This window comes from Pempheris klunzingeri, chromosome 19, assembly GCF_042242105.1.
Source record: "Pempheris klunzingeri isolate RE-2024b chromosome 19, fPemKlu1.hap1, whole genome shotgun sequence".
Taxonomy (NCBI): Eukaryota; Metazoa; Chordata; class Actinopteri; order Acropomatiformes; family Pempheridae; genus Pempheris; species Pempheris klunzingeri.
In genome coordinates, this window is record NC_092030.1 from 7,467,121 (window position 1) to 7,539,209 (window position 72,089).

Below are 72,089 nucleotides of genomic sequence, written 5' to 3' on the forward strand. Positions count from 1 at the left end.
TTTCATTCTCTAACATTATTTTTTGCCCAGAAAGCAATTGCAAGTAGAGAAAAAAGGTCCAAGACTCTTCGAATCATAAAAACAACATAAACACAATATAAATAATCTCTTAATTCTTTCTGTGTGTGAATCAAAAACATTTACAATCACATCCAAAAATCCCTTCTCCACAGTTCTAGCATGTTGTGTGTCATTACCCTGTAATGTGTCAGCAACCGCTGTGAAATACGGTCAAATACTGCAAATGAATGTGTTACACGTGTTAAACTAAACAGCCTCTAAACATGAAAATCCCTCCTCAGGAAAGAACTCCCAGCAAAGCTCCATCGAATAATAATACAAACACGGCAAAATGAGAGAAGTTTCACAAGGAACCAGCAATTCTTTGTTTTCTAAAAACTTAAAAAGAGATTCATTCAAATAAGCCCCATTCCAAATGTCGTTAAAAGTTTCCTTTCAGACTTTAAGGCCATAAAGCTTTTTTGCAACTGGATGATGCACAAAACTCAAACTCCAAAATGTACTTGTGGCTGTTTGAAGCTTGTTTGAACAGACTCCAGAAAAGGATCCGGGAGGAGGCATTTGTCTTCTTCGTTGAATGGTGCCTCGAGTCCACCAGAGTTTCTCTGCAGTTCTCATCACAGTTTTTATGTAAATATGTTACAGGTCTGATTCCTGATAAATATGCAATGTCTGGAATTTCCTACTGATTTCTTAGGACTTAGAACTTTGTCTAATTATGGAGAAAATATTGTAGAAACAGAGTTCACATTGGTACACAACCAAATTAATTTCAACAACAAAGGTCAGCTAAACATGCAACATGTAAACATCTAAAATTTGTCTACAGTTTCCACTTCAAAATTGTTTGAATTGTTCTGAATTGTGAATTAAATGGAAAAAATCTTATTGGGAAAATTAACTACTCGTTTTTTTTCTCTGTAGAAGAATTCACAGCTCTTTCCAGTACGCTTTCTAGGAGATTATTAGGAAATCACAGGATCCATGCAGAAAGTGTGTATCGACATTTGAACATTTATTTTCTTGTTCCAGTGGTGGTGAAGGAAAAGATCCTGGGTGACTTTTGGGTTTGCTCACATGTAGCTGTTTTCTTGTGAAGAGAATAAAAAGCCAACAGCACACTATTTAATAGCTGAGAATCCTGTCGTCCTGGGGAATTCCTCAGCCATCTCTGTACTTTCCTGAGAAGTTGGGTGTTGATCGCACTAGACGGATGAAAGAATTTGAAAGGATTTTGACTTGTGCACCCAGCAGATGCCTCCTTTGTGTTACTGTGATAAAGTCGTGGCAATGGGAGTGTGAAGGTTTAGACTTTGGTGACATTTTTTTCTTGCAGCAGCAGCTGATCATCGTCTTCGTCGTCGACACTCAGGTCCATCCTCAGGTTGTCCAGAGTCTGACGAATCGTCAGATTTTCCTTACGCCTGTTAGAGAGACGGTGACAGAGACGCGTTATGTTGTGCCATGAAAATAACTGCACATGTATTTGTGCCTTTTATTTGGCAGGTGTTTGTTTGTACATTTAAACAGTCACTATAGCAACCATACAGATGCTTTACTCTTTATACCCAAATGTTGCGTCACTAATAGAAACTATGAAAACCCTTAAAAAACAAACTTTCACAGCTACTTTTACATCTGTAGGAAGTGTGTGTGACCTCCTGTGTGTGTGTGTGTGTGTGTGTGTTCATCGGAGTACACACTTGGTCTGTAGGTGCTGGTCGAGCAGCTGCCTCTGCAGCCGGCTGCTCGTCTCCCTCTCCTCGGCCAGCTCTCTCTGGGTGTGGCGGTACTGCACCTCCCTCCTGCTCGCATCCTCCTCCGCCTCATTCAGCTGACGCTTGAGGGAGCGGATCCTCTGGGTCATCTGGAGGACCAATCACAGAGCTGCGGTTAGTTTGGGCGAACACCCGACAGACACTCCACTGTTTCCTCATGGTAACATTTCACTGCACCATATGATGCTTCTGAACTGACTGCAGTTTCACAAGTGGTCATACTCTGTCTCTGTAAAACACAAACCTCTCTCTGGCGTCTGAGTGACTGATTGATTTATGCAGCCATTGTTATCTGTGCATTCCTGTGACCTGCATGTTAATGTATGCCTGAAACAAAATGTCCTCCAGGATAATAATAAAGATGGAAAAGTCCAAAAGAAGTGTGTCCAAAATAATTAAGCAAACAGAACACAAATACAGGGAAATGTTCAAAAAAGGCCTAAAAGGCATCCGGAAATGGGAACGTCCTAAGAATATTGATATTTTAAGTCTCAGAAATTAGTTTGCATGATTTCTGGTCAGAAAGATCAAATGCAGAAGATATCATTTAGTACCTTTATGGTACTAAACACACACTCCAAATGAGGATCCTGATTAAATTTAAAGCTTCAGTGATTAAAAATAATTAATTGTTTTTCAGCTTAAATGAAAGGTCAAATAATTTAAATACAGTTGAATCTAAATGCAGGAACAAACTGCCTTCATGTGGGTGGACAGCGTGTGTGTGAGTGTGTGTGTTACCAGGTCTTTCTGTTCAGTCGCTATCCTGTGCTCCTCTTCCATCTGGTCGCTCAGCTCGTTGACCCTCCTCTCCAGTTTACCGATGGCGTTTGTCAGAACAGATTTGTTCCTGCACAAAACGCAGAAACACATCAGCCGACAGACAGATGGAGCAAAAAAAAAAAAACGTGTTCCAGCAAAACTACTCTACAAACCACACTGCTGTGTTCTTTCTATCTTTCCCCCACTCTGATCATTCTGAAAGTAAAACCATGGTGTTCGGTGATGTAGTTTAGGCGCAGACTGAAGGAAGTCTGATTTTCATGTTGAACAGAAGCAGTTGGAAACTAATGTTGTTGCTGTTTGGAAACAGAAAGAAAACTACAATCCAAAAATGTCAAATCTACTGTAGCCCACTGTTTGCATAATAGTTGATTTATAGTTAGGGAGCTAAAACCTGCCAGAACACAGTGGCCATTTTCATGCTTTGCGTCTTTTATCCTTTTGTTGAAAAGCTGCTAAAATCACCTCAGGTCGTATCAGACTCTTCAAAATACAAAATCCTTGGGAAATAATAGGAAGTCTAGCAGATCAGTTGCTTGTGTTGGTTTGCACTGTGAGCAGTGAATGAAAAAGGTATTTGTTAAATGCCAACAAAGTAATAATTTTCTTGTTCGGGTGTGACTGTATTTTCAGTTTGGTTCACGCTAACTCTAACTGCATTTGTCTGTTCAGTTGGGTTCATTTGTTTGAAAGCTGTCAATCCATATAAGTGATATACAGACAATAATTATGCAATATGCCTCCTCGTAACCATGGCAACATGTATGTAGAAGGTGGTTTCCCCACATGGGTCCCTGTAGTGCTGATAGGCAGGATGACAGACAATAATGAGCTGCATATTAGTCCAAATAATGTCGTGTTGTACTTCCAGCTCTTGGTTCCTTTATAAAAAGTCAGCGTGATGTGGACCAGAGCCGAATTAGTTAAGATAATATGGCTGAATAATCTTTTTCCTGGTCCAGACTGAATGATCAGAACTCCAGGTGTGAAAGTGACCTCAAAATAAAGACAGAAAGCCTCGTTTCTGCTTCCCTCTGAAAACTAACACGTTTGCAGAGGGGGGAGTTTAACCGAGGTCGGTTTACAAAGTCATGTGACCGACCTCTCCTCAGTCCGCAGGGTGTTCTCCAGCTCTTTGACTCTGCTCTCCGTCCTGGAGATGACGTCCTCCTGGACTCTGGAGCTCTGAAGCTCCTCCACCTCCAGACGCAGCTCACGCAGCTACAGACAGAGAAAGACATTCTTATTAGGAATTACTGACACACTAATGCTTTTCTTTTCTCCCTCTGTTGTTAATCAATCATCTACAAACTTAAATGTGCTATTTGTTTCAACCATGTTCTGACCACGTTGTCATTATTGATGGGATACTTTGGCAATACTTCATCTCCATGTGATTAGAACTGATCGCATTAGCTTATCACTGATATATCTGCATCACCATACAGACATGTCAGAGGTATGTAAGGGTATGAAACACTGTCTCAGTTACTGTTTGTCCACCAGAGATCGCTGACAATTTGATTTTTACACTGCAACATGCTTATACATATTGTACATATCTCTGTCACAGCTCCATAAAAAACGAATCTAAGAGATTCTCAGTAAAAACGTTTCATTATTTAATGCTGAGCAGATGAAAACAATCTCTTAAATATCAGTTTAGCCTCCTGAATCCAGAATGGGCCTGCTCTATATGAATTAAAGAGATGAAAAGAGGTGTTGGGAAAGAGGGTTAAGTGTAGACTAAAAGAAGAATTGAAAACACACACACACACACACACACACACACACACACACTACCTGTCTCTCCATGGCGCACTTCTCAGTTTCCAGCAGGTCGTTCAGATCTTTCTCCTGAATCAGCTTCAGCTGCAGCTGCTCGGTCTGACAGCAAACAGAAATGTCTTAATAACCAGCAAAATAAATCTAGAAAATCTGTAAAACCAGAATATTCTCAGTTTACCACTTTCCCGTTTCCAGTGTGTTTACCTGTTCCATAGCCCTCTTGTGCTTGGCGGCCCACCTCTCCTCACTGTCATGCAGCTCCTCCAGATCGCTCTCCAGGTCGATCATCTTCTCCTGAGAGAGGCAGAGTTCAAAAGGAAGAGGTCACCATCCAGACAACTAAACTAAACTTTCCTCAGACGGCCTCTGAACTGAGGTCAGTCTTCAGGATGACAGCTGGCTGTTGTTTCGTCAACACACTAAGACTGTTTGGAAATGGCACAAATTAAGTCTCTTTAAAAATAGCGACATGAGGAATTTTTAGATTGATGGAATTAGCATACTGATTGCTAAACAGGATTTGCATAATTAATGCCTCATTAACCCCAAACTCTGATGGTTTGCATGACTGATTAATTCAAGTGGACATCTCTGAATCTGAATCGCGGTATGTATGTACACGGATTGTAGTTAGTGTCTGATCTACAAGTTTATTAAGGAAATAGAAGATCTGCCATTTTTCAAATTCATCCCAAATCAAATGTTTAAGTCTGGTGTTATTCAACATTTTAGGATCTTTAGAACTTTTCGTTTTTTGAAGTCAACAAACCCAATGAAAAGCTGCTGAAAATAGACCCTCCTGAATACAGTTTGCATTTCCTCGTCTGTGGTTTTTGGTATGTTTTTAGACTAGGTGTCCTGCTGTTTTAGTCTTTTTTAAAAAAAAAAAAAAAATGAATCCATACATTTGTGCAGTTTTTAAAGGTTTATGTCTGCAATAGGATGAGTAATGAGTAATGGGCTGAGAGCCACAGACAAAGGGAAGTATTGAGAGAGGGACGATCACGTTAATAATAAAAAATCTGATACCAATTTGATATAAAGTTTAACCCAAAGAAATGTAGTACAAAAACATGTGAAGCAGCATTATTAAATCCCTCCATTTACTTTTAAATATGTCTAATAATTGGATTTTTTAGTAAAACAGTTATTCTTCAATTATTCTCTGGATGACCAGAACACTTCAGTTCTTCTGTTTTTAATTATTATTCTTGTATGCAAATCACTTGGAAACTGCATATGAATTGTGTTATATTCTTGTACTTGCCTTGCAATCGAAACTTTGACTATTAAATCATTTAAACCTGAGCCTGTTTGATTTGATGGATCAGCACCTGAACCACTTTGATGGGATGGATCAGTACCTGAGCCTGTTTGAATTGTTTGGCCAGGTCCTCTTTGGCCTGGTTGGTGCCGTGCAGCTCCATGTGGAGGTCGTCCACCATCCTCTCCGCTTGCTTACACTGCAGCTGTATCCTCTCTCTCAGCTGGATCTCCTCTTCCAGTGTCTGCTCCTTATCAATCAGCTTACCAGACACCTACACACACACACACACACACGGGTGCTCTCAGCTATTATTAAAAACCAGCAACTTGATATCTTTTTAGTTTGTTTCATTTAGCCAAAAACATAGAATCCAGATGCGAGAATAGTGACATGCATATTAACAGGCTGCCGTTAGTGTGAAATCCATGAATACATTATGTTAGTTAGCTTGGACTCAAAGTGCAGCTGAGGCTGATAGGACTTCATGGCTGCTTTGAACAACAGTATGGGTCAGGGGGTTTACCTCTCCCTGCAGTCTGCTGACGAGGGCCTGCAGTCTCTGCAGCTCCTGCTCCTTCTCCAGTAAAGACTCCTCCAGCTCCTCCACCCGCAGCTGGCTGTCCTCACGCAGCTTCTGCTGCAGGTTCAGCTCTGCTGCAGCCTGTGTGGACATCTGCAGGGCCTCACCCAGCTGGAAACACACACACACTTGCTGTATACTTTTGTAGGTATGAGCAAACACCTGTGCTTACCTGTGCTCAGCTCCAAATGGGGAGGAGCGTTATGATATTTAGGACTTATACTAAATAGGACTATCAACTTCTTTTTGGTAATTGGTGACCAGAGGCAGTTTTAACAAACAATTGTGTGACAAACATTGGACCAATTAAAATAACTGTTCCGGGAAAGATGAGCCTGTTTGTTTATGGAATCTGTTTGTATAAATGAATATATACACAAACCTCCATTATTCTTTTCAATTTGCTTTCAATCTGAAGAATGTACTTGTAAATAATCTTTGTTAACACATGAATCTAACTGATGAGTAAAACTATAGTTCCACATTCCTGAATTGCTTGTGCTGACTTCCTGCATCTTATTATACTCATGGATATGAGAATAATATGTCAGCATTGGAACAAGAATCTCAAGATGTTTTTCCTCTAAGAATTAATTTAGCGTCTTTGTTTTATTTCGTCCAATAATACATAGGAACAGAATATAATAAAGTTCCCTGTGAAGGTCAAAAGAAACTGTACCTCAGCCTCCAGTCTGATGATGGTGCTGCTCAGCTCAGATGTCTTCTTGTCTTTGGTGTCTTTGTCAACCTCCAGCTCCTCCAGCTGTCTCTCTGTCAGCCACAGCTTCTCAGAGAGAGTCTGGGCGTGCTGCGTCTGCTTCTCCAGGTTCTCCTGAACACATCCACACACACACACACACACACACACACCAGTTCAGAGCTTTGCCTCCTCGTGCAACGCTCATGTGTCGTACTGTTGGACAGACAACTCTCATGTTTACCTCTGCATCCTGGATCCTGTTTTTGAGGGACTGCTGGAGAAAATTGAAGGCGTACTCCTGAGTGCTGGCCTCCACCATCATGTCCCGGGCCTCCTTCACCTCAACCTGCACGGCACAAGGAAAGACTTAATCATGCAAACACATGAATAACTACAGTTTTGTGCCATCCATCCATGCATCTATCTATCCATCCATCCATCCATCCATCTGCTCATACCTCCATCTCTCTGCATCTCTCTCCCATGGACTGGTTCTCTCTCTCCATCTCTATCATTTGCTCTCTCATCCTCTTCATCTCGTTGTTCAGCTGAGTATTGGTCCTCACCAGGTCCTCGTTGTTCACCAAGAGACCACGCATCTCAAACCTACACAGGGAGACAGTCATCAGACCGCAAGCAAGTTTTGCACTATGAAATGACAAACAGGACTGAAGTCAAGGAACAAGAGTTGAAGAAAAGCAGCATCAGAATCCTGTTTTTGCAGACCTCCAGCGGTCTATGTTTGAACCTTTGCTGCAGTGAAGTGCACTGCGTACTGAGGGTGTGGTCAGTAAACTGTTACATCACTTGTGGGTGATGTACTCTTTCCTTGTCACACAGCACTAATCTTTCAGCTTTTATTAAGTTTCATGAGATTGAAAAAATGAGACCAAAGGAGAAAGACAGCAGCACAGCAAATAGAAAGATCCAAAGAAAAGGGAAGCAAGAAAATAAACTGAAAGACAAATAAAATCATGTCTGACCTGATCTGGTTTCTCTCCTTCTCCATCTCCACACTCTCTGCCTCCAGGAACTGGTTACGCTGGAGAGAACACACACACCATCAAAATGTGGTGTGACAACAAATCCTCAAACGTTGTAATACTGCAGCCACATCTAACAGACGTTCTGGCTCAAAACCTCTGCTACAGTTGACCTGCCACCTCTTGTTAATATCGCAGTGGTTTGGTCAGGACATCCCCACGGTTCATGCATTAGCTCCAATCCCAGCATTACATGAACATGCTCAAACCTGGATTCTTACTAGAGGTAACCAACCACATTCTTCCAGCAAGAACTGAATTCATGTCGATGTGTTTGAATCCCAAAATGAATCAGATGATGCCTACCTTTTGACAGGTGTCCAGCTGCTTGGTTAACTCCTCTATAAAATCTTTTTTATTAGGCAACCCCAGAGTGGCAGAGCGCATGCTGTAGTGGGTGGGTGGCGCCTGTAGCAAATAAAAAAACATGTGTAAACACGGGAAAGCGTTCTAAAGTGTGGACCTGATGATAGCATATGCATTATCTGTGTATGTATGAGGGAACGTACAGAGCTGATCTCAGTCCTCCTCTTCACCAGGGATTCGTAGGCAGAGAATCGAGAGCGGGAGGCCAGGGTGGGTGTGGGTAGGCCCACTGGACTGGTGCTGCGACTGTTGAGGCCGTACAGATTCATCTCTGAGGTGGCTGGAGACAGTCCACCCTGAATCAGGTGATGGAGAGGGGGGCACAGAGGAGGGTCAGTATTTTCAGCCTCAGTAGACTGATGGTCCCTGGAAGCTCAAATGTGTGAGTGTATATTATAGAGCCTTGTAGGTGCAAATACATGCTATTTTACTTTTAGCTGATGTTATGAAATTTAAGACAAAACATTGGTTTTGTACTTTTTTTATTATCAATTTATGTTTATGAGACATAAAGAGTATTTCTTTTTCCATCAAATGACAAACCTTGTACTCAGATGTGCGGTATGTGGGGACGTAATCCATGGAGATGGTCGTGGTGTACGGACTGTTGAACACCCTGGGAGGGCTGTCAACACCCAACTGCAAACCAACAAACACAACAGGGAGTTTATCTTCCCGGTCAGTAACAAAAGGAGAGAGGAGAGAGAGAGAGGGAGAGAGAGAGAGAGAGAGAGAGAGAGAGATAAGGACAACAGAAAGAAAGGAAAAAATCCAACAATCACAGTGCACACTGATAGTAGATTCAGAGGCATAACTGTAATCATGAATGTTGGTTTGCATGAAAAAGTTTTGCTCTCGTTGCTGAAAACATTTGAATTTATTCAACTTGGACAATCCTGTTAATACGATCACTTTAAAACTGACTAAGCATGTGATCTTCAAATATAACTTCAATCAAATTCAATAACTTAAAATGCATTCATCAAAAAAATCAAAAAGCTCTTCAGCATGATTATTACAACAACGGGAAAAATTTTACTACTTAATCAGGAAGGTAATATAATTGGATGTTAATTACATATGATTGATGTGGTAAATTACTGTCGAGTGAGTCCGTTTATTTGTAGCAGATGGCAGTTAATACTTAACTGTAAGTTAAACACGTCATAGTACATGAAATGTGTCCGTGCTGATTACATTTGATGCAGAATAAAAGAGGTCTGTCAGAGTTTCTCAACCATAGTTCCATTAAAATCTGTTATTGTTGGGGGTGTTCAGAGTTATTAGACTAAAAGGTAAAAGAAGAGGCTGAGAATCTCTGGTATAAATCAATCTTGTGGTAGCGGGCAGCTAACCAGACGGCCAATAAGAAACCTTTTGTCTGTGTTTTGTCCAGGAGATGGCGCTGTTGAATAACTGGAAAGGAAAAAATGTTATACTGATGCTTCACAAGACATGTATCATTTTAACAGGATTATGACATTATAACCTGCAAATTACACAGATTTAGTTGTGCAATATTATCACAGAGCAGGTCAGCTACATGCACCGATACAGTACGTTAATCATGTCACTTTGCAATGCTTTATAGAAATTCCATCTTTTAAAGCGGGTGGATTTAATAAGATTTAACTAGCTTCAAGATGAAGGAATTTTTAAATTAACATGGAACCTTGAATGCTAATTGGTGAGGTTGGAGAATTATCTAGATCTATTATGAGGTCTGGTTCTGCATTCAACTCAACTTGCTTCAGGACTTTTCTAGAAGTGTGTATCAGCAAGTGTGTATCATTTTGAAACAAAATTTCAGCACTAAAATAAAGGACAATGACACTTTTAATGTAAATTGTTTTAAGTTAATGAGACTTTTAGGTTTCAATAATGATAATAATAATACAATGAAGTTTTTTGTGCATGGGCAATACGAGACCTTAAAGACAAACACTTTTGTCCAGGAGATGGCACTGTGTAATAAGTGGTCCTATGTTTCTGGAACAGACATCCAGCAGTAAAACAGCACCTGATTATCATAGAAACGGTCCCTAATCTCCCTGAACAGAGTCCGCCTCACCCACCCTGTCAGACGTAGTGTCCCAGTCCCGCGAGGCCAGGGACTCCAGGGACCCTCTGTAGTGGTTCAGCCCCAGCCGATTGGTCTCCCATCGGGCCATTCTGGGGCCATTCTCCCCCACTGACCCGCTGCCTCTCAGACCATCTGCATCCCTGCCGCTCACCCCGTTGGTCCTCATCTCGTTGTTAAGGAACAGCTGATATTTTGGGTTCTGGCTGGTCGGCGCGACCCGGGGTGTGGTAGGCTCCTCCTCTGACGGGCTGTCTGGCTGCTTGTTTGAATCAAATTCAGACTCCTGCAGAAGAAAGGGCAGAAGGTGGGGAAGCAGGAATGAGATAAGCCTGGGTGAAACATAAAAATACATCCGCTGGAGGGCTAAAGCCACTACCATATGCACTAAAATACAGCAATACATCAAGGTATATAAACATATAGAAGATATGATAAGCATGAATTCACTGAGCACAAGCTGGTGTTGTCAGTGATTGACAGCAGAGACAAGATGGATGAATCAGACAAAAAGAAAAAAACTAAAATAAAGGTAGAAAGTTAGAGAGAGTTAAAAAGCAAAAAATAGGATGAAAAATTGCAAGTTTCCAGAAAAGAAGAATAATAAGAAGAAATAGAGCACTAATTTACACAATGATTTAATTCTGTCAAGTATGTTTGGAAATAAATGAAAATCTACTTGTCCAACTGTTCTAGCTTTATGCAATTTAATCCCAGATATTTTCTGCTATAGAGCCTTCATCAAAGTGCTAACTGAGGTTTGTTTAGCTGCATACAATATCTTTCCTGCCCAATGGATAATGTACCACAATGAGCCACTGGACTGTTTCTAAACGAGCAGATCATTCAAGCAAACAAAATGCAAAAATGCACATCTGTCCCAGTCATAGTAAAAATCAACAGTCTTGGCATGGAGGCTCTTGTTTTTTCATTGTAGACCAAAGTCAAAAATAGCAACGAATCAAAGTGACAGTTAAAATTTTCAGTGAGTTTGGGACCACTTTGATTAGACAGTCGAAGAGTCCTTCACAGTCTTGTTGTGATTCATCATGTGAACTGAGAACGGCGATTTAATCATGCAAGGAGATGTGTTTAAAAGACTCGCAGTGCCATGCAATTGCGTCGTCTTCATGAAAAGAAGATGCAGAGCTTTTTGTTTCATGCAAGGATGCGAGCACATCGGAATGGTCCGTTCTCTGCTTACCGATCCCACGCCGGAGTCGGTCACTGAGTCTCTACCGGAGTCTGTCGTTTGCGTTTGCCGCTTTGCTTCTGAATGGGTCCTCTCAGCACTGCCTCCTACTGGACAGTCGATTCTCGCAGAGATCTGATTATTATTGGTGCCTGTCTGAATTGAGTGAGCCCCGTTCTGACTGGTTCCCCTGAACGGGGGAGTCACAGTGATGCTGGGAACTGGACTCTCGTCTCGTCCGAGGCTGCTCGGCGTGGACGGACTCGACATAGACTTTGGAGACTCAAGAGCAGAAGAGGGGCTCTGAGGGGATCCATAGGAAAAGACCTGATCCGGACCAGAGAATTTACTGATCAGGTCTTTGATGCTGCTGGCTCGGTGCAGGTTTGAACTCCGGGACAGCCCTGCAGATGGTTTTTTGTGACTGTTTCTCCAGGCGGCCTGCTCTGCCTCTTCTTTGCTGGTGGTCTGGTGAGGAATATGTGGAGATTAGGAGGAAGAGAATTTGGACGCATCCTGAAAGAGGTGAACCCCAAAACACTGTTAATCACCAGTCTAAGCGGTTTGGTGGTGGGTGACATGGCAGACAATGTAAATTTGCCACACAGTTTAAACCATGGTAGCTATTTCTTTAATATTTCAGGGTGCATTATGGGCAATGCTGCAAATCAAGAGAGGGGCTTTGTGGCAATGTTGGATTTCAGTATGAATTTTGCATGAATATGATGATAATTCTGGACTTATTGGATAGTTAAAGGATAACTCCGGAATCTTTAAACCTGGGCCCTTTTTTAAAAATACATTTTGGGTTTGAAATGACTTGCAGGTAGACAAAGTCTTGGAATTGGTCCAGTAGATCGGCTCAACCAGCAGCTGTGAAATGGGCTGCAATTGCTGCAATGTGATCCTTTGGGGCAACTGCATCCGATCAAAGTATGTCCACTAAAAGGGCTTGTCTTTGCCACGGACAGGGTCAGATTGTTATTCAAAGTGTTTGACAACATTATGGAAAGGATCCCTACAGAGACAGACCTGGAGGATCCTTCTTATTTAGCCAGAAACAGCCCTTAGCCTCACTGACAAAAACAGCCATTTTAACTTGCACAGCATGGCTGTTTTACTGCTGCTTACTGTGTGTGTTTCACAAATACAGTGTTGGATCCAAATTAACCTTTTAAACACCAAAGTCACAAAATGGCTACAAATCCAAAGCCATTTGTATCTACGTAGTCATTTAAGACCCAAAATATATAGAAACAGGGCCCAGGTTTTAAAATACCAGAGTTGTCCTTCAAGTTCACCAAAGCTGACATAAACAGACATTCCTGTCTGGCTGATGTTTGTATCTCTGACTGAACTGCCATTGGCACCAGATTATGATGAGAATGCATGGAATAGAAAAGACCGTCTATCTGGTTCTGCCGAATCAATAGAAATATTACAGTGGCAAACTTTAGCCACCATTAGCAGACCAGACCAACTTAGGCAGTAGCAATAAAAGAAGAAGCTAATGTTACTTCTTCCTCTAAACCTAGAAATGAGTTGGATTCAAAGACATAATTCCAACATTTAAACTTAAAATGATTCCGTCAAAGCTGCACATTAATAGTGTGTTTTTCTCCGCATCTGTCTCCTGTATTTACAGTGTGTACATGTTGACTGTTGAAATGCATACATAATGACATGAAGCCCAGTGTGTGTATGTGTGTGTCTGTGTCTGTGTGTGTGTGTGTGTGTTCCTATCCTGACATGAATCCCTCTTGAGGAAGTGCAACATCTGCTCGCTCATCTGAAAAATCACCACCCTCCCCCTGAAACACAACATCCTATTTTCTCACACAGAAATAAAATGGACAGATCTATAGTATGTAAGCGGATAGACAGACAGAGAGACTCCAAAATTAAAAAACCCCACTCAACTCAAAACACTACAAAAAGTGAAAAAGAACAGAAAATGGAAGCATTTTTCATTTTTAGCCAAAAAGCCACTTGATTAAATCCAACTTTAATTAACAATCATAACAAGGAGGCTGATGCCACTTAGAGAAATTAAGTGGCGAGCGTCCAGGGGTTTAACTTTTTCGAAGCGCGAGGGTCCAAAGCACCGAGTGGCCTTAATCCAGGGACTCGCCTGGCCGCCTCCCCCAGGGACAGTGAGCCAAGGCTGGGGTGAGACAGGAGCGGGGCCTGGGAGTGCTGAGAGGGAGGGTGGGTGTCTGGGGTTTAGGATCACTGCTAATCACCTCGGTATTAAAATGTTTACAGGCCGCAGTGGGATTAGCTCAGAGCTGATGATTTTTAATGTTATTATTTTTGCCCTGGGAGCTGAGTGCGCTCAGTTTGGACCCGCTGAGCCTCATGGAATGAGGAGAAAGGGACATGCTTGTTGATGATGAAATGAGTGTGCTCTTGTGTTTCTGACCATATGTACAGTACATTTATTGTGATGAGTTTCTCATCATCCAGGCCAAGATCCCACATGGCGTCACGAGGTAAGCAAACAGGGTAACAGGAGATTTCTAAGACTGATAGATTGATATTAGTTAATATCTTTTGATTTAATCATTAAATATGTTCATGTTTCAACTAATCCTCTTTTAAAGTCCAACTGAAACTCAGCACTCAGGCAGCTTGCCAGCTGCTGTCAGTCAAATCCAGACGCTGACAGGCCCCGACTAGCCAGTGGTACGCTGTTTAGTTTAAAGATACTAAGGTTTTGGAGAGATTGTGTTGATGGTTCAAAGAAACTGAAGTGGGGATTAGGTGGGAGATAAATGTAAACCTCAATCTCCTGCAGTGAAGACAGACACTCACACACACACACATCTGCCCTGAACGTGTCCTTCAGACATGCAGACATGGTCAGAAGTCTGAGCTGTTAAGATATTTGAACAATCACTGCATTTTGCTGGAAAGCACAGTCAACAAAACAGTCACACACACACACACACACACACACACACACACACACACACACACACACACACACACACACACACACGTCCTCCATTCCCCGTGGCCTCACTACAGTACAGAAGACATATGGCACGGAGCTGTACATCATCTGACCCAGATATATGACAGCAATGCATCCTGGGAAATATAGTGAATGCCTCAGTGACATTTCTCCCGAGGTTTTCTGTTTTCACAGGACGTGATGACGTCTGTCTTATTAATAAAAAGTGGACATGCGGTGTTGACGGGAATGAACGATCCTGATTCCAGACTGAAGAAACCATTCTGCTCTACTAGCATGAGAGAACACTTTATCTTCTCCACACAAACCGGTGCTCTAATTTTCCAATGTATTAAAGGGGCATTACACCAACTTAGTATTACACCTCAATAAAGTTGAGTGACTTGTGAGTCAACTTTGTGAAGAAAGAATGAAAAAAGAATTGCTGAAATTGAAGCAGCAGGAGAAGCCAGAAATGTATCATACAGTTCTCCTGATGCACTTCAACATAGTTTTTGTTAAACCCTCCATGCCTGGTTAACTTCCACATCTTCTGAATCTCTGCATCTCCACACCCAAGCCCACGCTGATGACATCACTATGACACCATCAGGGTCACTGTCTCAGACTTGGCAAAGCTCCTCAAGAGCTACATTATACAGCTATCTCCACTGACTGGGTTTTGACTATATTAATCTTGATGTGTAAAATCAGTGGAGTGTCCCTTTAACAGAACACTGTCGTGGCTCCAGCTCATATTACACAGAGAAAATCTAATTTGGTATGGAAGGTGTTGGGGATGTTTGTGAGAGTTTACAAGGATTTCTTTGATAGACAGGCTGGTTTACTCAGAGATCACGCAGGGATTCATCTCCTGGCCATCTGCACACCAAACAATAGAAAATTCACCAAGTTGGGAATAATAAACATAATCAACTGTGAGGACCAAACCTGCCTCATCCATTTTTAGCTAAAAGAATTTCAAACCTATCTGTTGGTTCCTCACAGCTGATGATGATGATAATGATGATGAAGACAAACTTTTTTTGGTCCTTTTCAGCACAATAAGCACGTGACAGTCGCGAAAGAATAGAATGATCTTCTTTATCGCCTTGTGCTTTTTAGCTCCTATTAAATGTTTTCTACTTTTCCTGAGTTTTGTTCCAGCTGCTGTTTATTTTCTAGCGTCTCCTGGTTGTTTCTTTAGTTTTTGTGATTGTTTTCTAGCTTCCTGAGGTTCTGTAATTTTTTTCTCTGGCTTTTCCTGGTTGTTTGTGAGTGTGTCCAAGTAGCTGCTTCGGATTGTTTTCTATTTTCCTTGGGATTCGAGCCTCTGCTGTGTGTTTTCTGTGTATTTGTCTTAATTTGTGTTGGGTTTTTTCATACCCTTTTGTTTAATCTTTAGTTTTTCTCACTTTTCCTAGTTTCGTTAGGCTGTGCATTTGTGTCGAGCTTTTCCATGTCATGAAAAAGGACTCTTTATGCAGCTGAGCACACACACACATATTGCAGTGAGATACACACATCACCTCACACACATCATCCCTTTCTTAAAAAAAATAAGCAGACGCACTTAAACTCTACACCAAAGCAGAGCTGTCAGTGCAGCAGAGAGAGAGGAAACAACAGCATAATAAAAAATAAAATAAATAACTAATTAGTGGCAGCAGTCTTGTGTTGGACACGCACGTCTCATCCAGAGAGCAAAACGTCGAGCTGCGTTTGGCCTGAGGCAATCTGCCTGGCAATATGTTCCTGTGTTGCTGTTGTTGCCCCCTACTCCTCCTCTCTCCATGGCTGTAAATAACACAAATTAATCAACCAACCGCGCTCTGTTCTCGCCTTAAGGCCGGCCCGTTCTCACTCTTAGCTTAGCCGACAATTATCCCTTCAGCGGGAATATTTGTTACAAATCAGGGTGAAATCCTGGTCAAACTAATCCTGGATGTCTCTTTATTTAATGCGGGGATGACAAAAAGGGGTTCAGATGTATCATCACTGGTTTCATTCTGATTGCGTAAGCTCATCAAATATGTAAAAAAAATCTTTTCAAAAATTAAAAACAACTTAGTGAAGTGTTTTTTCATGCACCTGAGAAACTTGCCCCTGCATTTGTCCTATACTAAAACTGCTTTGTGGTTTTAAACTCGGAGAAACCAAAATAGAATATTATGAAACAATCATCAGTTCCCCTCATCCCAGACTGATCTTTGCAAAACATATTTTTCCCATGAGCGTGAAGTGCTGTGGAAGCTTTTTTGCACCTCAGGTGTCCTCATCTGATGGCTAATTGCACCTGTGTTCAACCTTTCTAAAACACATTCTTCTTTTTTTGAGGTTTCAGAGGGGTTTAGGTTTTTAATAATCAACAGTGATTTTTCTGTCTCTGAATGCAGTTTGAAGGAAACGGGACAGTTTAGCTCATAAGCTGGTCTATCTCTGTAATGTACACATTTATAGTATAGCCATTACTTCATCTTAATAAAAATAAGACATCATATTATGTCTGGACAGGTCCTGTGGTACATGTGGTCGTAAAAACATCTCAAATGTTATGAGACCATAGATTTTCATTTTCTTTGTATTTTTTGGGATTTTATTTCCAATAGCCTTTTTCTTTTCCTCTTAGATGTATAGTATGTTGTGCAGCTCAGGTCTCACCCATTAATTATGGATCCTTTTTTGTTATTTCAATTTTATGGCACAGTGGAGACCACAGAATGATCCTATACGTACATTTCTACTATCTTGCCCTATTATCAAGGTGCTCATTACAGTCCATATATCACAGTACTTATTACAGATCACATTATTATAAGTACTCAATACAAAAACCATATTGTCAATTATTTTAATTATGGGCACTTTCTGAGACTTGCAGGATGTTTTAGTTTAATAAATGTGTTAATAAATCTCACATTCAGCAGACTGTGTCCAGGATGGATCACTGCATCTACAAAAACCTCTTTATTAAATCTAATCTGAGTCTATTAGATTTATATCCAATCAAAATTATGTGTGATTATACAAATCCTGGCTCATTTTCTGACAGATGAAGCATAAATAATCTGATAAAAAGGTTACTGAACCTCTCTTATAGCAGAGTGGCTCGTCTAGATTAGCAGGACGAAGCGTGAGAACACGGGCTGAAGATGTCAAGGGTTCTAATCACCCTCACCCTCCCTGTCCGCTGAGACTCGCTGCACAACACGGAAACAACATGGAGCCATTCGCCTCGTCCATTATGAACTCGTTTTTTGGGCATCAGGGTTATTAACTGCCACAAGCCAAATTCTCTCAATTCTGTCAGCTGTAAAATCCAGTTTTGCACTGAGTTGACCCATTTCCATTTAAATCCACTTTACAAGTGACTTCAGCTGTCAGGACATTAAATCGATGACTAGGTGACAGGTGCATATTTTTGTCAAACTCTCTATTTAATTTTATGCAGATGTGGTCTAATTAACACAGTAATGTAAACCACCAGGAACAATATTTTTCAATTTTCTCAGAAACAGACTGACCGTTGACAGTCAGGAGCAAAGAAGGAAATAGCCACAATTACAGTTGACCAACAGTTAACATTTTTTATGGAAGTTTAGAGTCGCTTCAGTGAAAATGATCATAGAGACGACAGAAGAGAACTGGATCACACTGTAGGAGAGGATTGAGAGGTTTCTATGGATAGACCGATTCTTACTTATCCACTGTGATCCAGTGAAATTATTAATAGCTAATACTGTATGGATTCTTTACTGTATGTGAAGATGCAAACTAAACTGCCATCTTTCAAAATCTACTCAAACACTCACTGAAATCAGACATTTTGCAGTTTCACTTGAGAAAATCTGCCCAAAGTGAAAACGATGAGCCCGATGCATGTTGTATTTCTGTGTAGGAGATGCAGCGTGTTGGCAGCCGGCCTGTCTGCTGTTTGTGTTTAAGCTTCACGAGTTAAACTGTGATGACACTTTGACAGGTTTCCTGTTATAATAAGACTCCAAACCAGGTTTCTTCCCTCATCGTTTCCTGTCACAACTGTGTCAGTCTATTATGAGGTTGTTTTTTTGGGGGGGAAGATGCTAAAAGAGTGTGAGTGTGTGTGTACGTCTGCATCTGTGTGTGTGACAGACAGAGCCAGATGAGCAGGCAGATGTTTCCTCTGTCTCCACTCTGACTGTCTGAGAAAGACTGACAACAGCTGGACCAATGCCAGGCAGAGACACACACACATGCACACACACACACGCACGCGCACACGCACACACACACGCACACACACACGCACACACACACACACACACACACACAGACAAAGACACAGTGACACTGCTCTACCTACTGCTCTCAAAACTGCACTGAGGGGGTTCTTTTCATATTTCCTTTGCTTTGTTGGTTATTTCTCCTCCACTATATATCTTGAACGTCAGCTTTTTCAACGAAAATATTTAAGATTTAAATCAGAACCAACATTATATTTTCTTGTGGCTGGTTTTGTAGAATTTGGAAAGTACAAACTTGTCATACGATGAACACTTTTATGAAGATCACAGCAGATATTTGCCTCTTTTTGGGTTACAGCCCTACAAAAAGGCTGGACATCACTGGTTTATATTACGAGGACCGAAATCAGAAACTGATTTTCATATTTTCATTAAGAAAGAAGGCCCACAGTCCACTGCTACTGTGAGGAGTTGGTTTGAACACAGAGTTACAGCCTCTGCCTCAGACCACCAAATGGCAGAGATCTCTCCTTGTTGGATGCCATTACCATCATTACTGTAAGAAAATGCTGGGAATTGCCAGAGAAAGTCAATAATTTCCTGTCCATACTTGTCATTTTATGTCCATAGTGTAAATATTTATTTATCATTACAACATATATTTATTTGCTATTGCTTATTTTCTACTGTTGTATTCTTTATTCTTTTTTCTTTCTATTGTTGCTGCTGTAACGTGAATTTCCCCCTATGGGGGATCAATAAAGAAAAGTCTAAGTCTAAGTCTTGTCAAGGATTTCTTTGTATTATTGTGCACTGAACGAGCTGTATTCGCAAATATGAGGTGTCTGTATTCATCTGTCTGGTCCAGGTGAGGATGACAAGCTCATCAGGCAAATACAGCATGAGACCATTTTCTGTAGAGTGGAGTTATCCCCAGATCAATCAGATTGTTCCTTGTGTTTTTGTCCAAGTGTGCATTCGGATTGGGGCAGGATTTTCAATTTAAAACATGCGTGTGATTTCCTAACTATTAAAATGAGAGAAGATCTACACTGTTTGGAGCTTTAGCTGACTCCTAAACCTACAGAATGCAGCTGGGGTGAGGTTTTTGGTTAGTTTGGTTTGTTGGAAGTTTGACAGTGCCAAGAACAAGACAGCAGAAAATAAAGTGAGGTGAGACAACAGATCGGAGAGGAGTTATGGGTGCTGTGAGGTTACAGTTTAACTCACCATGCTGCTCTCTTGTTCCGTCTCGTTCTTTCCCTGCATGCTCTGGTCACTCTGTCTGCTGGAGGACGTCTCCTCTCTGTCTGATCTGAGGAATGCTGCAATTATTAGTATGCATATATAATACATAAGCACTTGATTTCAACTTAACAAGGCTGTTCACATTATGTAATGCTAAACTTTACAATAAATCAACCACACACTTCCAGTCTGCGTTACCAAACTTAATTCTATTTTTCTATTTCACATTTAAGAAATGAAACAACAGGTTGGTTTTTCAATAATGTCAAATAACTAAACAACCAGTTCTAGTTAGTTGCTCTCTGAGCAGGTTGTGGAGTGTGCTACCTGTGGGACTGCTTCAGTATTTTGTGGGTGAAACAGGTCAGTCGGAGCGTCTCTTCCTGGTACCTCTGCAGGTCTTCGCTCAGCAGGTTATGGAGCGCGCTCAGTGCTTCCTCCTGGAACAGCAACCTCTCTGATTGGAGCAAACGCTCGGTGATGGAGGCCTGAAGCTCGCGACAAGTGCAAAGCTGAAACTGGGGAGGAATATAATGGAATATTGGTTTTAATAACAGGCTTAAAGGACCTGCTCTGAGCAGACACAGCGCTGAAGTCACTGTTGTTATCTCTTGTCCTGGAACTATATTCTTGAGCACCCATGTTCACACTTGACCTTAGGATCAGTGTGTGACACAGTAACCCAAACTCACAGTCCGCTTACTACTTGTCTTCCATAGAGAATCATGATCATGAAATAAAGATTATGAGATGTTGTTGAAAGCTCTGAAAAAAAACAAACTTGTAAGTGGACTTTAAGTTCAAATTATATTGTCACACTTTCGGTGCAACGTGCGGTTTCTGATCAACATATTGGTTCCTAAAGCACGTGACAATGAATGGCCACCTAATGATTGTATAACATTGATCATATTGATTATATATCATTATATTGCATCTCTGTAACATTTGCAGTATGTATCACCAAACATCCCATCACAAAGCCTGCAGGTTCTGACTGTCTGATATGGTGACATAGTGTTTGAGACCACAGTGGACAGTGTGCATGTTATCAGTTTCCTGCTGTGTCACTTACAGTGGACGCCTGAAGGCTGGAGTTTCTCTTTAGATCTTGTTCGCTCTGTTTCTTCCTCTCCTGAAGACTAAAGAGCTCAGTGGTCAGCAGCTGCCGACGGCCTGCAATCTGCAAGAGTCTGATAACACACAAATACTCAGATTTAGTTTACAAAATTCACTTACACTCCCGTCTGAGCTCTTCAATTACGATCCACACTCAGGTGTCAGGTTTGACAGCTAAAGTCTACTGTAAGAAAATAAATGCTATCTACTACTTACTTCGGCTTCATACTCGATCTTTGCTCATGTTAACTGTTGGTCCAAATTAATTATGACACATTTCTGGAATTGCAGACTGAGCTATTTTTCTTTTATTATATAAATTATGGCTATATAATGTTAGCCTATGAGGCCATTATTAACGAACATAAATTCAAAGACACATGTAAACATGCTAACATGAAGTATATGCTAAAGAAACTAAATGTCAATGAAATGTCAAAATTTGCAGATGTGCATGATGATGTGCATCTATATTTGAGATAATTACTGCAGAGCAAAACTTGTGTATGCACAAGAGGTTGTACCCCTCAGGTGCTGTTGTTTTAAATGTTTGTTTCTTGAACAGACAACTTGAGGAGCTTTGCTGGGCTCAGTGAAAAGAACAGGAAACTCTCTGCTCTCTGTTTGTGTGTTAGCAGCTGTGACATTTGCCTGAGAAAACACCGACGATAGACACAACATCACATTTTCACTAGAACTTTTAAAAATATGGGTGACACTTATATTTTCACAGCTTGCTCAGGAATAAAAGGTTAGTCGTGGTCTTGAGATTTTAACTATTGATCCTCTGATCTCACTTCCAAATTCCCTTAAAGCACTAAACTTTCCCTCCCGGTGATCACTGCAGGTCTGGAAACCCAAAGCAGCGACTTTGCCACATTAGACATTCCCAGCTAACCCATGGGCTCCTGTCACACTCTGACACTGATCAAACACAGTTGTTTTCACAGACACACACAGAGCTGAACAGCTGATGCAGACCGAGTCATTAATGCTCCCTTTTTAAAATCAATAGCAGCTAAATATTCAAAGAAAACAGCCAGGAGTCACATCACCACATATTGTTGATTATGTTAGAGGTACATTCCACTGCTCATTACTGTTATCTACTCTACAATGTTATCTACTTTCAAACTATAGTAGAAACATAGAGTAGTAGCAGTAATACAGAGGTATTCAGTCAGAGTACAATCAGTAAAGCTACAACACATCACTTTAACAGCAGCAGCAGTAGTAGTAGTAGTAGTAGTAGGTTACCAGTACAAGTACTACAGTAGAAGTACAACTTGTTGCAGTAGTAGCACTAATTATAGTATATTTTTACTACACTTAGTAGTAAAAGATTAATTAGGGGCAGAAAGAAATATCTTCCATCTATTACAGTCTTGTTTTTAATGTCTTGTTCATTTTATGTGCATGTCATTTCTTTGTTGAAAAGCACTTTGAGCTGCATTTCTTGTCAGAAAGGTGCTATAAAAATAAACTTTATTATTCTGAAGCTTAGTGTTAATTGTACTCACAGTAATACTAGTAGCCAGTCTAGTAGCAGAGCCAGAAGCAGCAACACAATAATTATGGTGGTAGTGTTAAGACGGGGAATAGTAACAGTATTTATTATAAAGAAGTGTCTGCATATGGACTTGTATGTATTCATTTCAAAGCAGAAACATCAGTGTGTAAGTGACCATCTGTCCACTGGGAGGCACTAACCGTCTGTGACAGAGTGTGAGGAGAGCAGGCAATAAGAGGCAGAGAAGTGTTTTGTTTGTGAGGAAGAAGAGGAGGCTCATCTGAGGGAAGCCTTTGATGAACTCACTCAACATGTAGAGAAAGACAAATTAGTTGAAACGACACAAACAATGGCACAAAAACACAAAGGCCCTCTGGAAAACATATTAATATAATGTTAATGAGGTTTTCAAGGAGGCCTGCTGACTGTGTGTTTGTTATGAGGACTATTGCTGTGTGAGAAGGACAGACATCACAGACAGGTAAACCTAAAAGATGATGATGATGATGATCTCTGCTTTATGTCCTGTTGGAACACACTGAAAGTCCATCTGAAACCCAGATGAAGCAACTGAATTAAATGTTGGAGGTTTGTGTGTAAAACAAGTTATATTTCAATACAATATCAATATGTTGATCATCATAAACGAGCAAAAATATCTGATCTGACATTCAAGACACACTTTCTTTAACTAAACAAACATTTGGAACTCAAAAACTATTAGTAAAAGTGTTTTCTCCAGAGACTGGAGCAGTCAGATGTATAATTGTACTGTTTTTTCCTTTTGCAATATCATTTTATTTTTGTTTTTTCAGTTATTCTCTCTTTTCCAAACAACACCTCAGGATATCTGAGTGGCCTGTAAATGGGCACCTTCTGATCAGGATATTAAACAGTATAATTTCCTAAACACGTCAAAATATGTAAATTACATGTAAAGAAGACAGTTATGTCTTACATGAGACCAAATACAATGCAAATGTCAAATCCTCTCAAAGCACCAATGGCCAGATTCAAAATACTGTCACATTATACATGGCAAAGTGTTCCATTATATCAATAATACATGAAAAATAATAAAACAATAAATAAAAATAGCCTTGTAATAAAAGTGCTGTGAACGACTTTGCTGTTCATTATTGTTGCTCAAAATGAAATTCCTGTGTCCAGATGCCAAAAGCATTTTCATAAATGCTTTTTATTTCTAGAGTAATAAAAAAATCTAAAGAATAAGACAAGAACAGCTTTGGCCAACATCCTTGGGGAAGATTCTCAGAAAAATAACATTTTTTGCTTTAATGCATTTTACGACAGTTAATTCTTTTTTCCATTACACATATAACACTGGTGACGCACTACTGTACCACTTGTCTGACTACAAATCCGAAGATTTCAGGTTTGACTCCTGGATAGCTTGGGGAAGAGCTTGGAAATCACTTGTTTATTTATTCCAATATCCATTCTGGATAAAAAAAAAAAGGGGTTGAAGCCTGAAGAGATTCACATTTACTCAGAAAAAGGAGACTTCAGTCTTTGTTTTCCACATTTCTATAAATTCTTTTACTGTTTAAAAACACCAACAACAATAGGTTGTTTGCATGAATATGAATAAGAAGCAATGCACCTGAGCAGTGACAGCATCACAGTGTGAACCTGCACACAGCCTACCGTGGGCCTGTTCCAGCTCAAATGTAGGAAAATCTCCCACGATTCTAACTTCAGCTTGGAAACTAGAGATGTTTCTGGTACCATCCTTCAGTTCCACGTTTAGAAGAAGCAGAAGAGGAATCTCGATTAGATTTTGAGACTTTGACTTCATGCAAATGAGCTACTTTGTCGTCTGTCAATCAAAACTAATCTCAGCCAATCAAATGGCTTCATTACAACGTCGCGTGTGTGACGAGCAATGGGAACATCATCTATCAGTGTGAAAAGACAGTAATTACCAATGAATAACACACACACACACACACACACACACACTCTCGCTCTCTCTCTCTCTCTCTCTCTCCAGCTGTCAGTGTGTTCTGATTAGGTGCTTACATACGGAGAAGCGTGAATAGGGCCGTATAATTGCTTGAATGTATGTGACAAACACATTTCACTCCATAATTGCAGGTGAAAAATGTGTGGGTGTTATTTTTTTTTACATTAATGTATCTCACCACTTGCAGCCTGTCACATATGTAATTTTCTTTGTGTGTATTTATAGCACATTCGGATGAATAAAATCTACTCCACAAAGTGCTTCTATCATGGACAAAGGTGATGTTACAGACCTGTGTGGAAATGAACGCCAGTGTAAATGTGTCACTGTGCTTCTGCTTCATATGGTTTGTGTTGCAATGTTCTACGTGTACATTTGCGATTACAAACAGAGGTGTTTGTAAATGGAAATAGCAGCTTCACTACTGAAACCATTCCTTGAATGATTAATGGAAATAACTTAGTTGAAGCCTTAAAAAGAAACAGATATTGGTAGTTGTGCTGTTAAAACATAAGAAGAATGGAAACAAAGAATAATAATGGGGTGATGAAAACATATGAAAGAATGTGTACATCTTGAAACTGACAAGATGAGGAAGAGGAAAGACGGATGGATGAAGAGAGTGTGAAAGAAATAAGAAATCATGTTCAGTTTTGTTGCACTCACACGACTCGGCTGTGTTTTAAAGAGAGAAGACACAAACTGAAATGAACAATTCAAAGAGAAACGCAAAGAGAGGAAAACGGAGCGAAAGACAAAAGAAACAAAAAAGAAAGATTTAAATGCTTGTTACTATTTTGACAGAAGACAAAACTCAAGGTCCTCTTTCTAGCTTTTTCTGGAGCTTTCATGTTTGTCGCACCTCTGTTTCTGATGCAAACTTTCACGCTCACATGACTTCTGCCTCTTTAAATCGAACCTTTATTTGCTGCTGGAGGCCACAGATTCGTTCCAGCAGCAGCTCAGAGGGGGGACCTCTGCAGCAGGTTTGTCAGGAAGAAGACAATCTTACTCATTCCCCTGAACATGCTGCTTGCATGTTCAAAGTGTGACTGCTGTGTGCTTCTTTGAAGAATAATTTCTCTATAAATGATCATCAATGACCTTTTTTCTCAGGTCACTTGGACCTCTGACCTGTGTAGAAGAAAATGAAGCTTTTTATCTGGATAAAAAGAGTTTCTAGATATAAACAGGGAGAGTCAATGAGACGCCTGAGCTTTTCCACCTTGTTGATCAATTTCATGGTCGATTTCAGATTTCAGGATTTAAGAGATATAAAGCAGAACGTGCAGATTATCCTTCAGAGAAGCAGAAGAAAAAGGAGGAAACAAGGAGAGAGTTGACGGAGTTCAGCTGGGTGCTCTCCAAACTGCCAGTCTGCCTGTTGGGCTTGGCAACGTAACCAGACTTGCATAACCGGACTAAAGATTCTGTTTGGGTCTATCTATGGGAAAATACCGCTGAAAACAACACATGTAATCCGTCACAATCTGACTTCATCTATTCTACCACTGTGTGGATTTGTACTGCTGTGTGTGCGTGCGTGTGTGTGTGTGAGAGAGAGAGAGCTGTCAGCCCATCATGCACTGCTGCAGGTAATAAATAATGTCTTGTTGTTTTGAAATGAAGCGACTCAGAAATTCACCACTGAGGGAGAATCAATAATGATCCAAATCCAAATATGAAGCATCCATTTCAGTTTTTGTTTCCTTATTCCTGTACAGGCAGGTAGTTTTGGTTGTATTTGTCCAGGTTTGGAAGTATCTGTCTGGTTTTCTGCCACCCCAATACAGCAGGGAGTGCTTAATTTCATGGAAAATCATTATGACCTTCCAGTTTTTAGAAAAACAACGTGTATTTATAAATGAGTTTCTGAGAAAGCAGGAAGACAAACATGACAGGAATGTCTCCATGATGAAGGAAGCAAGTTTAAATGTTTAGTGTGCCATTTCTGTATATCCACAGTGTGTTTTCAGTTCATGGTGTTCACTTACAAATGAGACAGAGCGTAAAGAAACAAGCCTTAAGACTAACAAGGAACTTGTTGACTGACCAAGAACAACAACTCTCATTCCTGTCTCTGAAACGTTACCTGAGCAAGACGGGTTTACGTTTCTTTACACCCGGATATGAATGTCATTCCTTTTGACACTCATTTTTCTACTGACAGAAAAATACTGATCATGTGTTTATGGTATCACCAAGGATGTTTGCGGTTGTTTGACATCTTTTTCTCAGGTCCAGATTGAATTATTACTGGGTGGATGACTTCAGCATATTTGGTACGTCTTTAGAGCTTTAGGAGTAGCTGCACCAAACGAACGAATGATAAATCATGAGATTAGCAATTTAGTTAATTTATTTGAAACACGGAATGGAAGAAGAAAAACAAATGTTACACAAAAATTTTACAATGCATGCGGTTTTACTACTGACATTTCACAACTAATGTGAAAATAGGTACTACAAGATGTACTTGACCTACTTGTTTTCTTTTTTTATACTTCAGAGGTTCAGGGGTGGTAGCCTGCCGATGGACGCGAGTATTTTGTTCGATTTCTTGGGAATTTCTTTGTATTAGAGCTATCAAATAAAGAGTTATAATAAAGAAAAATAACTATACTGACGATTCACACTCTACTGCAGTCTGTAGTGGCAACACTTTACATAATGCTCTTCATCCTACTCTCTACCTCGCTTGGTGTGAGAAAAGTTTGGTATGAAAGACCATTAAGACCGCTTTAGCTTCACCGCAGAGTGGTGAAGGCTGCTGCTGGGCTGGGATTATGCTCTCACTTCTGACAAACAGCAGCGCTGCTCTCTTGTAAGACGGCCGACACTGTTTTTGTCTAAGAAAAGCTTTAAAGGCATCGTTATCACCTTGACAAAGAAACTGAACTAAAGCAGAATTTTAAAGAACTGTTCCAGAAGTTCTTGGCATGAAAGCTGCTTCCAGCTTGTTAAGGTCCATTCAGACAAGAAGAATCGCCTTATCTCCATTTCTAAATGTTGCAGAGTCGTAGTTACAGTATATCCCCTTTTCCTGCATAAAGCCCAACCCAGTGTTGGCACTGACATTATGACATAAACCTCCCTTAAAGCCAAGGAAAACTCCAGTGAAATGAAAGCAGGGTGACGTCTTGTTCCAGTAAGCCAAGTGGATATGAGAAGTGGGTAGGGCAACATGATGGAGACATGTAACAGTCTGTATTATGAAACTGTTCCTCGCCTCTCATTGCGCCTTTGATCCGAGCTGTGACAGGAGCCGATCAATCTTTGGCGATGAGAACTGAGGTTGCAGGGAAATTAGGAGATTTACTGGAATACCATCAAAATAATGTGCGTGCTCGGGTGGGTGTGTGTCTGCTGGCACACCTTGAATCGTGAGATGTGTTTTAGCTTGTCTTGTCTGACAGAAGTGAGACCAGTTGAAGTGTTGTTCCGCCAAACTGCTCGTCATGGCAGGAGCACAGAGAGTACGGGCGAGAGAGGGAGGGAGGGAGGGAGGCGGGGGGGGGCAGCCACCTACCACCATCTGAAAATGTACTGTCAGCACAGCATGAGTGGTAACCGAATCTGAAAATTCACCAGGGACTTTTTCACTTTTTCCCAATTCATATGAGAAAAAAACTAAGTAAGGCTTAAAGGTTTGTTCCACTGTTACTGTTTTGCGAGTCAGAATTGCAGACAGAAAACAAAGATGGTTGTGGCATCTTTGATATCACACACACGAGAGTCTGACAGATTGTTTTTAAACCTGGAGTTTGGGTTCTCTTTTTAGGTTGACACTCACTAGGGACGCAGCAGTCTGATGCATTAAGTTAATGTTGGTGCCAATTGTCAGTTTCATAAACTAATGCTCGGTGCGATGGCCTCCCCTTTGGATGTTGGAGAGGTGTGGCGAATTCTAGACGCATTCTATCATATGCTTTATTTTTTTTTTACAGCATGTTGACGTCCCTGAAGCTAACATTACGTTACCTCCATCTAGTTTAAGCCTTTGGGTTTAGACTAGATTTATTTCTGATCTTTTAGAAACATTGCATAGTCAAAATAGAACACTGTAAAGAGGAGACAACTACAAAGGGACAAGCAACCAGCTAAATCAAAAGATAAATAATGGATTTGAGCATGGACATTCTTGACTTTTGGGGGGGTTATAGTTAATAATGGGCTCATAGGCTGACAAAGATAGATTTACAGGAGCATGAACACACACACACACACACACACACACACAGGCAAGCAAAGCAAGATCCTGTTGTTTTCTCCAGCGGAGCAGAACCTGCTGGTGTTACGAGATACAGTGAAACGCATTCGTGTTTCAGCTCTGTGACGAAAACCCCACAAACCAACACAGAGCTGCCTCCCACTCACATGTTCACACACACTACATAACATGATCCTGATCTCTGTAAAGAGGGCAGTCCAGTTTCAGAGAGGAAAAGAAAGGGTTTTACCACAATTCCACATTTACCGTAGGAAAGAATGTAGAAATATATTTCAATGAAAAGAATTAGAAACTTGAGAAAATAAATTCCTTTTTTTGGTGAATACTGTCTACGGTGTTCTACGTGGTCCTTATTTTTATTTCTTAGGAGTACAATCAATACCCTGACATTTAACATTAAGGAGGTTTAAGGGAGTGTTGTCGACTTTTAGAAAAAAAACAATCACCCTGCTGAAGTGTCCCTAAGCAAGGCACTGAAAATGCCCTTTGTGGGGGGAAAAGACTAATGCATAGAAATTAAGGCTTTGTGTGCCCTCTCATATGTACAGTAGCGTCCTTGTATCAAACACATAATGTGCCAGTGACTCACTGTGTTTGTATGTTGCTGAGCTCCTGCTCTGTCTGTCTCTGCAGCTGCTGGAGGTGAAAGGTCAGCTGCTCACTCAAACCAGCAAACCCCCACAGTCCTCCTCTCCCTGCGTCCTCCTCACTCACCAAACCCTGATCTCCCAAGAGAAGACAGAGAAGTTCGTAGAAGCTTTGTAACAAATCCTCTGGCATAACGGCTAACTGGAAACCAATCATTTCCTCACAGATACATCATTTGGTGGCAATATGAATTTTATGTGTTGTTAATCTGATTACCATGCTAACATGCAGGTAGTCACCTGATTTAGCTTATGTGCTGCATTAATCTTGTAGCTAGCTTGGTGTTCTCCCAGTGTTTGTGTGGGTCCCCCCCCCCCGGTACTGCAGCTTCCCACAGTCCACAGACATGCAGGTGAGGTCAAGCGGTCCCTCTAAATTGCACAGAGTGTTTCTGTGAATGGTTGTCTGCCTCTATGTGTTGGGCCTGTGATTGACTGGTGACCAGCACAGGGTGTATCCTGGCTCCAGCCCCCCCCCCACAACCCTTAAGGATAAGCGGTATAGACAATAGATGGATAGATGGATGTTTACTAAGATGACTGTCAAACTGGAAACATGGGAGAACTGCTACACACATTGTCTACAGACATTCATGGTCCCCTGAGGATGTACCCTGATGACTGTTTCACTAACACCACCACAAGGTTCACATTTGTGGTTCTGTACAAAATCAACAAGGACTGGTTGGATTGCCATGACATTTGGTACAGACATTCATGTTCCCCTGGGGATATAAGTATAGTAACTTTGCTAAACCCCTCACTTTTCATTTATTATGAATTAAGTCAATACACCAAAATTTATTCTCCTTTTGTTTTGAAGACCCTTTCATCCTGAATACCAATAAAAAGACAAAACCTACAAATGCTCCATAAGACATGATACAATATTTAGCCTGGAGAGTGTTTGATAAGAGAATGTACCCATGTAACACTTCAGCTCCTAGAAGTCTGCAGTCTCCATTTGTCAGACATAGCAACACGCTGAGTAAAACAGAAGAGTGATGAATCACCAGCTGAGGGAGGAGAGACAGACCGATCAGAGAGACAAGCAGATCAACAGATAGACCAATAGAGGAGGTGACAACACCTAAAGAGACGAGAGGAGAGGCCAAAAGAGACACTTGAGGACACGATGAGTAAAGATAAAGTTGGAGTGGGTGATGTTTAATCTGGCAGTGAGTCTGAACTCGTCAAGGTGACGAGTCCTTCAGTGAGTGACTGTGGGCTGAAAGACAACAGACCGACTGAGTCATTCTGGCACAACATGATGATCACCCTCATCGTCCCCTTCGTCTGTGTGTCTGTCTCTCTGTCTCTCTGTCTGTGTCCATGTGACTCAGTCTGAGACACAAACTGCCGCTACCTTCACACAGCCGCCAAATCTGATTTGTTTTTCAAAAATGATCTTTAGTCCTCACTGTCCACAGAGACACATACAAGGAACAATTTTGCACTTATTTACAGATTGGTGCAGCAAGCACATTTTTTTTGGTGACCAAGGAATGTACTGGGCATGACATTTGTTCTGTCTGCTGTACAATTGATATGAATAGTGATATTGTATCAAAACACATCTTTGGCATGCCTGTACAGGCACAGTAAACAAATGAAAATTTGTAAAGGCTTGATTTTTATTTGACTTTGGCTCTTGATTGGATAATATTTATGAAAAAAAGGCAGGAAAGAATTAGCAATCTTTCTTCCTTCCTTTAATCCGTGTGCAAATTGCTGGTGTGGCTTTGTCACTTTGAGCATTCTGCCTTTTCGAGCCATCGCGCTTGTTTCACAAACTTTTTAGAGGAGTTTGATATCAAACACGAGAGAAGTGTCATTATAACCCACTGACTAGCATTTCAAACACAAGCTTAATTTGATTCTGTTTAAAAAAAATACATTTTTTGCAATTAATGTATCTGAAAAACGACACTTATTTAACAGAGTAAGGGGAGACGCTGGGTTTGAGCTGCCTTTCTGAACATGGGCTCACAACTGAAGGGGTGAAAGAGAGACCAACAGGCAGTGAAAAACAGAAAGAGACATAGATTCCCACACACTAAAGTGGAGAGAAAAATGACGTGAATCGCATAATGACAGTGCCAATAAAAACAAATCCCCATACAGACCGTTGGAGGAATGCAGTTAAGGTGGTGTTGAGCAATTAGTCCCGTACCCTCTAGCAAAGATTTATGTTTTAAAAACATCACGTTAAAAACAAATACCACGAGTTTCACCGTCAGCAAAGACAAAATGACACTTGATGCACTGGTGATAATCATCTAACTGTTTTTACTGCAGGCGTCATGTTTCAGATTCCAGTAAAGCTGCTCTGAAACAGATTCTGTCCACCTTCAGGTGCATTTGTAGAGATTTCACTCACAAAGTGAGCAAAGTGTTTCCCTCGAATCTGTCCAACTGGAAAATGTTATCTTTAGATCATGAACAAATTCACCATTTAATAGGAGTACATGGTTGTTATTGCTATTATCTTAAAATATCTGGTGCTTGCAGTGTGATGCACCCCTCAATACAGTTCATGCAATATCTTTCAAGTCGTACTCCATGTTTCTATGCTTTGAATGTGTCACATTGCAACACTTTAACATGGATGTACCTTCCTGTACAGTACTTTTAACCACTTACCATAAAAACTGTATTATAATCTGGAGTAGTAACTTGAGGTTTTCCTGCTGTGAGTGGTTGGCAAGTATGAAGTAACTTATTTATGTATAGGTTTATGTAAATGCATGCCATTTACCTGTTGATCCTCAATGATAGAGGATTGTAGGAAGTGGACTTTGTCTTCTATCAGCTGCTGCAGTTCATGCAGCGAGGCAGGGAAAGCCGCTTTGTTTCTCTGCAACTCTAGAGACTGAAAAGAAAGAAACAGACAGAATTTTCTTAATTTTATCAACTTTCATCACAGTAATCCTCATACAGGAAATCTGCCTTGGGATTCTCAACCAGCAGCTTTGGCAGCAACCAAACACCGTGAGGATCCTACTGGCTGCTGACACAGTGAAAATAAACTTAATCTGCTCTACATGTCCACTTTGGGTTGTACAATATCTTTCTTCTGGAGCACATTCTGCTGATTGTTTTGCATGAGTGTCTAGATGCCATCATGTACCAGAATTAAGGCAACGCTCAACTGACAAAGCATCGTCCTCTGACTCCTTAACAAACTTTTTCATTGGTGTGGAATGGAGAGAAACAGGACTGATGGGAGAGGAAGTCCTGCACCCCAGACTGAACTATGAGAAAGGATGCCGTAAATACCAGCACACAACCATTTCCCATCTGAGATATGAAACACAGCTGTAATTTGTCTGTGGGCCAGTTAAAATTAGACAGAGAAATCTGACGGGACTAACGACTAAACGCACTTTAGGTCAGTTGAGATTTTGACTAGTTAAGTAAAACTGACTGAACATGATTGGACAAAACAAGGCCCCACATTTGAGGAATTGGAATCACGATCGCAAGATAAATAAAAAAAAAAAGAATGACCAAAATATTAAATGCAGAAGCAAAGATATTCTGACTTTTACCCCTGCTATGGGTCAAGCTGTGCAAACGTTTTCCCATAATGCAATTTCACAGCATCTTTCACTGGTGCCTGTCCTGCCATGTAAACACCAGTGTCTTTCAAAATCAACACCATCAGTTTGAAACCCAGACTTTGTGTCGATCGAGTCCAAGATCGGCTTCATTAAATCTTCAGTACATGTAAACCCCTAAACTAGAATTAATAATAATAATGAAACATAAATATACATCTAAGCATCTGAACTGTGTGATTAAGGATCATTTAAACAGCGCACCAGATAATACATTTTATCTTTCACCAGTGTCTCTAATTACTAGCACTGACTGCTAAAAAAAGATTAAAAAAAGAAAAACACAGTATATCAAAATACCTAAATTCAATCTTTACCATTACACTACAGAACATGTCACCTCAGGTGACTGGCTCAGGTGAGTGACAGCATGTCAGCTGAGGGTCATGTAAAAACAACATCCTGTGGTAGAGATGAATCACCTTGCTCTGTGGAAGTCAGCGTTCAAATGTGAGGCAGAACGCCTGGCAGCAAATGAAGGAGAAACAGAAAGTGTGATATCTCCGCTGACTGGGCTGACTCTGAATGATAAAAAAAAAAGCACACAAACCCTAAATTTTCCTTCTTGCAAATTTGGAAAACATCCTCTACATTTTTTAATTGGTTTCAGAAGTTAAATGTCAAAGTGCTCTTTGTATAACATCAGAAATGCTTAATATCGTTCTAAAGATGAGTGTTAAAATTGGAGGTGTTGCTAAGCACAATACAAACCTGCCTACTTGAACATACTATCAGCTGGTAGAAGCTTCCCACCCACTACTGTTTGAAACCCACCACAGAGAGCCATTGTAAGACTGTGCGGAAGCAGCTAACCCGGGTGGCTCTGTATGTTTTTATCTTAAAGCAGGAAATCAATCTTCATACATACAGTATGTAAAAACTACAGATGGACAACAGGCAATTAATTCCCTTACTCGCCATATGAGTGGATGCATTCACATCATGAGTGGGCTGGATGTTGACACAGTTGGTCTGTGTTGTCTGATTAAATGCAATCAAAATAAGTCCATTGTGTTTTTTAATCCTCTGAGAACGATTACGTGCATCGACAGGAGTTTAGGGGAGCAGCGAGGAATTTCTAGTTGTTAAAAGGATGATGGGAGTACAGCAAAAAAGTGTAAATAGACAGTATTTAAGTGGCATGTGACCCAACAAAGTCCTTTCTTTTCAAATATCTCATTATGAAGTGAAATAGTGCCTGATGACCATGTGATGGTATAACTCTCTCCTAGTTACTGTCCAACACTGTCTCTTACCAAGATGTACCCATACGTTTTTGCTGTGCTCACTTTGTTAAAATCCTGAAAACTTCAATGTTTCAATTTTGCCAATTTGTCCCTGGAAAACACTTCATTACTTCCGTACAACAGATGAACGTAATTTTTCTAGCTGTAAGAAAGACCATCTTCAGCAGCATAGGATACACTACTGTCCTTTTTCCCAGCACCACTGTGCGTTAACTTTCCAGATAGGCAGAAATGTGATCACATTTTCTTGCTGCACCCTGTCAACTGTGCCATGACTTGCCTACCTTTTGTGGCTGCAGTGTGTGCCACGAGTGCCGACACAAGATAATGCTACCTATTAGGCTAGCTAAAGAGACTAACCACAGCCAACTCTCTCAGTTCTGAGGTTGACAAAGGACAAACATGAGCTGTTTCAATACCAAGAATGAAACTCCATCTGTCCAAATATCTTTAACCTAGCTGATTGTTTCAGCAGTAAAATTTAAGAAGACTGTACTGTTGCTATTTAACAGATTCTGAGCTGTAAAACGTTTCTAAAATACTCACATTGGGAGAGAGAGAGGTGTTCATGATGAGAGGCTGAGCCCGAAACTAATTTCCTGACTGAGCTCAAACCACAGGGGGTTTCTGTCTGTGTGTGTGTGTGTGTGTTGATGGGTGGGCTGTACTTCTGTGTACATGGAGATGACCCTAACTACAACCTCCCAAGTGACCAGAATGGACAAGCAAAGAGCGAGAGAGAGAGAGAGAGGTAGGTTTGTTAGTTAATATCTGGCCAGAGTTTGTCTGGCTTTTCGTGCCTGATTGATCAGTTTACTCAACCTCTGATTTGTGTGTGTGTGTGTGTGTGTGTGTGTGTGTGTGTGTGTGTGTGTGTGAGTGTGAGTGTGAGTGAGTGAGAAAATGTATTTGTGGACTGGAGCAAACTACAACAAATGAACACCACACTAAAGGAAAAAGGATAAACTATCTATTCCAGACTACATTCAGATGGGCTGGTTTTGACTGTGCAATACGCTCACACAAGAAAAATAATAAAAATTCAGTTGACTGATTAATTGCCCTTGATCATGGCCACCATTTTCCCACAATCTGATGCCTTGTGATTGCATTACAACTACCTTTGTAACTAAACTGTGGACCGTCGTGAGGAAGATTGTCATTTCCTGTAAGCACACAACAGTAAAGTCATTATATTTTTATAGTGTAACAGCACAAAATCAATATAGCAGATCCTGTACACCATTTGTATGAAACACTGTATTGTATAGCAGCATTAACTCCAAATGTATTAAATATCAGTATAAACAACCTCACACAAAAAGTCATCAAGTCCAGTCAAGTCGGTGCTTAGAAAAAATAAGCCATGGCTAAACCTGAGTCTGGGTTTGATCACAGGATTCCAGTCCTCGCCCTCCCCACCCCAGTTGGATGAGTTTTACTTTCCACCCCAGGGTGTGTCTGGGTGGGGCCTGACGGCTGTGGCACATTGCCAAGTCAGACACACCTTGATAAGCAGGCAGGTATGAGGCAGGCAGAGCCTCCCTGTATGTCCTACTGCTCTCTCTCCCTTTTTGTTGACTTTATTCTTTTCAGGCCTTCTTTCTGTCTCTTTATCACACACACACACGGAAAATTCTGTGAAAAACCCCACCAGATTCTGCAATGATCTTAACATTTAAAAATATGAAAAAAGTTAGAACGACAACAAAACAACATGTGTTCTGCTGATTTTAGTATGCTTAGAGGCCTCCATGTAGTAGTGCTAAGAAGGTAAAGAACGTCTGACGGGTGACATTAAATACTTAAAGGTGTGTCCTCTGGGGAGCAGGAATGAGATCATCTAGTTTTAAGCATATGTGGCACATTACATTTTTATATTTCTTGAGTAAGAATGTAGATTTTGTCATCATGGTGGAGGTAAGATTAAGGCCACCAAAGATTCGTCTTCTTGGGAACATCAATAATCACAACCAATTTTATGAATATCTGGTCTGTAGTCAGAGAAACATAGAAACATCTTGCCGTGGCCTGAAGCGCAGGGCACTTCCCTACCTAATGACCTTCACAGATGAGATGACTGTTGATGAAAACCGATTTAAGCTCCATCAATAAGATTTTTGGGCAGAACTCAGACACTGCTTAAAAAAAACACATGCTTAAAAAAAGTTCTTCTGGCTTTCGTGTTAGCAACATTATCATCATTTATAGGAGTCTGATTCACCTGGTGAATCTAATTCCAGTATTCACTCTTTTAGCTCTGCTTTGGTCTCCTCCAATTCATGGCAAAAATATGAGACTCTTTAGCTGCTAAATGTTCCACGTTCTTCATCAGTTCTTTGATGCTGGGCGGGCATTGAGCTTTACAGTCAGCTCCTGTATTTAATCAAAAATCTGCATTAGTAAAAGTAAAGTCTCATGGAAGTCAGAGGAGCGTCCCATTCTTTTTGGATGGGACACTGCAGACTCTTCCTGTTTGAACAAATAATATTATGCAGTCAGGTGAGGTCACTTCTCAACCCGCAGGAAGTTATGAATCATTCTATCATCTCAGTTGTTTACATAGTCTGTCTATGCAGCCACACCACATTAAACCAAATTTAATTTTGAAACGTAAAGAATTATTCCAATCTTTAATGTTTTGTTCATGTGCTTTTAAATTCTGATTCACATTGCTTTAGATTACTGTCCATCTTTATTCATTTACACTATTTTATGCATATATGCAGGGGCGTTGTATTTCCAACAAAAAAGTGAAATGGGCAAAAAATTTAAAATGAAAAATTACTATATATATATATATATATATATATATATATATATGAAAATGAAAAATACAAAAAACCTAGTCTAATGATCAGTACTTAAGACTTTTAAGATAAAAGGACAGAGGTCATACTGTGAGGCTGTGGACCTGCAACGTCATAATAACATCTCATTACTCAGCAAACAAATGTGTATATGGTGAAGTACACCAGAGAACGTTCCTACCCAGCATGCCTTGATCATGACTCACAGCTGCTGTATGACACCTTGAGTGCTAGTGCACTTTGTACCAGCAGCAACTTTAAAATGGGACTGAACAGCAGGAGACTTCCTTTCCTTTCCTTTGTTTTGCTAATATCTAAGAATATCATTTTACCAGGCTAAATGAAAAATAGAGCAGCTGCTACTTTTTTTTCTGGTTGTTACACCCGAAATATTAAAAGAAGCACCAACAGCATCAATCTGCTGCTCCCTGAGGAAAATCCTCCACTCTTCTGGTTTCATGCTTTCCAATAGATGTAGTAACCTGCTCTGGGATTTGCACAAGTACATTAGTAAGGTCCAACAATGATGTTGGGTGATGAGCTCACAGCTGGTGTCCCAGGTCATCCCAAAGGTGCTGAATGGGCTTGAGGTCAAGTTTTTCCACCCCAAACTGGGAAGACCATTTCTTTATGGACCTGGCTCTCTGCAGATGGGAAGAGAACTAACCAAACACACCCTGAACTGCAGCTCAAGACCAAAAGTAAACAGATGTTGACAGAGGTGTCTATATACTTTTGGCAATCTAGTCTCTTGGTCTCTTTGGAAACTATGAGACCACCACTAGAATTTAAAACAAAATACCGTCTACATTAGTTTGTATAAATGAACCCTTTTACTGCTCCTTGCTGCATTGTGATAACATGGCAGGTTTACCAAACCTGGATTGTGCAGTGTGCTATACAGTGACATGCAGCCCTCTGCTTCTCTCTACAAACACACCACCTATACAAAACAGGAGAACCAGTTTGTCTGTACTTAATGATGCAGTGAATAAGCAGCATATCGCCTCTCCTGTATTTGCTCTCTCCCTCGTCTCCTCCCCTGTTAATTGGAGCATAGTTGAACCAGTTCCTCTGCATTTGACAATTACAAAAGTTAAAGATCACATCTCTCTTTCACTCTCCACTACCATTATCAGTGTAAAACAGAACAAAACAACCAGTTTCTGTGTTGGTTGAAAAACACAGTCTGCCTCTGAATTCTGTGCATCAAGAAGAAAATGAAGTGCAAGGAAAATCAATTTGGCACCAGAATGCACATCAGAGCGACAGAGAACTTGATTCTCAGGATTTTCACTTTTAACGGCATCCCTCAAAATATGGAAGGTAAACTATGCCAAAATTTCATTCTCACACATCACCAACATGGCAGATTAACTACAAACTGATAAAGTGCAGCCATATTGTGGTAACATTACTTGGTCCCTCATGCACTGTGTACACTAGTTAGTTATGTTTGTTATCGTTTTGGAAATCCTCCCATGTCTGTGGGAGCTGTCAGACAAGTATAACCACAACAAAAAACATTACAGTTAAAGACATATATTTAGAGGAGGTTGGGGATCGTACTGCACACCGACTCACCCGATCCTACCTCGGAACCACAGCGGCCCACTTTAACAACAAAGTGCTCCACAACATTCAAGAATTAAGACTTTAATGTTATGTTTTCACTGCATACAGCCATTATCAAAGGGTATTTTAGGTTTGGCTCAACACTCCTCTCACCCCATATACACAAAAGACAAAATGTTCAACTAACGCTTGAAGCAAACACCATGATCATTTTAATGCTCTCAATAATTCCACAGCCCTAATGTACACAAAAATACAGCATGTACATGCAGACAGACAGACTTTCAAACTCTTTCACTTTGTCATCTCACCTGCATAACTAGAACATCGACAAAAACAACAACATCAACAACAACATCTCCAAGCACTCCATCTCCCACCCAGCACCCACCCAGTCTGCACCCACTCGGCCCTCCAACAAGGCTTAATGAGTAATAAGCACCGGGTGACCACAGACTTGGAGTCAAGCCAAGTTTCCCAGATGCCAAATTGAAGCCTGGAGGTACTGCATAATGCAAAACAACACTCATTAAAACTTGGAGGAAAAAAAACAAGGAACTATAAAATGCAAAAATGCACTAAGATGCATTTCAGGAGTAGCGCGGTGGCAGTTTTTAAATGACGGAGATGAATAATTAGGATGCTCAGGCGTCCATTAGCAGGAGAAATTACAAGATGTAGGAAAATTGGCTCCAAAACACACTCATGACCCCAAAATCTAAACCGTTTGGCGTGAACATTATGTTAGGGTGGGAAATATGAGCAGTGGAGAGGCTAATGAGAGTATATGTCTGTTTGTAGCTAAAGTCAGCAATAAGTGCATGTGTTTTGGAAAAGTGAATTTAAGTAGTCTGAAATAAGACAAAAAATTGATTATGCGATGGCAATTTACTTAGTCTTGACAGTTAAGCAGTAGACTATACAAATCCAAGGACTACACATTGAAAAACAAGTGGACTGTTATGTGTTCTGTAGTACTGTAGGCAACCCCCCTAACTCCCATTAATCAATCTACCATATGTTCTTCTGCCAAAAGAGAAACAACCATTACATTTCCTTTCCTACATCATTTGTACTGTGATTTGCAAAGAAAAAGGGGACAACTGTGCAGAGAGGTAGAGGTGAGTGAACTTTGTTCAAGTGTGCACTAGAATGAACTAGATTATTAACATAGCCCAAATTTCAGCAGTATAAATAAACACACAAATATTTTGAATGATAACGATATCTAATGGGTAGTGAACGGCAGTGAATGATTAGAATCGTTTAACATTCAAGTTAAGTCAAGTAATTAAAGTTTTGACTAAGCTGTTTCCCCATGCTTGCAGTCTTTATGCTAATCAAAGCTGGTGGTTCCAGCTTCATATTTAGCATACAGAAAAGTAGTATGGTTGTGTGTGGTTAGGTGTATAAACCATTAACCAGAATATTTCTATGGCGCAGAGTGCCAAGGTGAATCAAGGGTATTATGGGAAATGTGTATGTCTCAGCGCCTTCAGTCTTATGGCCTGAAAGGGTTATATAAAATACCTTACATGTGTCACATTCAGTGCATTCCAAGAGTTATTTCATGTGGGTATGCTCCTGCTTCTGATTTGGAAAAAGGACATATTGTATATCAGCAGCAGCTTTCTGGTGAATGTTAGTGTTCTCATGGTTTTTCTCCTTCACCTTTACGCCAGTTGAGTGTGCCAATACAGTGTGTTCTTTCAGATCATTAAAACTCTGACGCTTTAATTTATCAGTTCAATCAACCACAGTATCTAATTCACAGAGGGGGAACAGGTAAAAAGCCATTTTCCCCCTCTGTGAATCAGTTGAATCAGCGCTGTGGTTTGTGGAGAGGATGCTGCAACTCAGTAACAGAAGGACCCCTCCCGAGACTTTGTTTATTCAGAGCTAATCAGCAATAAATCCCTGGAACCCATTTCTCAACTGTTGGATGTCATACTTTACACACCTTCTGTGACTTCATTAAATTTATAAGATATGATATGGGAGCAGCACAAGTGGATGATGCAAGTTGATGACCTGTCACTACTTGCATTTTTTCCTAGTCACATCACCATGCTATGACACAGACTGTGATTTTATTGGACTCAAACAGTGTGTCATGCAGTAAGCCTGTTTCTGTTGTGAATATGACTGTGAGTTGTGAAGAACTCAACCAAGGACTACTACTTTCAGGAAGTCAAACATTGCAGCATTGCAAATTAATGCAAGAGGTGAGTCTCTGCCAAGAGTAACATCCTTCCCTCCCTGTTTCCCTCCCGATGTCTGAATCATTCACCACCACACTGATATGGCCACAACAAACGTCACACAGCTTAGCAAGCAGTTATTTACAGGGTGTCAACATGTCAACACACACACGCCGGCAGGCATGCACAAGTGCTAATTTTCATTAGTATGTGAGGTAACTATTCCAAACTATTTTGCGTCTTTGTATGTGTGTGTGTGTGTGTGTTAGCCTACTACTCAAGTCTCACACCCTCATTCCTAACATACCTCCCATCTCCATTCCCCTTTTCTACTTTCCCATGATCCACCACTGAGTTGTAGTTTGTCACATTATTGCACGCTGAGTCAAAATCATATGTGGCAGACAATAGAACCAACATGTGCACTGCTAGCTATAAGTAGTGTTTTTTAATCACATTTATGAATATTTTGAGAAGATGAAACTATACCTACATTATGTGTGTAGTTGATGAGTTATAGTAAGCTCCATGGTAACACTTTAAATGGTAAAAAGACTGTACTTGCATATTGCCTTTCTAGTCTTTTTGACCACTAGAAGCGCTTTAATACTACATTCATGTTCACCCATTCACACATCATCTGATTGGTAGACAACCCACTCTGCCTGTACTCTAGTCTATTGTGTGTGTGAGTGATAGAGGCCTTCACACTTCTTACCATTCAGGATGTTGAGTGAAACCAGACACAACAAGACAGCTTACTATACAGTAAAATCCTCTCTGTGAAATGTAAATGGTAAATGTTCTGTATTTGTATAGAGCCTTTCTAGTTATTTCAACTACTCAAAGCCATTTTACATCACATCCTCATTCACCCATTCACACAGGAGGAATCTAATTTGGAGGAGATTATTCTTTCATACTCATTCACACACTGACGCTGCTTCAGGAGCAAGTTGGGGTTCAGTGTCTTGCCCAAAGACACTTCGACATACTGACCACTCTACCTCTGAGCCACAGCCAGTCCTGTGACTGTACTGAGCAAGGTTATTACAGTTAACAAAAGCTATAGTCAAAATTAAAACAAGTCGAGTCTTTTTAAGTTTGAATTATTCTGAACCAAATCTTATTTGACAACTGCTACCAGTGATTGTTTCCTTGATGAAAACAAGTTACCCCTGGTTGACTTCTAATAAATAAATAAATAAATTAATATAACAACGAGTCAGTCGTTTGAACGGCTCTTTTGAACGGCTCTTTGAAAGGAAGGGCTCCTCAAGATCCGGCTCCCTTCAAAGAGCCATAAATCCCATCTCTATTAGCTTCTGTCTTTGTCAATGTGGTCAAATTTGTCAACATAACAAGCATGAGGAGATATTAATGCATATGTTTGATGCCACTTTAATGTCAGTTACTTTCACAAAGGGTTTATATTGTAATACAAATGACAAAAAATTTACAAAATACAAATTGACATACACCCTCCATATAATAATGAAACACCTAAAACTAATATTGAAACTAAAAGAAAAATAACTCAACTAAAACTAAACATTTACTGTGTAAACAATAGAAATGAAACTGAAACAAGAAAGCCCACTCTGGAACTGAAGTGAAACTAAACTAAACTTAAAAAGATAAAAATGAAATGAAAATAAAAATGAATGACAAATACGAAAGTTTAACAACAGTATCACAGCAGTGACTCCACTTTAGTATTTGCTGTGTTGAGTTTATAGAGAGCTCACCAAGTCTTCAGCGTGCACTGTGCTGATTTGATGGACTGGATACCAGACTGCTGCTCAGCCTTTCATCCAACGTTTCCCACCTCCAGCTATAAACATGTTCTCTTCTTGCATGACGGGATGCTATTTTTTAACATATGTGGTGATAGCAATGTATTCAGTTAAACATTTTATTGCTGCCAGCAAGCTGATAATCAGCAAGCAAAAGCAAAAAATCCCTGACTGACTATTGTCCCTGTACAGAATAAAACAGTAGATTGATGTCAGAGCCATTACACACCTCGCATTGATTCATGGACGGCACAGAGAGGCTTTTTAGAGGATTACGGGAACTTTCTCCTGCCATGAATTCCACTGCGTTAATGATTGATGCGTGCCACATTCCACCTCGGGGTGTTCCTCATACCAGACAACATGACATTTGTATCATAATAGAAATTAATGTAGCACATAATAAACGGCTTGTTCAGTAAAACTTTGGGATGGCAGAAGCTGCATACTTCTGCTGCTTTATAGAACCAAGCGCGTGTTCCTGCTACAAGTCCTCCAATTGAGACCCAGAAATATGGGCACAGAAAGTGAACGGGAAGCGCCCCACCTGCCGAAACAGCATCACCCGCAACACCCAATAAAATACTATTGGATTTGACCAGCAGCAAGGAAGAATTTTGTAATTATAAGATACATATATGTTTAACCTGAATCATTATTGACTTCTACATCCATTCAACCAACTGCTAGGGATAAAAAAAATTACAGTAAGGTGAAGGTGATATTATTTTTTCATTTTAATTTAAATATTTAGACCACACAATGTATCTCATGTGCTTTGTGTTATTTTCAGCATTATTAGAAATTGTTCAGAGAGCAAAAGCCTGTGTACTTAATACCACATTTTCAAATAACAAATGGACGGCTCATCATTTTTCAGATTTCATGTGAAAAGGGATTTCAATATTCTTTCTCTCCCATAGTTTCATTCCTAAGCTGTGCCAATCTAATTGTTTTCACCACACACATAGGTATGTCTCAGTTGTAGATATGTACAATCACATCTGCAAACATGAAAGGTGACGAGAAGAGAACAAAGGCAAACACAGACATATTTTCCTCCTTTTAAATCATCTTGACAGTGCTGAAAGGCAGGCAACACCCTGAACAAAACCTCATCACATGGCAATGGAAATACACTGCAACATAATAATACACACCTGTCTTTGTATGATTGTCAAGTTTCATTGACCTGCACACACTTTACGACCCTTTAAGTAGCAGCTGCTCCTCTCTCTAGAAAATGGTTTCTATCAAGTGTTCATATTGAACAATTCTGACAAATGGTCACTGTCAAGACTGTTAAAGTTCACACACACACACACACAAATAGGTACTGAGCTTATAAAGAATGGTGTTAGAAAGCATTGATTACCAAGCATAAATCTCATCTTTGTTTGGCTTGTTTTGGAGTTTTGGAGTTCGGCTGAGTTCTCAAAAGAAGGTTTTGAGTGTGGCATCTTCTTTGCCTCATTCTGGTGCACCAAACCATACTGGGCTTTACTGCCCCCTGTGGCCGGAGAGCAGAAAACAATCACTGCACCGCAAGTTTACACATAGTCTAGATATAATGGACATTTTCTAAGTGGAGATTTCCCCATTGCTACATGAAAACAGGTTGCACCACACAAACTAATTAGTGCATAGAGATCCGTTGCTAGTAAATATTTACCTGTACAGTTTTATCTGCCAGGTGGAACTGAATTAACTAACTGACAGCGCTAATGTTAGCATGCTAAAATATGACCCATTAAACTGAGGAGTAAAAGACTTAATATTGTTGACAATGACCTTACACTTCAAAATGCTGTCTAGTAATGATGTAAACCAAGAGGACTTTAAATTACATTTCACAAAATCCAGATTACAAAACAATATATTAATAACCTAGAATACATCAGACCCATCAGGACCAAGCTGATGCTCGAAACACACGGGCAGGACATCATAATGTCCCAACACTGGCCTAGTCTATACTACCTAGGACAATCCTTACATTGCACTAGTGTAACCCCGATTTTAAATCTTTAGTAAAGAACTTAGGAAGGACTAAACATATAAACTAAAGTCAAGGATTCAGGAAGAGCTAATGCAACCCAGTCTGCGTCAGTTAGCAAGTATGGTTTCCAAAAATGGACTTGATTTAGTCACAGTACTGAACCTTGGCTGTTGTATCAAAGGTATAAGATATAGCCCATTCCCCTTTGTCGTGCATTATCACTGATTTACACTTGTCTCAGACAGTGAGGAGAGAGAGAGAGGGTTTTTTTTTCCAGGCTTTGGTAACATTGTTGTTAAAACTTTTATGTCATTAAGCCAATTGAATTGAATTGAAAGAGAGAGGAAGAGAGAAAGGAAGAAACAAAGAGAGAGAGAGAGAGAGGTGGGTGTGTGCTGGTTGAAATTGTGAGAGAGGACACTTGTGTTTTCTCGTTGGTCTGGTTAGTTAACTGGGCTAGAGTCAAGGGAAAGAATGTAGTCCCATTAAAACGCATTAGAGAGAGAGAGAGAGAGAGAGAGAGAGAGAGAGAGAGAGAATGGGTGTGTGTCAGTGTGAGAGATAGAGAGAGCGGAATAACGATAAACAGGACAGGAAAGATTGAAAAAACAGAGGAAATTTAAGTGGTGTGAAGAAATCATAAAATAGATGAGGGTGATGGGGGGATGTGAGACAGATGTGACTAAATGCAGGGAAATGGGAAAAGAGAGAAAGAAAGAAAAAAGGGAAAGGACAAAATAAAGAAATTAAAAAGATGTATGAAATGCTCAACAAAACACAAGTGTAAAATCTCAATCACATTGAGGCCTCCTGGTTAGAGAATTACTGTGTTACAGGGAGAAAAGAGGAGGAGTGAGGAAAGAAGAGAGTGGAGAGAAAGTGAAAAACAGGAAAGTAAAAGAGAAAGATGCACAACAGCAAGTGACTGAACACAAAAAAGAGAAAGAGACAGTGAGAGACAAAGAGGGAGATAAAGACAATTGGAGCAGAATAAAGATAAAGAGGAGGAATATCGAAGGAGAAGAGCTGCAGGCAGACAGTCAGAGATGCTAACAGCTGATTTGAAGTCAGGGTTTCAGCATTCCTCAGCCTGGGAAAACACTTCAACGTGCATGACTGACTCTTGCTTTAGAAGTCAGTGAGACAGCAGCATCACAGCAGCGATGTGACTGCAGCCCAGGGACAGTCTGTTATCTTGACTCACACCTTCGCAACTTCATCTCACTGTTTTCATTCATCGTATGTGAAGCAGAGGGGTGTATTATTATCTAGAACGTTCAACATAGCCAGGCTTTCGTAGTGTTAGCTGGCTCGACAAAACCTAAAACCCCAAACAGGGTATGACGGTGGGGCATTTGATGCGTCATTTGAGTCTCTTCCCGCACAAAATGGAGCTAACTTCAATCAAGAGGGACGGGTAATTATAATGTAGAGCAATAACTAATATTAAAACAATTTTACAACAAAAAGAAACTGTGAATAATGAACGATATGTGGAAATCACTTTTTTTTTTAACTGGTTTTTGGCCTAATTCAAGTGAAAAATGTTATTCTATTGATTGAATGCTATCTATGATAAATACCAATAGACTAATCGCTTTTCTAACTGGTGCAACACCAGCAGTGAAAAATGGACTCGGCCAGGACCAAGCATAAAAACGGAATCCACAGTGGCTGATGTGCTTTTATAATTCTGTTATCATTTGGACAATCTGCTTTGTAAAGTGTTCATTTTACCTGAAGCAAACAGGAAAACAATGATTTAGATGTCTGTAGGTTTCTGCGACAACGTGATGCGCTAACTACACAGCTTTGTTCAGTGTCATCCCTCAGCTGAGAATCTATATCAGTATCATCAGGAAAAGAATTAGTGAAGGGGCCAAGCTTTTTACTGCCAATTTAAATCAGAAACTCCGGATGAGAAGGTGTGCAGCATAAATTACCCACTGTTATCTAGCCAGGTTAAAAGCCATTTTAGTGACACTTAAAACCCCCCCTCAGGTGAGCTTGGGTTTTTCCCTGCTGACACAACATCAGACAAGCATTCTCTCATTTACCTGAGGTGAGTTGAACAGCTCCACAACAAGCTGATGCATGAAGGCTGTAGCCCTGTCATGGTGAGAGGTCCAGAGTGCATTAATATGGTCCCTTCAGTAATTATTACTGTTGTTATTGCTGCCATTAATTAACTAATAATTGACACTGTGGATCCATGTGGAGCCGCTGTAGATGACATTTTCCCCCTCCACCCAGCTGAAATAAAGATAACGTCTTCTTTCTGCAGCTCTCTTATCGGAGCACAGTGCAGAGTGCGGTCAGACTCGCCCTTTGACTGTGCACAGATAGCACTCTGAGAAAACACCAAACAATAGATTTCATTGCAGATTGCAGTTGTTTAGTTGCTACAAGTTTGGTTCTGCACAGATTTCCTCTTTCTGTCTCAGTCAGATGTAGTTTACAGCTTAAGTGATGTTCAGTGGAAACATGTGCATCAACTGTAACATGCAGATTTTGTATGATGCTTTGAGGTTTTTTATGGTATTTCTTCTCCTACAGGAAGACCATAATATTCCTATGATGCTCCTATAGTGACTTAAAATGAATTTGTCTTTTTTTTCCGATCATCCCAAAGGTGTTGGATGAGGCTGAGGTCAGTACTTTGGCACAGGTCAGTTATTTCCACAGCAAAGTGAAATGTCTTTATGGAGTTTGCTTTTTGCACTGGTGCAAACAGGAAAGGGCCTTCCTCAAACAACAAAGTTGGAAACTTTTGTCACTTTGTTTTAACGGATAAACTGTGCAGACTCTCTCTAACTTTACTGCTTTTTTTTTTTTTTAACTATTATTGGCTTTTCTGATCTCCAGCTCTGAATACATAGTGGTACTCTTTGCACTGGCTTCATCAAAGTGAAACTGCTTCCCTCCAGGCGTCACTGTCTGTCCCTCTACAAACATTTCAGCAAGATTAAGTTCACCTTTCACCACAATATTCTTAACGCCAGATCCAGGAAGTGCCGTGAACTCACTGAAGTAACTGAGAGCAGAGCAGGACAGGATGTCTGACAAAAGCAGTCAGGTTAAACTCCAACAGGTGTTCAGGTAAATCATCAGCCTCTTACCTGGGATCGCTCCTCTGCGGTGCGCTGCTGCCGGCTGACTGACAGGCTGTAGTTTGTGGTTGACAGGAGTTTGCCTTGTGGGTGGGTCCGGGGCTACACCTAGTGCACACCGGAGCCGTGCCTACTGGGAGCGCGCACGACGTCGCTGACGCACGCAGGGCGGTTGTTGCATTACCTGTCAGAGCTGATCAATAGGTGGGAAGAAAGAAGAGAGATAGAAAAGAAATGTAAGAAAAAATGTAATCTCTCTCTCTCTCTCCCTATCTCACCCCCCATCTCTCTCTCTCTCTCTCTCTCTCTCACACCATGTTTGGAGATGTAGCACCAGTCTCACCAAAATGCAACTATTGAAACAATTTCAGGAATGTTCTCCTCCCTTCTGGCGTTTTGGTTTCCTTGTACTGTCCACTGTCAGTGATGACTTGAAAATCTATCTATCTATCTATCTATCTATCTATCTATCTATCTATCTATCTATCTATCTATCTATCTATCTATCTATCTATCTATCTATCTAATTAAACCTGAACCCGAACACTCTTCCAAAATAAGGATGTGTGTAATAGAAAGAAAAGAAAAATGAAAAAAATGTTATGTGGTTGTAGTTTGTTCACATCTAAATTACGTACACTGAATTCATCCAAAATATTTACCCATTACATTGGAAGTTTAAACCACTGAGCAGATGCTGTGTTCAGACGGCAGCTCATATCCAGATTTGTAACATGTATGGGAAGCAAAACCTTCTGAATAGATGTGTATCAAGATTCTCAACAACAACATCAAGCAGTCTGCAGAGAAACTTGGCCTTGGGCACCAGTGGACATTTCAGCACGACAACGACCCAAACACACAGCAAAAGTGGTGAAGAAATGGTTAGCAGACAAAAACATTAATGTTTTGCAGTAGCCCAGCCAGAGTCCTGACTTGAATCCAATTGAGAATCTGAGGAGGGAGCTAAAGATCAGGGTGATGGCAAGGAGACCCTCCAACCTGAAAGAGTTGGAGCTCATCACTAAAGATGAATGGGCAAAAATACCAGTGCGACATGCAAAAAGCTGGTCAGCAATTATAGGAAGCGTTTGATTGCTGTAATAGCCAATAAAGGCTTTTCTATTGATTATTGAGAAGGGTATGAATAATTTTGGACATGCCACTTTTTGTTCAAATGTAAATAATAGCTGAGAAATATTTGTTTTCCACAACGATGCCTCTTGTACATCGTCTTATAATCTTCTGGGAGACGCCTGTGCCATTTCCAATCAAGAAAAAACTTGCTGGTTGAATAAAAGTAACTTTAAGTCAAAATTTGCCAGGGGTATGAATAATTTCGGGCTTAACTGTATATGCATGGACCCCAGAGGATGAATACTGCTGAATTGGTGGTCCCCTGACATTTCCTTGGGTGCCCCCATGAGGTTTTGAAATATCTTGACAATGTTTAGATGACATGTGGCAGCCCCCCACACATTCATATCCTTCTGAATTGTAATAACTTTGAGTCACTGACTTTTCTTCTGGTATAATTTGCTGACGTTCCCATCAGCCCCAGCTGTAAGTTGTGTTTAGCGCTAATGAGTCAATGTTAACACTCAACTCAACTAAGATATGTTAGCATGCAGCTAACTAGTGTGGCTGTGGACTTTTGGTGCTGTTGTCACTACTATTCATTGTTAAGAGGCCAATGTTGACTGTTGGTGGGTGATGTGGCGAGCTGAGGTCAAACACTTGACACCCTTTCATCTTTGTAGACTTTTTGGCGACAAGAACACCGCACTATTTCTTGCTTTGCTACTGGACCTGCCCCTGCAGACTTGTTTAGGACATATGGGAATACTAAGCTTTGAGTAATATTCGGCATCTGATGTGTTTTTTCCACAAAAAGATCAATTGACTGGTTAACAGTTTTTAAAAGCACATCTGCTCCTTCTCACTCACTTAATCTTTTTTTTTTTTTTTCTACTACACTAATTACAATGATTTAAGAGAGTTAATGGTCCATGAAATGACTTGACAATATTCTGGTGTACAGATGACAAAAATGTTTTTCAGTTTGCATGCTTTGTCTCAAAAAACCTTGAAAAGAAGGCAAGATGAGATTGTTTAATTAGTTTTTATGTTGATTTTTCCAGGACATAGTAAATGTTTCTGCCAGTGATTTGTGAAATATGTTCTACTCAGTGATGGTCTGATGATTTGATTGTGAGGGATATTTTAGTTGTTTTTCTATTTCTGGACTGAAAATGTTTATACGCAGCACTCTGGTCCTGATGTGCTTTAAGTTATGTTGTCTTGTATGCCCATGGGTGCTGGCCATAGTAATATGCTTGACACAACAATAAAAATCTAATTAAACATTAAACACAGTCATTTCATTAAATAATTCTACAAATATTCGAATATTGTTCATTTCAAAAGTTTAACTGTTTGACACAAGATACTTCCAAGCCAATTCACACTATTATAAATTGCACTAGAAACAGCCTTCTGCTATCAAACTCTGCTCATACATCATTCTGCGCAGCTTGCTTTTGTGACCAACGACCAATGCTGTCTTGTTTTTTTTTTTTGCTAAGGGCAGGCTGGATGAGTGTGATCACAGAGACCAGACTGGACAATTTCCTCCACATTGTCCAGCAGTCTGAACACACTGTGGAACAGTGGCACACCAGCACAGATACAGGCAGCTTTAGCTGAGGTTTGGAGTGTCCTGTTAAGAGGACGGGCTGCTGGTTAAGCAGCGGCTGGTTGCTATAGGTGTCAGACTGAACACAGAGCTGCTTTGTCTTGGGCAACACTGACAACCACGCCTGACATTCCTCTGTGCTGGAGCAGCAAACACACCCATTCAGCTAGTTATTCTATGGACTCACACAATCAAGTACATAAACTCATGCATTCAAATGGCACTGAGTAATATCCCATTCACGTCTTTTGTTCTGTAAAAACACTTTGTTGAGACAGACCTGCTTTCAAAAAGACTTTAATGAATAAAACTGATCATGAATAAGTGATTCTGTCGGTCTGAAAGTGTCAGGATCAGGTCAGACTCACCTGAGGACGGTTTGAGGAAATCTTTATCTCAATCTGAACTGATAAAACTGCAGCACATGGCACTTTACCGCGTACACGTACTTTTTTTTGAGTCTGCCAGTGTTTGGAAGGATCTAAGATGGTTGTAATACATTGTTTTACAAACTGGCTGCTGTAAAATCCGGTCTCACCTTCATGAATCCAATCTGAACACGAAACTTATCTCTCTCCAACTTTACATGCCCATTTTCCAGGTAACTGTCCAAAGGATGACAAAAGAAAAACATACTCACATTCAATATATCATGTGAAATATTTGGCTCATTTTCTTTTGATCACCTCATCAGTTAATTGTGTAATATACACTGTTGCCCATAAAATTGGAATAAAATGTGTTTTACCTCTTCTCATGAAATGATTGTGACAATGTGATTTATTCTTGATAAATAAAGTGTATATCTTCTCAACTTTATTGATCAAACTCCTCCAAACATATCACAGTGAAACTTAAACCACAATTAACCTTTGCAAACTGTGTATTCAGGCTTTAACAAAATTGGGGGTATTGAACAATTATTCCAACTTTATGGGCAACAGTGTATAAAGTGGCAAAAAATTGACCACAAAGCAATAAAAAGTCCTGGGTAGAAAAGTCAGTGAAAAGATGTGGTGTCCATGACACCATTAGGACTGTGCTGTGCTTCTGCAAAACAGTTTGTTACAAAGTAAAGCGGAGCAAAGCGTTCACTCCTGTCAGTGTGGTTCCAGTCTGTTTCCTACTGCAGACCTCCAAACTACAGACACTTTCTTGATTCAGCAGATCTAAAATAAAAGGGAAACCTGCGTGATAAGGAATTAATTTCATCATCACACACATCTGTTTTCCATGCATGTGAACCACCCAGCAGAGAGCTGTACACGATGTTCTCTGTCACCTGGTCGTTTAGGGTGTGACTGTAGAGAAACATGCTGCAGATGGGAGCGTCCCAGTGACACAACCTTTACTCACACTCTGATAACTCACACTGCTGCAATAACTTACATGATGTATTTCCTCAGTTATGCAGCTAAAGACTAAAGTCATTATTCTCAAATTATTTCTTGATTTTTTTGCTTTTGTATACTTACTTATTTCTTGTTCCGGTTCTGTAGTCAGTTTCTTTTCCTATTTGTGTCTTATTTCATTATAACCTTTCATTTCCATGTTTTTCACGTTGCTGTAAACGGTGGGAAAGTCCTCCAGGTTTCTACATAATGAGAGCCTGCAGCCAGACAGATTCTGCATGTTTAAAATCTACACCAGTGTTGGGAATACCAACAGGTGAGAAATCATGACTAAAGCCCCATTTGGAGGCGGTGATTTTAACCTTACCAGCGCTGGTCACAGATTTTAATCCTGTCTAGAATGAATATGTGAATAGGTTTTCACCACCGCCCCAGTAATAATTACAGTTCCCTGCAATTACCTGCTGTTTAATGCCACCTGGGCCGATATCCTTGTATTTTAAAGTGGATCTCTGAGTTTTTTTTCCTGCAGGATGAGCAGCTTCGTCCTCTGCTTACTGTGTTTTTCTTATTTTTCTTTTTTTTATCAGCTATCACACGTTTGTGTGAAATGAAGGAAGTAAATCATTGTTTTTGCTGACCTGAAACATGATAACACAAACATACAGGCCTATTTGGGAACCAATACAATATGATGACAGATAGAATTAGCCAGTTAAGCCATCGTGAGAGCAAACACTCATCAAAGGGGTTTTTGTAATGTCAGCTACACGTTGATACTAGTATTCTCCTTATTTATTAATTTGTCAGTTTATCTTTTCCAGTCTTTCATGACTTTGCTTTGCATATCTTGTGTTCCTATTGACTTCATATTATTGCTTTCTGTCTCATTTTTAATTAATGATTTTAAAAAATACCATTGTATTTGGATCTCAGTCAAAATAACCCAATTCCACCTAGATGGAACTATTTATTGCGTTCATGTTTGCCATGGGTCCTAATTTAAAGTATCACACACCATCAGTGATGTTAGGGGACATCATTTTAAAGGAGGCAGACACAGATGCAGCAGATAGAGATATACATTTTCATTTTACACAAAATGCAAACTGTCCTGAAATAATAAGAATTGTTCAACTTCCTGGACCGAAATGGTTAGTCTACCTTGCTAATACAGTGACATTGCCAAGAGCCATACTTCTTAAACTGAAATTGACCCCCGTAGAAGAATTGCATGTCTTCAGTCGTTGTTTAACCAGGTGTCTCAGATGAAAACGGATTTTTCAGGAATGATGAAAAACAAAAAAGCATAATCCTAAAACTAACATGAATGATGAAAAATACTATACAATAGTACGATTCAGCAATGTGTGAGGACAAAAATGCTATCAAACAAACAAATAAAAGGGAATTGTGACAGTAAACCAGCAGGGTCAGACATGATTTGTTCTGGGTTCATTGTTATCTGCAGTTGAGTTCACAGCTTCTTCTCAGTATCACAGTAGAGACACTGCTGGTGTAAAGGCCACAGACACACAAATACATTAGTTTTGTTATATTATTGGGCAAAAAACTATTTTGATTAGTTGTGGCCCAGTGTGTTTTACTGGTAACGTGACTATTGTGATGTGATGTGGTGTTTTTTATACTTGGCAAAGTTGGAAAAAGTTGCTGTTGTTGTTTAGTAGCACTAAACACAAATTACATTTGAGGCTGATGGTCATAGTTATTGGTTTTAGTTTTGGCCATTTCAAAAATGTTGCCACTAAATTTTGGTTTAAAGATGGTTTGCAATTTATCCAAAAGAGATTCAGCACATTTACGTGCTTTCTGGAAATGAATACTCAATAAGATGATCTATGATGGTGAGTTGAACAGTTTGCCAGTGCTGGGAAACATCCACCAGCTATGCTTATATTTATCTGTGATAATAATTGGGAAAAAAAACCTTGCAACTCTACAAGGTTGAGGTGAAAAAAATCAGTTCAGCTCAGACTGAGCAGCTTTCAAAATGTTCCACCAGTGCTGAAGAAAATCCCCTCAGATGAAAAACAGCAGAGCCCTGGTCAGTGTTTGTGTGGGAGACAAGGTCAGACCTCCACCCTTCAGTGATTTATTGGGGTCTTTTTTCCTCTGTAAAAAGAGTGTACGCTTTGAGATCTGGACAAATAAACTTGAAATCCCTCAAAACCAAGTCAAAGTATGGAAGAGAAGAAGAATTTCATTAAAAGATGATTTTCTCTCTCAGAAGAAAAAAACAAAAAGCTGAATATCTCTGTGCTGGAATATCTCAAATCTGTATCGTGATACATTCTAATCTTTCTCCAGCTCACCTATAGGTTCAAATGCAGCCACTTCCAAATTTATATGAGCACTTGCCATCTAAATATGGTTGCAAATGTTAGATATGTTAACATATACTAATTTGGCAACTCCTTGGCTGTGGCAGCTCTAGGCATTCTCCATGATTGAATTGGATAGTGGAGGATACGACCACAGAGATATGCCAACAAGGCTGCAGTAAGATCTCAAAAACAATTAAAGCTGCAAGCAGCGTTGGAGGGCCCTCGCATCTTCGTGCACGTCGGGTTGGGCAGCGACTTCATCCTGTAGCCGGATGCCGACCCTTCCATGCCAAGCTCAGAATTTTCATGTATTTTGGACAGTGCATCAAGGAGTTACATGTCACTTCCTGTGTCCCCTATGTGGCGCTAGAGAACAGCCACTAATCACGTCCTATATTTCAGCATATGAAGTGTTGACTACACCGTGAAAATCTCATGTAAATCAAATGATGATTGGCACAAAAGTCTTACTTCCTGTTGTCACTAGGTGGCGCAATGGCTGTGGTCACTAACTGGCATGTAGATGTCTTCAGGCCGGGAGTCTTATTAATCATGACAAGTTTGGAACAGATTGGATAATGTACACTGAAGAGACAGCAATTTCCTGTTTCATGGCGAACACGGCGTTGCCACGGTGACATCGTTTGGCGAAACCTCAAGAGCTTCATAAGTGAGCATCATCCATATCCTGGGAATGTTTGGACTGAATTTGAAGTGGCTGTAAGAATTCAGAGAATAGAACGTATCACCTCCTGTGACGTAGTGAGTGTAGTTCAAAATTGTTCAACTGTGTCATTTCTTTTCAAACTGCCAGATTTCTCCACAGAGCCGTGGCACAGGACAGACGGGCTCTGGCTCATGTGCTTGCTGCTAAAATGGCCAGATGTGGCTCCCTGGACAGAAAAGAGCACAACGGGCAGGTGGGTCAATATCACTATAAAGAGCCTTTGGTGTCCCCATAAGAATCACTCAGTCATCATGAAAATGTAGCAGAATAATTAAACTCTGAGGTCTTATTATAAGTGACCAAAGATTTGCACACATATCAGTACAATAATATGTCTCTTAAAATGTGTTTCCTTCATTTTATTTCTTTGGATGTACATGATTTTGGCATGTCCCACACACTGTTCTGCTAACTTCAGTGTGTGTAATAAGTGGTTAAATGATACTAAATCAAATTTTTTTTTACATGGTTTTGTTGTCACAACAAGTTATTTGATAAAACAAGTCATTTTGATCATGTATATTCTATTTTCATAATAGTATTGAACATTTTGCATGTGTCCCTGAGATTGCCCGCTGATGTTTTCAGTGAGATCACAACCAGCATTTTGTCTTTCTTCAGTGGAGACTGAAACAGTGGCTAGTTGCAGAGTAGGTATTTACACTTATGTATCGTAATTTTCATCATATTTGGTGTCTAGTTAGATGTTGTCCAGCTTAACATGTCCACTCTGTCATAGTGAAATATCAATTAATATAAAAACCTTTCAGAAATTCGAAATATATGTGTTAAACAGTACACAGTCCGCTTGCTAACTGAATCATGTTGCTAAGTGAAGGTCCACCATGTGCTCATTAAATGCTAACATTATTCAAAAATGTCCACCCTGTCATTGTCCACCCTGTCAGCAAGCCTTCCATGACAGGGTGGACATGGTTGCCCTAATTTCATTACTATCCAAATACTTTTCCCATTAACTAAAACATAGTGTTGAGAAAGGGACTAAATAGCTTTCTGAAAATATACATTTTATAATCACTATGTAATTACAATGTATTTATTCTACTTTGAAATGGTCCCTGACAGGGTTGACATATTTTGCTGTTTGCGTGTACATTGTCTGCTTGCAGTTAATTTATAAAAAAGTGTGAGAGCTTGACCAACATGCATTTCTAACAGCATAACATCTACTTAATACAATAAATGTGAAGTTAAATGGAAAATCTCAGATTTTTGGGGGGGAAATTGGGAAGTCTCAAAGGCACCTTATGGTGATATTGACTCAGGTACACACACTTCACATTGTTTTTATTTATCCCAAATGAACAGTGCTAACACATATCATTGAATGACTCATGAAAAGTAAAGATATATAAAGATATAATAAATGAAAAGAAAAAACTGTGAAAAAGAGAAAATGAGTGGAGGAACATTGATAACTAGTTACTCCTACAGGACACAAGGGGACGCTGTGTCTTCAAAAATGCAAAACACCTGAACCCAAACTTCTACCTGCACTGTGGAATAAACTCCCTGAAAATAATTTATTACATTTTTTGTGAACAATTAACACCCATAGATCTACTGAGTTATTTCTAAACTTTCCTGGCTGGTTGTGTCACAACGGCGGTGATACGTTCTATTCTCTGAGTGTCCATCCCAGCAGGTTAGTTACAGCCAATTCAAATTCTGTCCAAACATTCCCAGGATATGGATGATGCTCACTTATGAAGCTCTTGAGGTTTCGCCAAACGTTGTCACCGTGGCAACGCCGTGTTCACCATGAAACAGGAAATTGCTGTCTCTTCAGTGTACATTATCCAATCTGTTCCAAACTTGTCATGATTAATAAGACTCCCGGCCTGAAGACATCTACATGCCAGTTAGTGACCACAGCCATTGCGCCACCTAGTGACAACAGGAAGTAAGACTTTTGTGTCAATCATCATTTGATTTGCATGAAACTTTCACAGTGTAGTCAACACTTCATATGCTGAAATATAGGACGTGATTAGTGGCTGTTCTCTAGCGCCACATAGGGGACACAGGAAGTGACATGTAACTCCTTGATGCACTGTCCGAAATACATGAAAATTCTGAGCTTGGCATGGAAGGGTCGGCATCCGGCTACAGGATGAAGCCAGCGCCCAACCCGACGTGCACGAAGGTGCGAGGGCCCTCCAACACTGCTTGCAGCTTTAATTTTGGATGCATTTTCTTGAATTTCAATAGGGTCCTCGCACCGCTTGGTGCGCGGACCCTAATAAACCAGACATCTTACCACTTTCAGCTGCTAAAACAACACCATCAACAGCATTGATCTGTGGGACAGTCGTGTGCCAAAAGGTGTGGCTTTTCCCAGCCATCATATGACACGTGTGTATTCTAGAGCTGCAGGTGCGAACATGTAGCTTGTGAAAGTGACTGCACAATCAGCTTTTAAAGATATATCATAAGAATATTCTTATAATGACATCACCCCCTCCAGCCTGCTGCCAGACACAGATGAAACCACCTTGATGACTCACTATGATGACTCATCCTGAGCTGGGCACATAATATATTGCACAGACATCATGAGGGGCAGGAGACATTCCCTTTGTGGAACTGTGGAACCAGTTCTTCAGTGACGGTGTCCTGTCCAGGCTTGTTAAAAGAGCTCGGCAAACATTACCCAAGGATTAGTGTACAGTAAGAGCTTAATTCATTCCATGAATTAAAGGATAACTCTATTTACTTTAAATCTGGGCCATATTTTTACACAGTTTGGGTTTGAAATGACTTGTAGGTACAACAAGTTTTGGTATTGGTCCAGCAGATCTCCTCAGGTGGCAGCTGCAAAACGGGGTGCAATGGCTGCAAAATGATTCTTCAGGACATCTGCCTATGATCAAAGTACACTAAAAGTCCATTAAACGTGTTTGTTTTTGCCACAGCCAGGTTGTAATTGTTATTCTGTGTCTGACAACATTATGGAAAGGATCCCTACACCTTTTGGTTTAACCACAAACAGCTGTTAAATATCACTCTCTGCAAAGCCACCACACTTCATTGACAAAAACAGTAATTATACCTCTCAGACCACAGAAGTTACTGGTCTACCACTGGTTAGTTTGTCTGCATCACTGTGTGACTTTGATGTTTCAAAGGGTTAGTTTGAATCTAACACAATATTTGTGTAAAGCACAAACATACTAACTGATCGACACAGTGGTTCAAAAAATAGGGCCCAGTTTTCCAAATACCTTTAAACAGAAGAGTGACAGAAAGTTATATAAAGCTGTAGAACGTCAGCATTGTGATGATACTGAGCAATAAAGGCGGCTGAAGAACATGTGGACTTTCACAGCAGTTATATGTCTCTTGCAACTATTCATCCATCTAAACAGAGATTTGAAGGCCTTCATAGAGGTAAATGATGTAACTCTTAACGATGTAAATATAAACTAATATAAAGCTGTAATAATTCCTCATAATAAATGACATACACGTTTGAAATGATGAGTTTTACATGTAATAGAGTATTTTATAGTGTGGTTAATTTTCTGAAGTTCACTAGTGAACTAATAAGTGTATTTCCCAAAAGTATGAACCACTACTGTATCTGAGTCTGAGAACATTTCTTGTTTGTTTTTGTGTATTTGGGCATTACCAAAGAATTCCCACCAATGTGCACCAAATATAAATTTCCCTCCCTGAAGAATAAGAAGAAAGAGGCATTCAAAGCTCTGCATTATAAAAACGGCACATTTATTGCTACAGAACGGTCATGAACATGAACCTCATTGAATCACTACAAGATGAGAACCAACAAGCAACAAACAGCAAACTGTTGGGCTGATATGAGGAAGAATAAAACCCTTAGCAAAGAAATCAAAAAGAACCTGATTCACTCTCCAATGATCTGGAATAAAAACCAACTGTAATAATAACAACATCAACAATAACGGCAGCCATGAGGACAATAAGAATCATATAACATAAAAAAAACAATATGACCAGAAATGAGTAAGAAAATGGAAGTGATAAAAAGAACACATATATCTAAAAATGCAATGAATTAAAGATTCGAGGCACTCAGCCACATACTGGGAGAAAAGTGTAACTGCTGTGTTTGTGCATGTTTTTCCATTACATTTCTTGGGATATTTTGGGATTTTTGCAGTGTCATCTGTTGCCAACTGGGACGGGATGTCCCCAGTTGTGGCCTCTAACCATGATCCATCACAGGAAACCTCAAAGGCTGGTCTTCACTAACACATGGCTCAACTAAAACATCTTAAAGTATAATGAAATCCTCTTCTCTTTCTTGTTCAAAAATGACAAAGGGGAATATTTTATGGTAGTTATTCTATTTTCATACAGGAAACTGACTTTTATTTTGCATGTATTTATTCTTTTCTGTATTCACTGTATAAAAGGATTGCCCTGCAAAAAAAATAAGCCAAATATACTCCAACGTATGATTGATTGAGTTTTCATTTTGTGACAAACTTTGTGATGAACTAAGTCTACTCCATAGTAAAAGAGCACTAGACAAAGGAAGCTTTAACAAAAAGCCCAGGCACTGATAACAGGGTCATTCTGCTTTATGTATAGTTTTTTTTCTTTTCCGTCTCTTCATTGAATTGCATCACAAGGAACAAGAAAAAAGACAAAAGGCCACAGTTCATATATTTCCACCTTAAAATTATGGTTATAATACTGAAAAATGGAACATGTCTCTGAAAATGACAAATAATACTTACAGAGAGAATATGATGAATAAGCAGATGAGTCAACATCATCTCAGTCAACTGTTTATTTGTGTACGTTGTTCAAACTGTTGTTGGAAACTACAAAGTCCAGTGTACTGTGTGCTATTTTTAAATAATTCAATGAATTGTTCTCTAGTATGACTAATTTATGTTATAATTATTCTTGTACATATTTACTAAACCATATCCCGTTTCCTCACTTCCTGGTTCCTCACTGTGGATCTCATTGGTGGCTGTTTTAGGTGGTTGGAGAAAATATCGACTAATCAGAGCTTTGTGGCGGGATTAACAGTGCAAATGTTGACAAAATGATGACAGTTATTGACATGCTTCACCATTAGATACAATTCAATTCAGAACTTTTCAAAGAAACTGTACAGTAGCATCCATCCTCAGCTCATCTTCAAAATCTGCCTCAACCCCAAATCTGTTTTCCATGTCTGAACACATTAAGTAGCTGTAAGAATAGAAATGGAGAGATGCATTATAAGCTTCTTACATGTCATTTAATGTCGTAACCTAGTCTCAAAGGGTGCACTAGACCTGGATGAGGATGTTGGTGTCACATTCCTTGCCTAAACTGAAATGTTTTTCCTTACCTACACATCTAAACTAAATGTTGTCATTCCGCAATGAAATTAGCAATAATGAATATGCAATGCCCTGTTACGCTTTCAAAATAATAAAATAAATTTCAAAATTTGTAAGGTTTAGACGCTAAAATGATGTGGTTAGTCTATGAGATTTGAATGTAAAATGACACCAGATACTGTTCGTCAGTAGAAACTAAATGGTATGAAATGTGTTGTGATGACACACAATATAACTTAAGACATTGCTGTGTTTTTTTGTATGCCATTTGGACCAGCCTGGCAGTGACTGTGTGTTGCATCTCAAAAATCCTGTCCTGATACTGGACGTTGCCAGGCTCTGTCCTGTATCTACTCTCAACAAAACACAGCTGACTCTTGGATGGATTCGTGACTAGCTTGTTTGCAAAAAGATACATGTAAAACAGATAGTTGTTACTGCTGTATCTTTTCTCATTTGATGGAGTTCCGCTAAGTGCAGTCTTCATACTAAACGAGGCTGAAACCATTCTGGACCTATCTCTGTAATGGGTGCACAGAGATGAGACTTCCTACACTGAGTCTAGATGAGACCGTATGGTAGATGGAGAAAAACCATGCCACTGAACATCAAGCATTCCACTAATAAACACGCTCCATTTACTGAAATGTAAAAAAAATGATCGATTTAGTGTGGCTTTATTTGACATTGTTAGCACATGGTTTAATAAATTTGACCTCATAAAACAGACGTAATTAGGGCCTTAAAAGAAACATTGTCTGAAAAATAATAAAAAATCTTTTAGTTGTATTTTTTTTCCTTTACACAGTCATAAGTTTACAGGCCCTTTGGGATTTTAAATCACCTGTGAACTTCAGTTTATTAACTGAACTTAACAAATTTTTCGTCTTTGTCAGCACAGTGTGATGGAAACTAAAATAATGGTGTGGTTTGATCAGCTTAGTAAGTCAGGTAGAGATTTAAAATGCTGGCAGGAGTTTTAAATTTTTTCTTTTGGCAGTGGACATTGGTACGAATTAAACTTTCTGTTGTATAGAGGTTAAAAACTGGCTTCTTTTTTCATTTTGTAAATTTCTTTCACAGGAATTATGGTACTTTTCTTCAAAAAAAAAAGTGCCATGTTAATATCTGTACTGCTCATTTATATAAAATGTTTGAAATGTTTTTTTGCATCTTTTGTGTGGAAAAAATACAAATTAAGTTTAGTATCAAATGTACCAAAGTTCTGATTTGTTGTGCTATTGATGATGGTTAGTGCTCATGTGTGGAGTATACCCAGCTTCCAGTTTCTACAATTAGCGGGAAAACAAAGGACAGGAGTGGCCATTTTGAATTCAACTCATTATTGCAGTAAAACTGGTACAGAGTAACAGATTACAAAGCTCATGGCACAGTCACTGAAAAAGAGAAATGAGGTGTGTATGTACAACAAGGAGGGAAAAAAGTTAACATTTTGGCTAATAGAAACATCAGGGGTAACATAAAAATGAAGATACTGTAATTCGGGAGATGACTTGATTATACAACAAAGAGAAAATAAGAAATGAAGCATCACAAAAATAACATTACTTAAAAAATACATTTAGCACTTACACTGACAGATTCAATCCTAGTGTTTAACCTAGGTCCAATTCAAAGCAGCTTTTCCTTGAAATCAAAAGCTCAATTTTAATGGCAAACACTAAAAACAAATGACTGAAACTGCCTTGCACATGAACTGATATCTTTTTGGGGAAATAGCTGATAAGATTGTTTGCTGACGACTTGCTCTTTTATATTAGCAACACTCCAATCTTTACAAAATTTTCATATATTAATCTTCAATCAGATGATGAGGGTCTTTCATTTAATCAACATGTACAACCTATCTTGATCTAAGTAAATGCACAGGAGTCAGAGCCGGCCCAAAACCACCAGGAACCAAAATAAATTGTACTTGTGAACTCTCTTTGGGTACCTCAGTTTTTGTCATAATTTATGCATTTAAACATAAATCACTGATTATACTACCCTATAGAAAAATCTGAAAAGGTGTCACAAGACAAATATTATGTTATAACAAGTTTTTATAATAGCAAAAATTTTGAATTATCAAAATAAATTTTGCGGATTCATAACAAAATCAGGTAGTGTAATTTTTTGAATTTTTGCATTTGCACTTTCCCTAATAGCATTTTACAGAACAGGCATTTGTTATGTTTTTTTCTATTTTTTGTTTTTTTTTACCACTTTTACCGGGTTATTTTTTTCTTTTGAAAATCAAAATCTAAATAAAATCTTTGCATGGCGGTAAAAAAAGAAGCTCACGCCGGCTGTGACACGAGTGATTCTTGGTGCAAGCAAGAACAATAATTTGACTTACACTTCAGATGGTTGGCAACCAAAACCACATACAGTAATGAGCACCACTGACCAAAACTAATAGTTGGCACCTGGCTACTGTAACCGGACGAATACAACCTCACTAAAAATCAAAACAAATTCATCATTATCACCTCCCACTGGCAAGTCCTCCCCCACAGAAACCCCACAGAAACTGTTTTATGACTATTTACACATTTGTCTGCAAAAAATACAATTGAAGTGGTAATGTCATGAGCCATGGAGAATTAAACAAATATCATATATCTTTTATGATTTCTGATTCCTCCCGCGAACCCTCAACAATGTTCCCCTCGGGAAAATAAACATAACGTTGAAAAATAATTAAAAAAATGATGCTGAACTTTTGACCTCACTACATTTTCAATGTGACACATTTTTTCAACACACACTGAATTTTACTTTTTCATCTTTTAACAAAAAAACTGATACAACATTGTTCTAAAACACAAAATAACAACAGTCTACATGTAAAAATATAACTTTTACATACACAATTTCAAAATAATGGTAAAGTTTGCCATTTTGTTGCATACAATTTACAAACGTCTGTGTGTTGTTGCCTTGGATAGATAGCAGTGAATGGAGCTGATGGAGCTCCGGTCCCATTTTGTCCTGCGCAGGGTGCCATACTAGTCAGAGGGTGTTGTCATGGCAACAACAGAGAACACAACAAAGTCAGCTGAAAATTTATAACACTGAGGGGCCTCGCCAACTTCTGCCAGTTCAGTCTTTGAGAAAATAATTCCTTCCCAAGCAAACATTCCTGCAACAGAAAATAAAAAAAAAACAAAAAAAACACAAAATGGCACCCTCCTTATATATCGTATATATTTTTTGTACATTTATATATAGATTGATTTATTCAAATAGATTCTTTTCCAGTTTCCGTGCCATCCTGTTGATTGGGTAGGATTTTAACCGCGTCAAAATGACCATCGACAGAGAACAATGCTGTCAGATAGCGAATTGTGTTGTTTTTTTCTTTTTCTTTTTGTTTTGTTTTTTTTACATTTTCTATAATAGACATGTAAACCAGAGCAGACAAAGAAAAAGTAATGAGTAAAGATTTTTCTTAAAAAAGAGAGAGAGAGAAAAAAAACAGAAAATCTGTTTTACAACAAACAACCACACACTTTGTACTGAAGACTACATTGGCTTAGCCGATCAAATATTGATAAAAAGCTGATAAGCTATAATACAAGAAGAGACGCGTTGTTCACCATGGAAACAGGGCTGGGGCTTGGAACAGGAAGGGTTTTGGGTTATTAAGGACTTAAGGGGACGGAAAGGACTGGGACGGGGGCTTATCTCGCTAAATCAAGCGTCTGTCTCATTGGCTGGAAGCCAGACCACGCTGTCTACTTACATATAAGCATACAGTACATTAAATACAGTTTAATTTTTTTATCCAAAAAATACTTTTTTTTCCTTTTTAGCTTTTTTTAAATTCCCAGGTCTGATAAAAAACCTGACTGCATAGAACCTAACGACTAAGAACAGGTTTCCCTAAGCTTGCATCCTATTAAAAGACCAGGTAAATGTCCTCCTCTGGCAACTTGAATGATATGAACTCTAAAAAGGCACATTGGTAGAATTGTGAATGTTCAAATTGCATCTGTGGGAATGCTTAGGTGGGGCAAAGGGCTGGGGAGAGGGGCTAGGGCTCTGATTTAGGTCTCATAAGGCTAGGGTCAGCAGAGAAAACAGCACTGGGGCTGGGGACTAAACATTGGCCTGGACTGAGGAGGGTTCAAACTGAGAGGAAGATTAGAGGGGACTTTGAGATTGACACCAGAAAACAATGAACATTCTTGCAAACATTCCAATTACCTTTGTCTGTTGCTGGAGAGTAGGCTCATAGCAATATAAAATAAATTACATCCTTTTCTTTGTTTATTCCTGTTCTCACCAGGTCACGGTCATGACTCTTAGCATGCCAGTCCTGCCTCATCCTGATTCCTCTTTCCCAGGATTGGGAATTTCTAAGTCCAGGTCAAAACCTGAGTAAGTCTAAGAGACAGCACTATGAAATTCTGAAGTGATATACTGAATAAGTCATGGGGCATTTAAAATTTTTTTCATTTAAATGTATATTCAGAAAACTAAGGTAATCAAAATGTCTGGGCTCTACGTCAGGCATGTCTGGTTTCTCATGATGAATCAGACACATGAATACACTGGTTTTATTCTGGGTGCCAACTGGCCCAAAGCATCCGAGTGCTGCTAATTGTAGCTGATGTTGAAAGCTGAATTAGATTTGAGTCTCTCTAAGTAAAGAGAGGTTGAACTTTTGCCAGACAGCATTGCAACACTGCATTTGCAGGTTCAATGCACTTTGAAACAGTTAATGGTCCCAGCAACAGACATCTGAACAACGACAACAACGACTCATGCGTTATTTTGCCAGACAGCAAATGTCAATCAGAAAGTCCCCCAAGGTTGGTAATCTGGGCAGGGGAGTGTGAGGTTGGCTTAGAGGTTTAGGGTAATGATCGGCCGGAGATACTAAACTAGGAAATGAGGGAATCTACTGAATCGAACACAGGAATGCTTTGACTACTGCTGCTTGGCCCCTACAAGAAAGTTATCCACCACTCACCCTGATGATTGTTCCCTTGCTTCCCCTGCAGTGTCATCAACATTTAGACCTCTGGATTATCTATTTTTACTTCTCTCCCTTTATCTCCAGCTCCTCGGGATGTTGGCCCACTTCAATCCGGCTTTTCTCCTCACCCTTCTGACTCCGAACACTCTCACAGTTCAGGCCTTCGGGACACTAGGAGCACTAGAGCACTAGTGATAGTGATGCTGTGAATGTGCTAGACGTGGAATAGAAATCACTTCAGTGCTCTGTCCAGCCCTCTTCCCTCTCAGCCAGATATCCACCTATGATTTTCATCATCTGTTCATCCTGTCAACCATCTGCCCAGTAATCATTCAATTTCAGCAAAGGTCTTGATTCAAACTCTGCTCGCTCTGCCCATGCTAATGAATATCAGGCTCTGGTTGTGGATGTTTGCCAGAGCTCTTCCTTTCTGCTCTCATGTTTGCATCTGCACCACAAACCCACAACAACAAAAATATCAAGATGTCAAGAAAAGTCTTTCCAGATTTAGAAGTACACTTTTTCATTACAGCACTTTTCCTTCCTGTTTTTCTTCTGTATTTCCTCTACCTTCAATAATTTAAACTCCCCAGGCTGTCTGGAGTCACTGACTGATTGATTGATTGACTGATTAATTGATCCAATGATTGATTCTCTAGGTATTCTCTTCCCCTCAGTAGATACACACGGACCATTTGGGTCAAGCTGTCCAGGAGTTTGGATTTGTGTTCACACAAAAAAGTTAGCGGTTACTATTTTGCCATTTGTTAACAAAGTCAATGTGGCTTTTAGCATTAAACACTAATGAAAATACATAAATATGTTCAGATTTTTGTTTTTGCACTGAAAATCTATTGTCAATGTTTGTAGTGTACAAAGGAATGCATTAGAAGGGGAGGAGCGAGCCGCCTCCATTTTTCTTGTTTAGCCCGCTTCTTTCTAGGCATCTATGATAGTCAAAAAGCGTTTGCAAACTAAATTTTTGCTCAGATCACTTGCCATTTCAAGCATCCACAAGCAGTAGGGTCACACCAATCCCAATATCTTCTTTTTTTCAGTCTATACTTTAATCTGTGAAAACATGTGGTTTGTAAGGGGATGTATGAGTGGGCAGCCTGCTTCACTGATACTTCCTGTTCTTTTTTTTTTTTTTAAGTTTTGTTTGCTTAGCTTCTCCATGTGTATCTATCTGACTGGTTTGCATCCAAGCGGAGATCAGGCACAGCTTCATCCACAGTGTGGCATTAGATTGCCATTCAGTCAGAGACGCGCTGAAGCTGCATTCAACAGCTGCGCAATGTTGCTTTAAAAAAATCTCTTTAAACACTTTGTGATATGTTTTGCTCCGTTCTATACAACCCACCCCAACCCGTACCCTCTTCACTGCCCGTGTCCAGTTTCACTTTTTTTAAACAAATGTTTGTCATTTTTTTCCTTTTCTCATATATATATACTATATATAGAACCCTTTTGTTCTTTAAAACTGGGAATGCTGATAAAACAAGTAGTACAACAAGAAGAATTTCTTGGTTGATGTGATTCCAAAGACTTTTGTCCATTGCTGTCACTTTGTGTCAAAAGCTCCCACTTTGTAGCAGCCATGTTACAGTGGACGATTTAACGTCTCCACAAAGTAGCATCCAGTTCACTTCAGCCGGAGATGCAAAGTGACGAAAGCGACTGATGTGACTCGGCAGTTCTTGTTCTCGACAGAAGAGGGAGACGAAGGTGAGGAGGAGGATCAGAGATGACAGACGAGAGGAGAGAAAGAGGCTGATCTGATTGGTCAGACCGAAGTTCCAGAGAATCTGATTGGTCAGGCTGAAGCAACAACAGGTTTGATCGATTGCAGGGTTGTCATGGAAATGCCGTCAGAGGAAGTGGTCACTCATCATCTTGATGAACTCTGGCACCTTGGACCTGGAGGGACAAAGAGGAAAAAATCAGTGTAATTTAAACGTTCCATTACAGACACAAACACACAGATAGAAAAAATGTGTTTACTTGACCAGTAAAGCCCTAATAGAGGCACTTATTGTTAGCTTGGTGGTAAGCTAGTAAGGTCATAAGGAAAAGTGTCAAAAACAGAAAAGGGTTCATGTTCTGGGCAACGTGAGTGTGCTCAATGAAATCCATGGACACAGAAGCTTAATCTAATCAGGGAACTCTATTTCTTTCTTTCCAAATGGACATTTTGGCCTGACGGTGGCGCCAGAGGAGAGTAGCGGGCTCACCAAGCATTAGCATTCAGCTTTGACAAACATGAATATTCAGAGAAAATTACTTAATAGCTAACATAAATGTAGATGCTACCATTGCACAACAGCACAATGCTGTGTGTGGTCACAGCTGAAACAGTCCACACGTTTGGTGCAGTAAAAGCTGTGGAGTTTATAGGTTCTCTTTATAGGCACGTACATTTTTAGGACGTGGTGGCTTTAAAAAACTTTGACATCAGCATCATGCATGTAGCTTTAATACACTGACTAAAAACTTTGTATATATCTATTAATAAGTCAAACAACTCAACAGTTTTATTCAGAACAAGGACGTGTCCTTGCAGCATAGACACTAGTAATGAGCCCATAACATTGATGTGTTTTTGGTCCTTTTCCTTTGCACTGAAAGTTGACACTGCCATTAATGTGCGGGGCAACTTTCAGGACCAGAAATCTGCAAAAACCTACAGTGTGTAAATAAAGAAGAGATAGCATTATTTCATTTCTATCACTGTAAAGCTTCTACAGATAAGGAACTCTGAGTAGCTGTGACACTCCTGCTCCTTATCAAGGAGCTTTAGTACCTCAAGACTACAGAAGATTAGAGAATAAGCTCAAACACATATTTAACCTGCTCCACAATTCAGCATGCAAACACAGGTGCAATTAAAATATGTGAAGAGAAAACAAAGTTGTGAAATAAAGAACAGTAACGATACATATTTAGCAAAAAGCAGTGACAAACACACACAGGCACACGTTAAAATCACACTTACTGCCAATCTGTTGTTAAAATGTACCCAGACCAGACAGAAACCCAAGCTCTGGCCTCTGTCTTTAGTCAAATGAAATATCACCAGCTCTGCCAGACTTAAATTGTCAGGAAATGAACGACGCACTTCTACAAATTCATTCAAATAAAGGAAGATATTTTATGGCATTTGGTCTTCATTTTGTCTGTGTAAGTCTTAACCTGTTTTCCTGCATTAAAAACTGGAAGAATAAAATACTTCACTTTCTTCTACATTACTAAAGACTAACATAAATAGAATAAAACACCCCATTTCCATGATGTGTTTAGTCATCATTTTTTGACATTTCAAATTCTTTTTTGATAAAAGTTATCCAATCTCAACTCTCACTCTCATCTCTGTTTAAAGTTAGAATTAATCTTGGGGTTTAGTTAAAGATTAGGTTAATAAATAACTTTTTGTGACTGAGCCGACGAGAAGGAGCATGAGGTGCAGGACATAAAGCACTGCCTCTGCTTTAGATTTCTACTTTTTGGTTAGCCTTTATTCATGAAGGGAACACCCTCCTAACACTGAAACAAGACATTCCCATTCTTCATAAACTGAATGGGATATTAAATTGTTCCTTTTGAGTCAGAATTTAGTTTTGGTTTTGGTAATTCTATTCTGCAGGAAACAAGTGGCTAAAAAGTACACAGACGCCATATAAATGGATGTCAGACAACTGATGCACAAATGAGATAACTTTTGAGATAAAACAAGAATGTCCTTTTCTTCTTGAATGATTGGAAGCCAAAATGTAAATTATGTAATAATTAACTGTTTAGTTTGCCATGGATTTAAAATTTTATGGCAAGTGAACTTTGTGGACTGGTTTCTGATTCTTTGGTTTGAGTTAAAGGTACAACAGCAGATTAGTTTATAAGTGAAATCTTCTGACCATTCAGGGGGGGAGGAGATGTTGCTGCGTTTTACATTTGTCCCATGGGGTTCGACCCGTCGCCCATGGCAGCGGCGGCGACGTGGTGCGCGGCGGCCAATGAGAGGGGAGCCCCGTCCGATGACACGGTGACCTTCTCCTCCTCGCGACGCTTCAGACAAGCCGCCTTGGGGTTCAGGTTTCGCTCTGGACAAACACAGAGAGAGAGAGAGGGAGGAGAGATTGATATTATTTCTGGTGTGTAAAAAATGCGCCCTGTCTGTGTTTTCATTCTTATTTTCAGTGAGGTCATTCTTCAATCAGTAGTGAGACTGAAGCCAAGAGGCCAAAAACTTCAGGGTGGTTGAACACAATCAACAGGTGCCACTGCTGCCCTCTCCTGGAGCCCTTGGAACACTACATGTTCTGAAAATCTGTTCTAACCTCTTGAACCTTGATTTCCACCTTAAATTTCTCTGAAGTGGCTTTTAATTCAGAATATAGTAGCTCTTTTCATGATAATATGGATAAAGTTTAAATAATTGTAAAAAGCCCAGAAAAAGCAGCAGCCAAAATGATGGCATCTGGTTGATTGCTCATCCTTGACAAATTTACATTTTTTCCATAATTCTACATGTGTAAACTATTAACAAGGCTGCCATTATTCTTTATTTTCTTATTATCATACAGATCCTATGAGAAGAACAAAACCAAGAGCAAACTTATCTGGGGTTGTATCTGTGATTCATATTGTTAGTTAACTGAGGTCATGGGTTGGGTGCCTTTGTATGAAACTGACCACGGACTTGTTGCTCCAGACTGAGGATGACAGCCACGGCCTGGTGCAGGATCAGTAACTTGGTCTGAGGTTTGTCGCTCTTCAGGTGCAGCTGGACCATCCTGCCCAGCTCCTTGAATGCCTCGTTGATATCGCGGACGCGCAGACGCTCCCGCGCGTTATTGGCCATCCGCCGTTCCCTCTCTCTCTCCATCTTCTGCTCCGGAGACAGGTCCTCATCGTCGTTGTTGCTATGGTGACCAATGATGTACATGAGGGGGAGCAAGGGAATGGAAGAGGATTTGAGGATGAAAGCTCAGTTTATGTTTCTGTGTGTAGGTTTAAATACAAACCTGGAGTAGATGCTGAAAGTTTTGTAAAAAGGTTCATTAAGTGCACAGGGTTTGGGAACAGACATCATGTTGCATTCACAGTTGCAATTGTTTGCTTACATGGTAATATTGGTGAGTACAACTCACTACAGACTGAAGTTTGAGGATGGATGCTTCATGGTCTGGAACATTATGTGACTCTTCTATTCTAGTGCAGAATTTACAAGAAGAAACCCGTATTGCGTCCTCTAAGGAGGTTCTGTTTCCTGTGCCATGTCAGCAGGATTAAACAAAAAAGGATTACAGAAAAACTATTGGCTGGATTTAGCGTGGGCCAAACAATTAACAAACTGACGCTGCTGACCTAATTGTAACATTTGTGAATGGTGCGGCATGCCTGGACATACAACAATTTTTTTTTGCATAATTCTGAAAGTTTTAGAAATATATCCAGACATATATAGTGGTTGCACTTGCAGATTTGCATATCATAGGTGACTGGACGATTGGCCTTGGCCGAGGTCTGGCCGCTCTCCGAGTTTCCCTCTGGTCTAGATATAAAGAATAAGCCCCAACTGGACTGGATTAATTTCTCCTGGGGAGATGTGGTGATTTTAACCTGCACTGGCCAGTGACTTAAATCCCGTCCAGTGCACATATGTGGGTCCTTTTTCACCCTCGCCCAGAAATAATAACAGCAACAATTACCTGCTATTTTTCTGTGTTTAAGAAACTACACCACCAATTTGGCATTGCATTCCCATAACATTGTTGGACTCACGATGGTGAGTTGAAAAAAAAAAAGTATTCAAATTGATGCTGCAGAACTAGAGATACCGTTTTTTAGTTCATGCATTCTTCTTCCTTGTCCATAGCTGGTGCCCACGTCCTCAATGCAACTTGACCACCAGCAGTTCAATTAGAGATTATTGTCATGGATGTATAAAAGTACTGCATACAGCGATAGAAGTGGAGCCCTCCTCCATGCATGAAGCAAAAATAACTGGATTTAGCTATTAATGATTTTACAACTTCAGGCTTCATACCGTGATATTTAACAGTTCGTATGGGGAAGTTGATGTACCTGAACTATCTGCTGATTTACAGCTGTCTCTTTCACGATGTCTATGGGAAAGACTATTTTGGGCCCAATGGCATCATGTGATGGATCCAACTATGTCGGATGTGCTTCAAATCCCAGTGCTGCTCCTCTACTGTTCTCTTTATAGATCCATGATTCGAGTAATGCTAAAATGTGCGAGTCACATGAATTCAATAAGGTGACCAAAGCACAATGAAGAACAGATAACCAGCTGCCAACAACTTTGCTAGATCACATGACAATATGTTCCCAAACCCTGTGGCACAATATGGGTAACATTTTCATCTGTTCCTTATCTTCATCATCAAAACAATTCTCATCATCATCATCATCATCATCATCATCATGACCGCCACCATCATGTACAACCTCTGGGTGTGGGATCCAAATGTTTCTGTTACTTCAAACGTAGCTGGCATAAGTGTATAAACTGTATAATGAGTGGATTTTATATTTTTTGTCCTTTGAAACATGTTAAAAACATTTTTTTGAAGGCTTGTTGTTTCTTGCCAACAGCAAGATTATTTATTTTCAGTGTTTCTGTTGGTGTTGATTTCCCAGCCCTGAAAGCGAGGTGGCACTTCTTTGAGAATATTGACTGTGGGCTCTACTCCTCTTGTGTGAGAAACAGTTAAAACCAGGCCCAAGACCCT

At 39.8% G+C, this 72,089-nt stretch overlaps 2 protein-coding genes across 2 annotated transcripts in view; both read right to left on the reverse strand.

Annotated features, from left to right (window-relative positions):
* Positions 1-1,079: 1,079 nt before the first annotated feature.
* On the reverse strand, positions 1,080-32,682 carry LOC139219216 (cingulin-like protein 1). Its single transcript, XM_070851021.1, has 22 exons — positions 32,650-32,682; positions 32,278-32,391; positions 29,462-29,592; positions 21,101-21,218; positions 20,353-20,543; positions 20,008-20,062; positions 10,402-10,692; positions 8,870-8,965; positions 8,470-8,622; positions 8,267-8,368; positions 7,901-7,959; positions 7,376-7,523; positions 7,159-7,263; positions 6,897-7,049; positions 6,161-6,328; positions 5,735-5,908; positions 4,575-4,664; positions 4,386-4,469; positions 3,685-3,803; positions 2,541-2,649; positions 1,725-1,888; positions 1,080-1,445 (listed from the first exon to the last, which is right to left on the reverse strand). Exons 1-22 carry the CDS (start codon positions 32,680-32,682, stop codon positions 1,328-1,330), a joined length of 2,775 nt encoding a protein of 924 aa, XP_070707122.1. The 3' UTR covers positions 1,080-1,327.
* A 34,036-nt stretch (positions 32,683-66,718) lies between these two features.
* The window catches only part of LOC139218465 (transcription factor 4-like), a 196,184-nt gene continuing 190,813 nt past the window's right edge, over positions 66,719-72,089 (reverse strand). The window contains exons 18-20 of the mRNA XM_070850028.1: positions 70,024-70,253; positions 69,281-69,431; positions 66,719-67,254 (exon numbers count right to left, since the gene is read on the reverse strand). Of these exons, the coding sequence (XP_070706129.1) occupies positions 67,206-67,254; positions 69,281-69,431; positions 70,024-70,253 (430 nt within the window). The 3' untranslated portion in view covers positions 66,719-67,205. The remainder of the gene's footprint in view (positions 67,255-69,280; positions 69,432-70,023; positions 70,254-72,089) is intronic.

Bases quoted from the DNA above. Each gene is read 5' to 3' on its own strand.
- LOC139219216 (XM_070851021.1), bottom strand. From the start codon at position 32,682: ATGCTTTGTCAGTTGAGCGTTGCCTTAATTCTG. The intron at 20,544-21,100 runs GTAAGTGACACA...ATTCCTCCCCAG, and splicing joins CCAGCCTTCAGGCGTCCACT to TTTCAGCTTTGCACTTGTCG. The intron at 5,909-6,160 runs GTAAACCCCCTG...GTGTGTGTGTAG, and splicing joins TCAGCAGACTGCAGGGAGAG to GTGTCTGGTAAGCTGATTGA.